Source organism: Lynx rufus, unplaced genomic scaffold (genome assembly GCF_022079265.1).
Source record: "Lynx rufus isolate CCGP_SWC_20201006 ecotype Redwood Valley unplaced genomic scaffold, mLynRuf1.p SCAF_10, whole genome shotgun sequence".
NCBI classification, from domain to species: Eukaryota; Metazoa; Chordata; class Mammalia; order Carnivora; family Felidae; genus Lynx; species Lynx rufus.
The window spans coordinates 31,115,117-31,187,205 of NW_025814824.1; the positions used below are offsets into that span (position 1 = coordinate 31,115,117).

Consider the following 72,089-nt stretch of genomic DNA (forward strand, 5'->3'; position numbering starts at 1 on the left):
AAAAGTAATGCTTAACATAATTAGGAAAATGCAAATTAAAACACAATAAGTTATCACTAACCTCATAGAATGACCACACACACACAAAGGAAAACAAATAAACAATGTACCCCCTCAACCCACTCCATCAAAAAAACTCCAACAAAATTAAAAAAAACCCGTACAACTAAATGCAGATAAAGTATTGGTCAGGATGCTGAGTAACTGAAAGTCTCTTACATTGCTGTGGAAATGCCAAATAGAACAGTAATTTGGGAAAATAGTTTGGCATTTACCATATGACCCAGCAATCTCAGTCTTGGGTACTGACTCGAGAGAAATGGAAACTTGTGTTCCACAGAAATCTGTATGTCAGTGTTTACAGCAGTTTCATTCAAATCATCAAAAACCATAAGTAACCTAAATGTCCTTCAAGTGGGAGTGGATCACCAAACTGTGATACATCCATATAACAGAATGATAAGGAATAGTCAGCTGACACACACAACAAGAATTAATCCCAAATACATTTTGCTGAGTGAAAAACGTCAGACTGAAAAGAATACATACTATATTTTTCATTTATTACACTCTGGAAAAAGCAGAATCATAGGGATGGAGAACACATCAGTGGTTGCCAGGAGCGGGAAGCTGGCAGAGGAAATGACCATAAAGGAACAGCATGAGGGGATTTTTCAGAGTGACAGAACCATGTCATATCTTGATTGTGGTAATTATACGACTCTAAGCACCTGTCAAAACTCATAGACCTGTACATACATGAAAAGAAGTGCATGGTGCTTATAAATCAATTAAGAAAAAATCTACAGTAAGATGGGCAGAGGATATAAATTGGCTGTACCAGAAGAAGAAATCCAGTTGTTTCCTATACATATAAAAAGATCTCAACCAAACTTATAATTAATTAAATTCAGTTTAAAACAGTGAGATGCTATTTTCACCCATCAGATTAATAGTGATTAAGAGTTTGACAATACACAGCATGAGCAATCTTTCCACCTGGCACTCCCATACTCAGGGTGGGAGTTTAAATGAATACAACTTCTCTGCAAGACAAGAAATCAAGAGCTATCAAAATTAAAAAAACCCAAAAAACCAAAAAAACCCAACTCATCTTTTGACTTTTTATTTTATTTTTTTTTCATTTTTTTTTTTCAACGTTTATTTATTTTTGGGACAGAGAGAGACAGAGCATGAACGGGGGAGGGGCAGAGAGAGAGGGAGACACAGAATCGGAAGCAGGCTCCAGGCTCTGAGCCATCAGCTCAGAGCCTGACGCGGGGCTCGAACTCACGGACCGCGCGAGATCGTGACCTGGCTGAAGTCGGACGCTTAACCGACTGCGCCACCCAGGCGCCCCTCATCTTTTGACTTTTTAATTTTTATGAACATATCCCATAATTTTTGTCCATGTATGCAAAAATGTATGTGCAAGTATTCTTATTACAACATTGTTTGTGAAGCCAGAAAACAAAAAACAACCTAAGTGTTCTTTGATGTGATTGGTTAAATTAATTGTTAACATTGTAATGGAAAACATTAAAGAAGAACTGAATGTGCTGATATTGAAAAACTTCCAAGTAATTTAAAAAAGCAAGGTGCAGAAGTATAGTCTCATCTTGCATAAAAATATAGCACACATATTTATTTGATTATTCATTTTGAAGTTTTTGGGAAAGATATACAAGAAACTGTTGATGTCAGCTTTCCCTAGAGAGCAAGTCTAGGAGCCCAAGTAAGAAGGAACTCCCTTCTAATTATATATTCTTTTGTGATGCTTGAATTAAAAAAAAATGTGCTTGTGTTAGTTTCATAAGAATAAAAACAACCACAATGAAAAGACTGGGTAAATGCTTTCATTAGTTTGATAGAGTTGCCATAACAAAATGCTACAGAATGGGGGTCTTCAACAACAGAAATTTATTTGGTCCCAACTTTGGAGGCTGGAAGTCCAAGATCAAGGTGTCAGTAGATTTGGTTTCTCCCAAAGCCTCTCTCCTTTGCTTGCAGATAGCCTTCTTGCTTCACTCTCATGTGACCTTTTCTCTGGTGTGTGTGCATACCTGGTATCCCTTTGGGCATCCTAATCTCCTCTTTTTTAAAGGACATCAGTCAGATTGGATTAGGGCCCACACTAAGGTCTCATTTTAACCAAGTCACCTCTTTAAAGTCCTTATCTCAAAATACAGTCACACTCTGAATGTGTGAAGGTACACAATTCATTTCATAACAATGCTAAAGCAAAGTAATGCATGCTTAACGCAGGAAGATCAGACTATATAATAAAGAATTTTAAAAAGTTGGATTCAATCTTAATTTTTTCACTCTTACAAATAACCCTAAAATGAGTAATGATAATGCTTATTACTCTTTTCATATACCTGTCTATTTTCCTCAGAGGGATTCCTGGAGACAAGTAATTTAGAGGGTATAAATATTTTGAAGGCTCCAGGCACCTATTACTAAGTTGGCTTCTGAAAAGTTCTCACTTAAAACTCTGCTCAATTATGGGCCCAGGAAAGAATGGAAAGAATCTGGAGTGTCATCCTGTTGTTAGGTGTAGTTGTTGCTTAGCTACATTAGCAACCAAAGATCGAAAGTTGAAATATTGAGAGAAGAGTGAGGGTTATGGAGAATAATGATAAGACCTACCCTCACTCTACCTTAGATTAAATTAAGGTAATGGACATAAAAATACAGTTTGCTTCTTTGAAAGATGAGATAAAACATAGAATGGCTTCTCTCTCATAAGCAGGCAACTGCCTCAGAGGTCCTTGCATGGTTTATCTAAGAAGTGATGATTTTCTGGGGTGCCTGGGTGGCTCAGTTGGTTAAGGGTCGGTGACTCTTGATTTCAGCTCAGGTCGTGATTTACCAGTTCGTGGGTCCGTGGCTCTGTGCTGACAATGAGGAGCCTGCTTGAGATCTTCTTTCTCCCTCTCACTCTGCCCCTACCCTGCTTGTGCTCTTTCTCTCAAAATAAATAAATAAACTTAAAAAAAAAAAGAAGTGATGATTTATTGAACTATATGACCTGTTGATATCACCTATTGTAATTTTCATAAGCTGTATTTTCCATTATACTTGTTAAGTATGCATCTTAATTTGTAACCAAACTGCTGCCTTGTTATAAGCATCTCTGAAAGTTTCTATAACTGAATCTTCCTCCAAATGTACATGACTTGTCACTGAGATCTTTTAAAGCTCACTAATAAGGACTGCAGTCTGTGTGTTTCATGGAACTCAATGGACTTTTTAATATAATGTGGATACATTCATTAATTAAAGGGGCTTTAACTTTTCTTGGGTATGATGGGTGTAAAAATGCACCGCTCAGAGTTGCTGCTGTGGGGAGCATCCACTTCCTTCCCTTTCTCTTTCCTGGAGGTTGGACCTGTATCACCTTCTGATGACTCTCCTTAACTTCTCAGTTATAATTACAGGCTGATCATTTAGACTTAGGTGTCCATATAATTTATCATCTAAACTGAAGTACTTTTTTTTTAAAGTTTTTTTAACATTTATTTTATTTGTTTATTTACTTATTTGAGAGAGAGAGAGAGAGAGAGAATGAGAAGGGGAGGGAAAGAGAGAGGGAGACAGAAAATCCAAAACAGGCTCCTTGTTGTCGGCACAAAGCCTGATGTGGGGCTCAAATCCGTGAACCCTGAGATCATGACCTGAGCCGAAGTCAGATGCTTAACCAACTGAGCCACCCAGGCACCCCACTTTTAAAGTTTATTTATTTTGAGAGAGAGAGAGAGAGAGAGAGAGTGCTGAAAGGGAAGATAGAGAGGGAGAGAGAGAGAATCCCAAGCAGGCTGCACACTTTCAGTACAGGCCCGATGAGGGACTCGAACTCATGAACTGTGAGATCATGACGAGCAGAAATCAAGAGTCAGATGCTTAACTGACTGAGCCACCCACGTGCCCCTAAATGGAGATACTTTTAAAATAAAAAGGGAAATTATGATCCATAACTGTAACAAAATGATAGACGTACACCTGGACTGCCCCAACAAACCAGGAGGTTTAGTCCTAGTACCTATACTGCATTTGATTTTCCTCAGATTGTCTCCATCAGTTATTTGCAAACAGTTTTCAACTTCTCTGTGGACCACCCCTATTCCTGTTGTGTTGCTTCTTTCTGGCCATTGTCAGAGAGAGTAAGGGGCTTTCCAGTTCTGAGGTCCCTCATCTCGCCTCATGATCTCACCTCCAAGGCCTCTGCTAGATGCACCAGTTGCCAGGATAAATTGATTCTCTGCAGCTCTGGCTGAATTCCTCTGTCAGTGAACCTGCAGGAGAGTGTGCTAACAAGCATGTCCATGGTGAAACACCTGTTTCCACTCTACCCTGCTTTGCCACAAGTCTTGCTAGTCAGATCTGCCGAGAAGAACATAAAGCAATATTGATTTTGTTCTATCAGCAAAGGTGTTGGTGGGAACTTTTAGGGTTTTTGTCTTTTAGTGTTCACTCTGAATATTTCTGTATTGTTCAGAGGCTTGAATTTGCCTTTATAAGTGGAGAGTAGAATCAAAAAAGAGCCTGAGTATTATGTATGTGTGTCCAGTGTACTTATGTATAGTGGAGTATGGGAGATATAGGCCACAGGGATAGGATAGGGACTTCAGGGTTTATGATATTCACTGGTCTGCAAGTGTATGTTGGAAGGTACACCCTTACTCTGTTTCAAACTATTTTCTCAGATCAGCAGGATTTAAACAAATATTCCAACGTTCTGCTCTTGGTATGAAAATAAATCTGGGATATTTAACAAAAATAATAACAAAATCACTAGGTTTTGGGTCTTTTTTTCACAGCTGACAAGGGAAATAGCTCTGGTTAATGAGACTCCACAACAGAGGAGCAAACAAACCATAGGAAGCTGCCTCTACTTCCTCACTCCTTAAGATTTTCAATGCAGAGGCTCTGTCCAATTCTTTAACATTTATCTGTGGGACACAATGATGAAATGTTTCATGATGAGCACATTTTGAAGATTTATTCTCTTGGTTATAGAGGGGAGAGAAAACTGCACCCACTTGGAAGGGGGTCATATCTGAGGCACATGGGAATCTGGAGAATGATTTGTTTAAACATGTATTTTAACATTTTAAACAAAATTGTTTAATTATTTGTAAATTCATTTGTTCTATGGACCATTTGCAATCAGTTGCCTTTTTTATAACTTCATTTTGCCTAATTAGAAATGGCACAGTATCGTTGTAGAAACTTTGGAGAAGCTAGGAGAGCTCATACACACAAAATCTGCCATTCTGCCAATCAAAACTAATCACTCAGTATCAGCATATTTTCTTTTAATGTTTTTCTTGTATATACAGGTAGACTGTGTATGTATTTTGACAAAAATAAAATGATATCACAAATTATGCTTTTAATCCCATACCTTGAGGGTTCTGGACGGGAAGATGCGGTATACGGTTCATGATGGGATCTGGCTCCCTGGCTTGTGGGCCAGGACTTGGGGGCAGAAGATGGCATGAACCACACAACTGATTTTCCTCACTCTCCTGGAATCTCCAGGACTGGATGCTCTAGTGTGTGACTCTTCTAGCATCTAGAAAAGCCTGATTTTGCTTGCTGGATAAATAGGAATGTAGCTGGAATGATGGCAGAGCTCTTCTTTGGCTAGGAGAGAAGTTATTTCCCCTCAGGCGTTAATCAAGATTTTTAGAAGTTGATGTTGGTTCAACACATGTGAACTACACATGTTTTCAGCTTAGCATGTTCGGAAACATGGAGACATAGTGCCTCGCTGGCCAGCAGAATATTTAGCTGCCACTCCACTTGTGAGTGGGTATCTTAGCAAAATAGACAACTTGACTGAGCTGTTCCCATTTTAGGGACAGAGAACCCAGATAGTCTCTGAAAAGTTGAGTTGATCTGTCTGCTCCAAGCCTCTGCACATGTGAGAGCAGGTGCTGGCTCTTTTTTTCAAAGTGATGTTGACACATGTGACACATGTCTTCTCACATAAGGATATGTTCTCCTCTCCACAGGTTCCTTTGGCTAGAACAACAAGTTTACTTGCCAAAGAGGGGAATACCATCTTTGCCTTCCCCCAAGAATATTAATATGTATCTTCCCAAATGTGAGATCTCTCATAGTTCTGTTCTGTTGACTTAAATTTAGTGTACCTCATGTGCTGGGGATTACAACAGAGGCAAGGTGGGGGAAAGATTTTTTCAGTTTATCAAGATATAAATAATAGAACTTCATTTTTGTTTATATACAAAAAAGGCTCAACCTTATTTATGAGTCACTGGTTCTCAATCAGAGGTGGCTTTGCCCTTGAGGGGATACTTGGTAACATCAGGAGATATTTTTTGTTGTTACAATGGGAATGGGAGTCCTACTGGAATGTAGTGTTTTGAGGGATGTTGATAAACATCTTACAAAGCACAGGATAGCCCCCTGACCCCAAAGCATTATCTGGCCCTAAATGGCAATAATGCTAGATTTGGAAACCCTGGTAAATGTGGTGACAAGACTAAATGAGTAGATGAATTAATCATGTCTTGAATTTTCTATATTCTATGATGTTTTGACATCATAAGAAACTTGCTGGCCATGGAAAGGCCCAGAGCTAGCCTTTTCTTAGAGGTAACAAAAGGCCTGCTGTGAGCATGTCAACCAATCCTAAGTCTATGGCCCCAATCACCTCTAACTTCCACATGTGAAGCCATATTTTCCCTGCCCCAAATCACCCCAGGGCTAGGTTCCATACAACTAGAGAGCACATCTATAGCCAGAGCCCTCTGGAATTACTCAAACTAGACAGTGCTAAACTGTTTACTCTGCTCTGCCTTGCCTTTTGCTCAGGAACTCCAATAAAAACTCTGGCTTAGATGTTCCCCATGCTTCTGTCTTTTGCTTCCCCTGTGGCCCTAAATAGTATGTGGTGACCCTTCCTCTGAGACCTATGAATATAATCTTCAACCAAGTCTTGTTTTCCTTTATTCTCATGGCTGCACTGACGTTACCATACCATACTGAACATTTGCATTCTTAGAACAGTAATGATGAATAGAACTCAGTCTCTCATATTCACAATCTGGTGTATTTCTATAGAAATCTAATTTAAAAAATAGTAGAGAAATAATCCACATACTTTCTCAGGGCGCTCCTTCCCTGACGGTCTTCCTCCAGTTCCCTGTAACAAGTCTGTTTGCTAATTTCTTTTTCCCAGAAGCTTTTGAGTTCGTGACACGTTTCACAGCAGAAGACTTCCCGACGGATATATTGATTGTTCATCCCCTGAAAAATAAAAGAAAAAGAAATCCCAGAGCCATTCTAATTTTGGAGTGATGAAAGGTGAGTTTAAATCTAGACCCTTCCGTTTACACTTTTTGTGACTGTAGACAAATTACATAGTCACTATGATTTGTTTTCTCAACTGCAAATGGGAATAATAATGGTTCTGTCAGAAAATATAATAAAAAAATTTTGAAATGAAGAAAAACAAAAAAGGTGTCTAATAACCCATAAAGATTATCTTCTTCTACCAGGGGCCTACCCATTTTATTGTCTTTGAGCTATTTTACAACTCTGAAATTATAGAAAAAATATAGTAATGCAAATGATTCTTGAACATAAAGAGTCAAATAAGTTTTGTCCAGGGGAATGCAACTGATAGTTGTGTGGATACCAAGCAATTTTAATCTACTTCTAATTCATTTCAGTATTCTTGATATCCTACATCTGTATGTTTTTTTAAAATTCTTTTTGAATTAGTTGTGATACCTTACTAGTTTTCCCATTAATTAATAAATTAAATAAAATATTTGACTAATTTATTATTATTTATTTATTTAATTTATTTCTTGTTCATTTTATTTTTATGATAGTTGTGATTTTAACTTAAAGAAAGAAGTCTTGACAGTTACTTCACAGTTGTGTGTATATGTATATAAAATGAGATGATACACGCAGAAGCTCTAAACATGGCAAATTTGCAATCAACAAATGTTAAGCTCTTTCCATCTTTCCTCACAGAATAACAATAACCTCTACCATTTGTTGAGCACATAATGTGTGATAGGCCTTCTATACACACTTGCATTTGATTCTCCCTACAACTCTTGGAGGTGTACACACTCATTGTTCAGATGAGGAAACTGAGAAATAGAATTTGCCTCTAACCTCATAACTGAACGTGGTAGAGTGGGACTTTGAACCTAGGTCTGTCCATCTTCAAAGTGGGTACTCTTGGCTCTGAGATTCTCATCACAAGAAATGGCCACTATATCTGGAGATGGCCATATACAGAGCAAGCTCGTGTGGCATGTGTGTGTGTGTGTCCCGTGAAAGTGCACATGTTTAATGCTAAAAAGGGTTTACTTTTTATGTGAACATTGCCCATTTTCCAGATCTTAGTGGCTCTGGCAGGGAGCTAAATGCAGTGGACTACAGAAAAGATCCGTCTCTGCCTGCTTGACAGGCAGGTAGATGCAAAGGACTGCAGAAAAGATCCATCTGATGAGCACTGGCTCAGACAAGAGCTCTGGCTCTAGCTCTGGCTGGAGATTAGGAAGGACCTGGACCTTACTGTTTTGCTGTTGTTTTTGATATCTTGGAACAAAAAATAGGTGCTCAGTTATTCTTCATTAAATTAAATGACCCTTGTCAAGCTAATTTTTTTCTAAAAAAAGCTGGCCTGGAATTGCCAATGGCCCCTCTGAACTATCTCAGATGCTGAGGGAGGGTCTGGAAGGCGATTTTTGTACTTTCTGAGTAGGGGATGTGCTCAAATATATTTGCCTTCTGTAGTCTCAAGAGGTTTGTGTTGTGCCTGAGAGAGCCTCTCCAGATTCTGTCTGAGCCCTGCTTGAGTTCTGAAGTTCTGGCCTGGAGGTAGCACAGACTCCATCTACTAAGAGCTTATTTTCCACTTATTTTCTCCCCCAGGCTAATGGATTCAGTGCACAGAATTTGAAGAAATTCTTAGTCACTCAACATTGAAAGACTTGTTAAAAATATACATCAGAACTCATAGAACTAGAGTAGGTGGTGGCAAGACTGAATGAGTATTATACTGATATATTAATCATGTCTTATATATTTATAATACTGATAAATTAATATATCAGTATATATTTATAATACTGATAAATTAATCATGTCTTGAATTTTCTATATTTTATGATGTTTTGACATCATAAGAAGCTTGCTGGCCATGGAAAGGCCCAGAGCTAGCCTTTTCTTAGAGGTAACAAAAGGTCTGCTCTAAGCATGTCAACCAATCCTGAGTCTATGGCCCCAACCACCTCTAACTTCCACACATGAAGCCATAGTTTCCCTGCCCTCACCTATAGCAGTTAGTTTCCTATAGATTTAGTTCAAGCTGCGGAGGTGTCTTAAATTTTCTTATTTTCCTTACATGATTCTGCCTGTATAAATGCTAGATAAGAAAATAGTGCTTGCTTTGAGCAGGGAATAAGGCATTGATGCAAACATGTAACTTAAGTATACCAAGAGTAATAATGCATGACTTATACACACACTCCTTTATTACAAAATGCTCCTAAACATTTCAAGTTCATATTAGATATCTGGTATTCAGAGAAAAGATAGTTTGGCCAAATAGGTACTCACTGGAATTTTTTTCTTTTCTTGAAATTTACAATTAACATTTTATTCTAAAGACTTTTTCATTAAAAAAAAAAAAAAAGAGGCCTATGCAGGCACACAGACTGCTCACATCATCCTGTCATTTCGTCATTTCACATTTACCCAATTTGGGAAAAAGGTGTGGTTTGGATATGGAAGGAAGATTTATTCTAGCAGACACTGTAGTTGCATAATTATGAGCTAGGTTAAGAGAAGCAGTTGTAAGCAGTGTGGTGTTCATACACTCAAGGAATAAATTAAATCAAAGTGAGACCTAAGGAAATCAGGCAGCAGGATCTGAAGGATCTGATGCATGCTGCCTCTACTTCTTGTTCCCTCCAAAGGGCTGTGATCTTTGAGAAGACTTCAAGAATCATAAATTTAGATACTCTCAGTGAACAGGCAGGTGTCGTAAAGGAGTAAAGCTATTGGATCTGCACTACAGAAAGCAATGGGCACTGTGGTCATCTGTAGAGACACCTCATTCAAGCACAGAACACTGTGCTGGCTGAAAGAAGGATGGCTTCCTTGATGCAGTCTGAGGGTTCCCTCATTGCCCTTCTTAAGGGATGAATTCTCTATCTGCAGCTTTGGCACTATGGTTTTTTTCTTTAGCTTTCTTAAAACCTCTTCCCTGTGCTCTCCCTGCAGGGCATCTTGAACTATTTTACTTTCTCTCTGCTGATTTCCTTCCTACTGAGTTTCTCTGTGTAGCCCCTTTCCTGCCTCTGCACCTGAGCATGGGATACTGTCCTTATTGGCCAGTCTCTCTTGCTGTCATCCCTGAAGCAACTAGGATTGGAACTCTTCACCAAGCCTTGCTTCGCCTACTAGGGGATGTGTGGAGACAGCTGTCCTGCCTGCCAACACAACTGCAGTCCTACCTCAGTCACCTTCCCTGGTGGCCATGCCCTGACAGCCAGGATGGCCAGGGAGCTGAATAAGAAGGCAGGACTGTTGTCACTATTGTGACTTTGGGCAATAAGCCCTTCATGTGTTCTGAGACCCAGTTCTATCATCCACAAAGCGGAGATGAAATGTGGTAATATGGATGAAAGTGCCAAATATATTGCCATTCACTCCCTAAATGTTCATATACCAACCCAGTACATGCTTGTCTTTGGGGAGCTCACAATCTGTTGTCCTATCCCTGGTAAGAGATCAAAAGTGTTAACTGAATTTGAACTACCACCTAAATAAGTTCTTGTTGTCTTTAGTTTATGCATGATATTAAATGCTTTGCTCCTTATTGACTCAGCATGTTTTTAAGGTTTATTTATCTGTTGCTGGGCTGTCAGAATTAGAACTCCTTAGATCTCAGGGATAAGATGCTTCCCTTCTTGTCTGAGGTCCAGTGTTGGACTGCATACAGAGAAGCCTTTAGCAAAAGCTCTTGGTGATGAGTTTCACTCTTACATCACTTAAGATGTTATATTTGGGGATCTTTGTGGCCAGATCCTATAATCACATTCACTGAGTGATGCCCAATATGTTTAAGAATGTATATAAATAAGGCAGGGAACAGAAAATTTAAAAAGTCTATTTTTCCCTGGGAGTATTGATGAGAAACCTAAGCACTGACGGTTACTCTCTCTGCACTTGTAGCTGGTCCAGGCAGAGAAAATCACCCACTATATGCCCTATGTATATGGTGCTGCCCTATAGATGCTCCAATGAGGGTGAAAAGACATTACTTTCCCAAGTTGTTCTGAGTGGGATCAGGAAGAAGAGAAAGCCTCTGTGATCTCCTGTGGGACAGTTTGGTACTGCTTTTATAGTCACAAAATAAAAATACTATGGAATGTGAGGACACATAAACCTGTCAATTACCTGAAATCTCCTGAGTCACTTTTAAAGATTTTGAGATTAAGTTCCTATTTTTTACTGAGGGACTTTTCAAACTCAAGTGTCTTCCTTCTATTCTTGTGCAAGTGATTTTTTTTCTTTTATAAATCCAAGTTTGGATCTTTACATTCATCCTTTCTTAATTTTAGTTTGCTGCTTTCTTCTCACTATAGGTGCAGATTGGAGAGGAATAGGCTTCTCAAGTGAGCGTTGAGTGCTTCTGATTTATTTTTGGTCCCACTCTAATCCTGAGATTCTCTAAGAATATAGAGAACATATTCTCTAAGAATATAGGATAATTTCTTTTTCTTAATACTCAGAGAGCTGTGTTATTATTCACCCCCCATGGCTCAAAATTCGGGAGGAGCAAATTTAGATAACTCTAGTGGCCAGAAGTTCACATAAATGAGTTATTCTGGGTATTTTCATAATTAACACTTAGGAATGGTATCTGCTTCGCCTCCTTTAAAAATATATATCAGATTCACTGCATTTATCATTTTTGTATCTCTAATTCTGATTTAAAAAACCCCTGAATACAGAGAGTTATTTCTTTTTAAAATAGACAATAGGGTATTGGCAATGGATACTCAGCTCTTACGAGACAACAAAGAGTGGAAGTGAGTCCAAGGATGCAGTGGGCCTCCCCCCACCAATGCGCCATTAAACTTCCTGCCACACATTCACCTACTGGCTGGTGGGCTGATTATCTGTGATCTCTGGCTTTATTGAATACTAACTGAATACGCTTCACTCTTCAAAGTGCTTTACATCTTGCATTCAACTCTCACAATCTTATTCTTATCCACATTTGACAGAGGAGGTACAAAGAGGCAAGCCATTGCCCAAGGTCATTGATGCCCAAGGTCACTTCCATGGTGATGGAGCTGAGATTGAAACCCTACCCAGCTTCAAAGCCTGTGCTTGCCACTGTCACACTACCCAGCCAGTCAGCCAGCCAGAAAGACGATAGATCCTGGGAAGAACTGGGTCACATGAGAAGCACGCATCTGGTTAAGTTTGTTCTAAGCAATGTACAAGTCATCAATTCTTTATCAAGGCAGAACTAGATTAACTTTTTTTTCAAGATTATTCCAGGCTTATTGCACTATGACAAACTTCCTTTCTCCTTTCTTATACCTTGTCAGAGGTGCCCACTGTTATCAGTTTTATATGTGTCATGATAAGGACTAAAACAAACACACACACAGGGCACTGATTCCTCCTATACCAGTACATAGTAAAATGTAACCTTCTTCTTACCATTCTGCCAAATGCTGGTTCTGTCATCTGGAGATTCTGCCTCTATAGCTACTGAGGAACACAGACGCCAGCCCATTTCCTCTCAGGTGGTCTTTTTTCACCTTCAGTGAAAATATCTTTAGGAATGATGTTTCTAAGTCCAGTTGCTAAGATGACAGCAGCTGATTATAGGCCTAAAATGCTTTGATGAGTTTCTCTTCCCATTCCATTTTTAGGCCCCACTGAACAGAGAGTGGAATGAGTTTTCTTCTCCTCTCCTCCTTCGCATATGGAATTTGGAGGATTATGTGAAAGTGGTTCTCCTCAGTGTAGCATCTTTTCAGAAAAAAAAATTTTTTTTTAACTTGCCTTCCAAAATCCAGTCGGGTTATTTGAATTTAAGTCTTGAGTCTCTCTCTACAGCTTTTCCTCCAATAAATCCTTCAAAGCCACTTCAGATTTTGCCCACAGTGTGATATTTGGGTCCTAAGAAAAGGCGCAGGTGAAATAAAAAGCCACCTGGGGCAGTATGAGTGAGTTCTTGAGTAGTTGGAAATTTTAACTAAAAGAAGATATGTAAGAAAAAAAATACTTGTATTGAATGTGTCCATAATAACTCAGCCCTGTTGTGTTCTGTGGGGTTTGTCTGAATTAACTGGGATGACAATAAGTCATTAAAAGGGGAGACCAACAATTGTTATTCAAGTAACTAATAATTAAATAAATAAAGAAGGGGCTTTGAGTCCATGTGATCTTGGGAAACTTACATAACCTTTCTAAAGCTTAAATTTCTCATGTTAAAAAAATGGATTTTTCTAAGAATTAAATGAGATTACCAACCAATGCATTGAACATAATATCTGGTCTATGGAAAAATGCTCATTATCATCATCATTTATATTCATATTACCAACCCACATTGAGTACAGTACCAAATGTTATTTAATTCTCAACATATTGTGCTAGATTTTATTATTCCCTTATTTGAGGCTGAGGAAGTGAATCTGAGAGGTTAAGTGACTTTCCCCTAGTTCCAGAGGTAACAAGGGGGATAGCCAGAGATCTAGCCCAGACCTGTCGATTTCACAGTTCCTGGTCTGTTTACTCATCGGGTGCTGACATCATGTATTAGTAACGGTGAGCAATGAATCATGTTTTGCAGTTGCTAATGAGATCTTGAAAATTATCTCATTTAATGATATCAATAGCTCTGGGAAGTAGGTATTATTTCCCCAGACAACAGACAAGAAGCCAGGCTTAGAAGGTTTAAGTTCTTGTCCAAATCTCAGAACCAGTAAATGCCAGAGCTGAGCTCTAAAACTACTCTGTCTGACTCCAAAGATCCTGTCATCACCTCCCACAGTTTGAACCACTTTCCCCAGTCATTTAGGGAAAAGTTTACCTTCCAAAAAAAAAAAAAAAAAAAGGACTAATTAGTGTCTATCATCATGAGATATAATTACCCCAAGATGCTCTTCAAGAATATTGCTTGGATCCACCCAGGTCCAACCTACACTGTCAGTCCTGAGAGTCCCTGTGGGCTTGGTCAGGAGCCTTGGTAACTAGAGCAGACAGCAGCTTGTGGAGGAGAGAGCTCTGGGCATCCAGCTGGAGATGAGGGCCAGTAAGATCAGGAACATCAATATAGTTAGTTGATCAAATTTCAAAATGCTATAAAGGTCAATATTGAATCAATGGACAAAATTGGAATATGGACAATAACATGATCATATCAGTGTTAAATTTCTTGCAGTTAACACCTGTGCTGTGATTATGGAAGAGAATGACTTCTTAGGAAGCACCCACTGAGTTAGCTAGAGGTGAAGGCTCATGAGTCAACTAATTCTCAAAAAGTTCAGAAAAAATAGGTAGATAGGTAAAACAAATAGTAAAGCAAACAGGGTGGTGATAGGAATACCTGAGTTAAAGGTATATGGGAATTCTTTGAACTATTTTGTAATGTTCCACAATCTTGAAATTATTTCCAAATAAAAAGTTAAAAAAATAAAAATTAATTTTCTCTCTTTTCAAGAGAAAAATTGCTATTTAGCTTTCTTCTCTCACATTTATTCCCAACTTCTTATTCAGATCACTAAGCTCTGTAAATAATCCCTACACACACTTTACCTTTTAAAGTTTTTTGTACTATTTAAAAAAAATTTTTTTTTTTAGTGTTTATTTTTGAGAGAAGGAGAGAGACAGCATGAGGCAGGAGGGGCAAAGAGAGAGGCAGACAGAGGATCCAAGGTGGGCTCTGTGCTGACAGCAGAGAGCCCGATGTGGGGCTCAAACCCAAGACCTATGAGATCATGACCTGAGCTGAAGTCAGACACTAAATGAGTGAGCCACCCAGGCGCCCCTGTACTGAGTATTTTATAATGCCAAAAAGTAAGAAAGTAAAAAATAGATGGAGCCATTGCAAGAAACTGAGGAGGCAACTTGAAAAAGCTCTCAATTACATTTTAAAAAATGTTTATTTATCTTTGGGGTTGGGGGTAGGGCATAGAGAAAAGAAGACAGAGGATCCAAAGCAGGCTGTGCACTAAGAGTGGAGAGCCTGATGTGAGGCTCAAACTCCCAAGCTGCCAGATCATGACCTGAGCCAAAGTCGGACCATTAGCTGACTGAGCCACCCAGGTACCCTGGAAGAACCCTCAATTACAAAGCAACAAATATATATAACCTCATATTAGTTACAATCCAAAGAGTGAATCCAAACTGGTATACATTATTGAAAAAAATAAATGAGGGAGAAGGGACAATTATTCTTTTCAGGAGAATTCTGATGAATTAAATGTAGAAGGAAAGAGGGGAATAGAAAATCACCATGAGAACAACACAGTAATAATAATTGCTACAGGCAGGATCTATTAATGAATAGTAAAATTAGCAGATGAAACTTTGAAGACAAACAAGATATTTGCATAGCCTCAAAAATATTCCTTCCCAAATTAACTAACTATTGTGGTGGTTTTATTTTATTTATGTATTTATTTGAAAAAAAATTTTTTAACGTTTATTTTTGAGACAGAGAGAGACAGAGCATGAACGGGGGAGGGTCAGAGAGAGAAGGAGACACAGAATCTGAAACAGGCTCCAGGGTCTGAGCCATAAGCATAGAGCCTGACGCGGGGCTTGAACTCACGAACCGCGAGATTATGACCTGAGCCGAAGTCCGACGCTTAACTGACTGAGCCAGCCAAGTGCCCCACTATTGTGGTGGTTTTAACATATGACCACAGGTAGAGCTGAATTCTCCTCTCCTTGCATTTGGCATGACTCGGTGACTAAAGTGAAAATAGTAACTTTACAGTGGAGAAAAAAAGCACCAATCTACCCATGTGATCAAGGTGCACATCACTGGTAATGAGCAATGTTGATATTATATGCCCCTGATATGGTTTGACAGAGGCGCACGTTGCCTCCGTGGTATACCTCTCCTAACACCAGAAAATTATCTATTCATGAAAATACTGCAGATAAATTAAAATTTGAGAACATTCTACAAAATACCTGACCACGACTCATTAAAAGTGTCAAGGTTACAAAAGGCAAGGAAATATTGAAAAGTTGTCACATATTGGAGACTAAGGAGACATTGTAATGTAAATATATGATCTATCTATCATCTATCTATCTATCATTATCTATCTGTATGTATGTATGTATGTATGTATCTATCTATCTATCTATCATCTACCACATAAATGCAATGTAGTATCCTAGATTGGATCCTCAAACAGAAAAAAAAGGACATTAGTGGAAAAACTAAAGAAATCCAAATAAAGTCTGCAGTTAATTTTATTATACAAATGTTAATTTCATAGTTTTGATAAGGGTATCTGCTTATTTAAGATGTTGACATTAGAGTAAACTGGGTGACAAGCTTATAACTCTGTCTAAATCCAAAATGACTTCAAAATAAAAAGTAAAAAAAAAAAAAAGGCCTTTATACAAGAGCATACATTTGACACTATGGACAGTTGTGGACAGTTATGGACCATTCTTTGCTGAGGAGTGTTTTCAATGCACACAAAGGAATCCTATCAGAGCCAACAGTGTCATGGAGCACAGCCCTACCTGTGTCATGGAAACAGTTTGCACTAGGAGTTAGGAGACCCCTGCATCCCATATGGGCAAGTTACTTACCCAACAACAGAAATAAGTCTGTTTTCTCATCTGTAAAATAAAACCATATGTATTTTCACAAAGTTAATGAATTTCAACTGAAAAAGCTGCTGTGGTAAATATTTAGTAACTGACACAGTACATGCTTAACAAAATCCTGGGTTGTCTAGTTTATATCTATAAATTAATGTTGATTACCTACAAATCAAAGGCCACAGATTCAGAAGCCTGTGTGGTCCAGATGTGCTTAGAACACTCTGCTTAGAACTCTGGCCGCTCCCTGTGGCCAATTCTAGAATGTATGGTCCATTTGAAGGACCTACTCAGCTCCAACCGACTTGTCAGTGGAGCACGTTCCCAGTGTTACCAGATATTTGGGCTTTCCAAGAGAAGCTGGAAATCTTGATTTTTTAAAAATGCATATAATCTCCTTATTTTAAAAAGTTAGTAATGAATTTAAGATGTTTTAAAGTATTGTATGAAACATCAGAATATGTCTGTTGGTGGATTTGGCCTTTGGTCACCAGTCTTTGAACCCTATAGGGACTAACAGGGAAAACCTGAGTTCCCCATGAGCCATGTAGCTATGTTTTTGATTCCAAAACAAACATACCCTGGACGTGTGTAAAGTTAAAATAAAACCTTGCAAAACAAACCAAAACAGAATGTAGCCTCTTCCACCTCCCAGGTCACTGTTAACCACTGCAGGTTTATATTGGTCACCTCTAGGTGGTTCCATTTGATCACCTAATTGGGGCTGGAAGGGAACTGAGAAGCCATTAAACTCATCCCACAGGTCCCTGGGTTTGTGTCTTCCCAAATCCTTTGAAACAATGGAGAGCTTCCACACCCGGCTGAATTGGGAGTAGGAGCTAGATCGCCATACTCTTGTCCCATTAACGGGGCTCTAAACTACTCTGAAGCAAGGAGCCTGCTTGATAGGGTACCCTTCACAGGGTGCATTTTAGACTTGCTTGTCCAATAGACAAAGCACCTATAATTCTTTTGTGCTGACACCACTCATCTGGTCAATTAAAAATCCCCAAAGAATTTTGATCTAAAAATGATAGCTTCTTTAGCAAATTTTATATTCTATTCCTATTAAAAACTTTGAAAGGTAAGTTGGTTAAAATACAAAGTTTTGCTAAAATATTGTTTCTCTCCTCCCTGCCTTTACCAAAAATCCCAGCCCAGTGGCTGACTGTCACTAGTTATTTTTATTGTTTTTTTCTGAACAGAAAGAACGGGCTCTAACTAGATTCCAACTTCTCCAAATCATTGTTTCCAGAAACTTTTTTTTTTTTTTTTAATTTTTAGCAAATGGAATGTCTGGAACAAATCCACCTTTATCATTTCTATTGTCCTGTTGAGTGAGAATAAAATATTGTGATCAATAAAGCATAATTCATTGGAAACTCAAGAGGTGTGAGAGGCGGCTGTGTCGAAATGCACAAAGTCAGCAGGAAGTTTGGAGTGGGAGGAGAGACAGGGAGCAGCAGAGCTGACAACGAAAGCAAACACTGCTGGCACACTTGGTGACAGTACTGAAGAAAATAGGACACTTGAGAGGAGAAATATGGAGACTTAGAGGTGCATTCACTTTCCTTTTTCTCCCTGGATACTGTAGGACAGTGTTTTTTCTTTGTTTCCTTTTGTTGTGATGGTCCATGTAGTCGGGGACATGTATGATAATTACTGCATCACGTAATTTATTCAATATTTCTCAGCAGGAAATCTCCCAAATAATTTGGCCAATGGATTACAAAGTTTTACACAATTAACAAAGATGGTCTTTTAAGACTGCATTTTAAAAAATGTAAATATAGTACATGTACATAGTAGAACACTTCAAAAAAGTACTGAAGGATACAAAATGAAAAGTCTTTCTCCTCCTTCCTCATTGCAGCCAGCTATACTTCCTGAAGATATCCACTGTTAATGATGATATTTCCATTTTCATGAAAGCCTATGTGCATATGTGTAGCAGGATTCTTGCACAGAGAGTCGTGATACTGAGGATTTTCTTTCCAAGAAGCAACTTTATTTGTGTCAGCTCGGCTCAGTTGGGTTCATACCGGAAGAACTGAGCCTGGAATGCCACGTGGTGTAGCTTTTATACATTTTCTACTTCTTTGTCTCCCATATATGGTAACACACAAACATGCAATCTGATTAAGTGGTCTCATGTTACAAGGTTGTGAGGGGTGTTGTCACGTATGCTCATAGCCAGGTTGCCTTGAGGTTTTTTTCTTTCTTTCTTTCTTTAGGGAGGGGACCTTACCACACATGCATATGTGTATATAACATTTTCTTTTTTGCAAATAGGACCATACTGCATGCATTGTTCTGAAGTTTGCTTTTTCACTTAAGAAAATATTTCCTTACTAGCCCACCTTGCTTTTTACAGTCCCCATTTTTTAGGGATATTCCATGATGTATTTAATCATTCTTGTATTGATGGACATTTAAATTAATTCCTGTCTGGATCTAGTAATAAAAATTGCAGTGAATCATACATTTTGTTCATATGTATAAGTATATGTAGAGCATAAACTTCTGTTCATATGTTGAGTGTATAATATTGCCCTCTGCAGTTACATGAGTGTTGGAATATTTATGGACTTAGAGGCCCTCTTTCTTTCTTCATTTTTTTAAAAAAAATTTTTTAATGGTTATTTATTTTGAGAGAGAGAGAGAGAGAGAGAGAGAGAGAGAGTGGGGGGGAGGGGCAGAGAGAGAGGGAGACACAGAATTCGAAGCAGGCTCTCGGAGCTGTCAGCACGCAGCCTGGTGCAGGGCTCAAACTCATGAACTATGAGATCATGACCTGAGCCGAAGTCAGATACTTAACAGACTGAGCCACCCAGGTGCCCCAACGCCCTCTTCTAAAGAAGTAATTCCGGGGCGCCTGGGTGGCTTAGTCAGTTGAGTGTCTGACTTCGGCTCAGGTCATGATCTCACAGCCAGGACCATGAGTTTGAGCCCTGCGTTGCCTCTGTGCTGACAGCTCAGAGCCTGGAGCCTGCTTCAGATTCTATGTATCCCTCACTCTCTGCCCCTCCCCCGCTCATGCTCTGTCTCTATCTCAAAAATGAATAAACATTAAGGAAAAAAAAAAAAGAAGTACTTCCAGGGGCAGCTAGGTGGCTGAGTAGGTTAAGTGTCCAACTCTTGATTTTGGCTCAGGTCATGATCTCACAGTTCGTGAGTTCAAGCCCCACATGGGGCTCTGCACTGACACACGGAACCTGCTGAGATTTCTCTCTCTTCTCCTGTGCTTCCCTGGCTTGCTCTCATTCAAAAAATAAATAAACATAAAAAAATATTAAAAAAAAAATAAAGAAGTACTTCTAGTCTCCACTAGGGCAGAAAAGACCAATGCATTCAGTTCTTTGTGAAAAGGCAAAGCACAGCTTTTGGTCTCGTACTCAGGAGACCATACCTAGATGTGCCACCCCAAGACAGACCATGGAAAGTAGTTGGCACTTAAAAAATATTTGCTGAATTAATGAATAAGCAAATCATGGTATGCTGATATACAGTCAGTATGTGCTTCAATGAAACTATGTTTCAAACGTAAAAAGTACTCATCATTCAAACAAACATAAATTTTAACCGGTTTTATTGCATTCTTGTGCTAAAAAGAATTGTTTTGATATTTTGTTCTAAAATAGTTTGAGATAAGAAAAAGAAATGCTCAAAGTTCTAATAGTGGATATGTTGAAATGGCCAGTTAAAATTTCTATTTCTCCTATTTTCTTTGGATGGTATTTAGCTTATGTTATTTCAACTATATAATTATTAACCATATAGTTATTTCTTATATATGTTTAAATGTGTATTATTTTATGAGTGTCATATTCTGTTTAAAATATTTCTTTTTTATTTTAGATTTTGGCAAAGATATCTCACTTCATTCTCCTTATCTGTGAATGGAGGTTCTTTGACATTCCCTCTGGCTCTAATAGGGAAATCCATCAGCATCAAGTTCAATGGAATAATCTATGTCTTCAACAGTACAGGGGCTTTGTATTTCAGTTTCTTCACTCCCAGATGAGAAAGAATACCTGATTGCCTTGCATATAAGTGAAGGGCAAATATCAATAACTAGACCTTTAGCAAAAAGGAGCTATTCTCTGATAAATGAACAGTTCTATTTCTCTGTATTCCTTACAGCAAAAGTTTTTTTTTTTTTTAAACTAAAGTTTACATCTATCGAGAGGGTTAGTTTTATTGGCAGTAATTCATTACTAGTTTGAAAAGTCATAATTCCAATGGCAATTCTTAAATTTACTTTATAGATTAATTTACACTTAAAAAGTACTGAAACTCCTTTTAAATAAATATCACTTTAATCAAATATCATTTATTAAACCTTGACTTCGTGTGAGGATCATGTACTTATGTCTATCTAAAGAAGAGCTACATCTTTTCAGGGCATTACATGATGGCCAATCATAGAAACTAAAATGAAAGAAAATTCTGCAGTTTAATCTCATAAATCCCAATTTACTCAGTCAAGTGAAAACCCAAAATTAAAGATTAATCCTTCTGACTGCCAGTTTTCCAAGAAGCCTCCATGGTTTGGGGAGCTATGGTGAATGTTTCCTTGGGACTAAGTTATCCATCAATCAATATGAGATATATTCTACATTTTGTTTAATCTTAAGAGAGATTTACTCTGTGAGATCAGCACAGATTTCTCTCTTTTTAAAAATATACTATTTAGCTTGAAATTCGTGCATTGTTAACACATAGAAATCAGACATGGAAAGCCTCTGTCTAAATCTATTCCCAAACTGGTGCAAGGTAGGTGTTCAAAGTAGAGAGAAAATGAGCCCAAGTGGCCAAAAAAAGACAAACGTATAAGGAGTGTGTCTCAATTCCCAGCCCCAAATGTGAGCTGATCCCACACCTGACAACACAAGTTCAACACACTGTACCTTAAAGATGAATTTGCAGGTGAGCTGATATCCTGCTGGGGTACAAAGGAGAGTAAATTTCACAGACCTGCTCCTGACTCCTCAGCTCTGATTTGTGAAGGCCACGGGCACTGTCCTACAATCTCATTGTTACAGCCCTTTATATAGGAGTGGAGGAGTTACAGAAATCCCTGAGACTTTCAAGGTCACTTGAGCCTAATTAGTAGCAGAATCAGACAATATCTTTTCAGGGACATTGCAGCCTTCACTTGTGGTGAGAGATAGCTCTAAATAAATTCCATCTCTTGCTACCTGACCTGCTCAGGGCAGACAAGCTTCTGTTTTGGCTGGTCCCATGAGTGCTATGACTTGGCCTGAACTAAGAGTGATGATTTAGAACATGTACTGGATTATCCATGTACCCTGTTCTTCTGAGACTTGTGAAAAGCCATCCTCTGACCCTCGGTGTGCACAAGGGACTGGAATGGTGGGACAAGTTACTTTTGGGTGTAATATTACAGGAAGACTTAGAGAGGCATCTTGTTCTTTGGAGCCATTAATCCTTGAATGGAATCTGGTGATGACATATCACGGTCTGCTTAGTTCTCTAACCAGTTGGAGCAGGAATTGACCTCTGGTGAGTGTTTTCCAATAAAATGCATCCAAGTGAGATCGACTTCTCATTTTAGAGTGGCTCTTATCCCATTATGGAGGAGCACATTTTGTCCTTAGGAAAAACATTTAGAATAGTCACTTATCTGATAACAAAAATAGCTCTGGTTTTCATCAACTCCTTCTACCATGCTACTAATTGAATACTTATTACTTGGTTCAGTGGGTTAGAAATTTATAACTTACATGACGTGTGACAATCTTGACCAATATTGATATTCAAATTTTATCTTGCTGAAGTGGTAATATTTAATGTTGGTCTATGAAAGTCATTTAACAAGCCGGTTTACTTTCAACTGGATGCCTACTTTAATAGCAGAACCAAATTTTAGAGATGAGATTTTTTTTTCATTAAGAGTGAGAGGAGTTAATTCTGAAACCATTCTGCAGGGTACCACCTATACAAAACCAACAGTATAAAAGAGAAAACCTCAATACAAAATATTTCCAAGGAGCACACTGAAATCACAGAAGTGAAGTTTACATATACACCATTTAAGAAAGTACAGTGAAAACTGAATAACTAGCAGAAGACATAGATGACAGTCTTTTTCCCCTTCCTCCCTTCCCCCATGTCTTCCTTCTCCCCTCTTCCTCCCTTCCCTCCCTCCCTCCTTCTTCCTTCCTTCCTTCCTTCCTTCCTTCCTTCCTTCCCTCTCACTTTGCCCTCTACCCCTCTCACTCTTCTCTCTAGTCCTTCTCTTTATGACTGATATTCCTAAAGCCCTGACAATCATTTTGGTTACATGAGATTCCTCAGTCTTTATTTAAGCCATTAGCAAGATTCCAAGAGAAAGGTTATCAAAATACTCTTTTGTAGTATTATTTCACCTCATTTATGACAATTCTGTAAATTCCTATTCTACTAACATGGAATTTTGCACAATTAATAATTTGTTATACTTTAAAGAATGAGATTTGTGTTCTTCCTAGTTCAACTGTGGTTTTAATTTATAAGTATCTGCATGTCCAAATTTTGATCTTACTTTTGTATTTTATTTGATTGGGAGGAGAGGGGCATGGAGAGGTTAGGTCTCACAGCTAGAAAGTGGCAGAATTGGAATCTGAATTCGGGCTGTCCAACTTTCAAGCTTTTACTCAAATGAAATGTTCACTTACAAGGAAGCATGTCTCTGTCCCAAGCCCCATGTGTTTCCACCATTCATTCCCCTATAGTGAAAAAAGGGGAAGAAAGAAGAAAACATAATACAACATGTGCTCCTACAGGATCCCTCTTCCTGGAAGGTACATCAGGGCCCGGAAAAACTCTTTGGCCAAGGCAGCATCTACATGGGAGCAGAAACAAAGTAGGGGCATCTGGTTAGGGGGAGCCTCTTCAAATACTCACCAGGGAGTCTGTTTTAAGAATTAATGTGGGATGGGGTGCCTGGGTGGCTTGGTTGGTTAAGCATCCTACTCTTGATTTTGCCTGAGGTTATGATCTCATGGCTTGTGAGTTCAAGCCCCGCATTGGGATTCTTTCTCTCCCTCTCTGCCTCTCCCTTGCTCATGCTCTCTTTCTCTCCCAAAATAAATAAAACTTAAAAAAAAAAAAAAAAAGAATTAGTGTGGGATGTCCCAGCACAGCTATTGGCACAGACATTCACTCAATAGATTGTTGCCATTATTACTATTATTAATATTATTATTAGCCACAGCCTTCCTTCTTTCTCCTTGTTTTGAAACAGGGAATTCATGCCATTTCACTTTTTGAACTTTAATGTTTTTGCCTCTCTGGGGTTGCGTCAGAGAACAGAAGGGATGCTCCAAGATTTACTGAGTGTCACCTGCATTTAGCAGAGGCATGCACACAGACTGGGCTCTGGGGTCTGACAGATTAGATGCAAAGGAAGCAAAAAAGAAAAAGCACAGAAGGAGAAATATTCTGTAGAAGAAAATTACACCCATATTTATTTTAAAACAATCTGCCACCAACTGGGCCACAGCAGCCTTGCCAGTGAGAGAGGACTGATGTAAACTAGAGCCCTGACTCTCTTCTCTTGAGCATACATGTCTGGGAGTTCTTAGTTCCAACCTAGAAGATTCGCAGATGAGCTCTTGGAATGAGTCCCTCTGGGACTAGCTGGGATTGGAGGTGAAGGTGATCATGAAGGAATCAAATGCCAATGAAAGGTAAGGAGAAACCTGTTCATTAGCAAGTGTAAAATTGGAAGTCTCTCACCTGATGTTTTATTTCAAACTGCCTGGTTTAAAATCTTGCATTGCAAGGCACTGATGGCTTAATCTGACCATGGCCTGGGCCTGTGTTTTAGTCAGCCAGTACTTGACCTTCCCCAGCACTTTTCCCCCACTACCAGGTATCTAGTCTGAGTTCTATTTCCTTTGTTTTATGATAACCAGTTCCAGTTTAGCTGTCAGATATGTGGGTTAAAATTTGTACCTGGGACTTGTTTTCACCAGGTATGGTAAGGCAGACAAACATGGAAATGAGTTATGAAAGAAGAAGTTGATGGGGCGCCTGGGTAGCTCAGTCAGTTAAAGCGTCTGACTTTGGCTCAGGTCATGATCTCACAGTTTGTGAGTTCAAGACTCATGTCAGACTCTGTACTGACAGCTCAGAGCCTGGAGCCTACTTCAGATTCTGTGTTTCCCTCTCTTTCTTCCCCTTCCCCACTTGTGCTCTCTTTTTCTCCCTCCCTCTCAAAAATATATAAATAAACTTTAAAAGAAAAGATACTCATAGATCTCTAGAATTAGGAGGTATGGCACTTCATGGACCCAGAGCCACATTGGAAAGGACCAGGATTAGTCAGGGGCAGAGAGGCATGAGAGGGGAGAGCGAGGCCTAGAGCCTTTAGTGTTGTTGTTGTTTTTTTTTTGTTTTGTTTTGTTTTGTTTTTTTTAGTGAAGAAACGGGTGAGGTAACGAAGGTATTCTGAATAAGTTTAGGATTGGCTAGTTTGAATAATTTTGGCCAGCTGAAGACTATAAGGGTGGTACCTAGTTGTTGGGTACCTGGCTCTGGGGTGATTTAGGGCAGGGTAAATATTGGCTTGGGATGTGATAGTTTTTTAGAGGCGGCAGTGGGGATGTGGGCTTTGTATGGCTGATTTGTATATAAAGGGTGTGCTAGAAGGGATTAATTTGCTGTCTCTAGGAATTAGCTAGGAGGCACAATCTCTTCAGGACCAAAGCCCCAAAGGCTAGACCATCAGGAATATATATTTAAAAAAAAAAAAAAAAAAGAAAGAAAGAAAAAAAAGAAGAAAATATAGTTAATACAGTTAAGATAACAGCTAGTAGACCCTCCTGTATAACTTCTATATATTCCCTCTTGCTTCTAATGCCGTGCCAGCTAAGCTCAAAGCATGGGGTGTTGGCCCTGCACCCCCACTGACTATGGTCTGGGCATACCTGGTCACTGTGAATGGTCCCAGAAACCTGGCCACTGGAGCTTCTAGATAAGTGGTTACTTGGGCAGAGTCTAACTCTGGAACCCTCCTGTCTTCTCATAAAGGTCTCACCCCTTTATTTCCCATTCTTCCAGCTTTCTCTTGATGGCTGTATCTTTTCAGGCTGAGACCCCCCCGAGGCCTCTCCCATTCTTAGCCAGTAAACCCTGTTAAGGGTGTCAGCAAGAGGAAGTTGGGGTGGCAGAGAAGTCTAGGGGCTTTTGTTAAACCCTTGCCTTTTTTCTGGGCTTGTGACCTTGGGGAACTTTTATATGTGTACATCTATACATTGTTATTTTCTAAAGAGAAGGTCATAACTTTCCTCAAATCCTCAAAGGGTTCATGACTCTAAAAAGTTTGCTGACAACAACAACAATAACATCTAACATCTATTGAATATTTCCTATATTCCAAGTGTTATTTTAAACTTTCTAAGTATTAACTCTTTTAATCCTCATTCGATCTTCTGAGAAACAGAGGCTAGATAAATTGCTTGCAGTCACACAGATCACCAGGGATCAGCAACTATAGCCCCTAGGCCAAATTTGGCCCACTGTCTCTTTTTAATTTATTTATTTTTATTGTGGTTAAATACACATAGTGTAAAATTCACCATTGTAAAATGTTCCATTCAGTGACAGTTGGTATATTCACAATGTTGTGCAATCATCACCACTATATAGTTCCAGAACATTTTCATCACCTCTAAAGGAAATCCCATATTCATTAAGCAGTCAGTTCTATCCTCCCTTCCCCAGTCCCTGGCAACCACTAATCCCCTTTCTGTCTATGGATTTATCTACAGTAGTCCCTCCTTATCTGTGGTTTTGCTTTCCATGGTTCCTGTTACCCATGGTCAACTGTTCTCCAGAAGATGATCCTCCTTTTGACATATTGTCCAGGGTCAAGAACAGCCTAACACTACATTATAATGTGTATGTCATGCACCTCACTTTATCTCATCATATAGGCATTTTATCATCTCACATCATCACAAGAAGGGGGAGTATAGTATAATAAGATATTTTGAGAGATAAAAACCACATTCACCTACATTTTATTATAGTATATTGTTATAATTGTTCTATTACATTATTAGCTATTGCTGTTAATCTCTTCCTGAGAATTAAACTCTATTACAGGTAGGCATGTATAGGAAAAAATATAATATATATAGGACTCTGTACTACCTTCAGTTTCAGGCATCCACTGGGGTCTTGGAACATATCTCCCATGGATAAGAGGGGAATATTGTATTTTGGATAGTTCACATAAATGGAATCACAATATGTGACCTTTTGTGTTTGGCTTCTTTCACTTGCCATAATGTTTTCAAGTTTAATTCATATTCTAGCATGTATCAGAACTTGATTACTTTTCATGGATGAATAACATTCTGTTGTATGGCTATGTCACATTTTATTTATGATTTCATCAGTTGATAAGATATTTGAGTTGTTTCTACCTTTTGACTATTATGAATAGTACTGCTATTAAAATTTGTGTATAAATTTTTTTAAGACATGGCTTTTTTTTAATTAAAAAAATTTTAATGTTTATTTTTGAGAGAGAGACAGAGTGTGAACAGGGGTGGGGAAGAGAGAGAGAGGGAGACATAGAGTCCGAAGCAGGCTCCAGGCTCTGAGCTGACAGCACAGAGCCTGATGTGGGGCTTGAACTCACCAGCCGTGAGATCATGACCTGAGCTGAGGTCAGACCCTTTACTGATTGAGCCACCCAGATGCCCCAAACACCTGTTTTTAATTCTTTTTTTTTTTAAGTTTATTTATTTGTAAAGAGTCAGAGCCAGTGGGGGAGGGGCAGAGAGAGGGAGAGAGAGAGAATCCCAAGTAGGTTGTCAGGGCTGGAGACTGATGTGGGGCTCGAACTCACAAAACGTGAGATAATGCTGAGCAAAAAACTAGAGTCAGAGGCTTAACTGACTGAACCACTCAGGCACCCCCTGGCTTTAATTCTAATGATACTTCTTTTCAAAAATAAGGTTTTATGGAACAAAGTCATATTCATTCATTTGCACACTGTTGCTATGGTGGCTTTCATGCTGCAACAACAGAATTGCCCTTAACAGAAAACATTTGCCAACTCCAGTTTGAACCACTCCACTAAGCTAAGAACATGTGTTAAGATGTATAGTACTTCCTGAGATTAAAACCCCCCTCCACTTTCCCTTGCTCTAAGTGCAGTGCACAGCTTTGCTCTAAGCCTGTGCCTTAGATGAGGAGGGCTGCTCTAAAATACTGCAAAGCTTGGGAGGGAGGTTTGGGGAGAGGCATTCAGAAATAAAGAGGAATCCTGTTTCTTTATCAATGTTCCTTATCCTTAATACCCATCACAGTTCCCCCAGAATGGGAGGTGTAGCCTGGAATGATCTATCTCAGTACTGGTGGTCTCAGAACCCATCATCATCATCATCATCATCATCATTATCATCATCAATTATCATCATCATTTCCTGCTAAAAAGACATCTAGCAACTTCAGTGACTTCAAATGGAGAATATGCCAGTGGCTCTAACAGCAAGATTGGAGTTTTATTTTATTTTATTTTATTTTATTTATTTTATTTTTATTTTTTTACCCAGCATACAGAGTTTATTTGGTGTCTGACTTTAATAATATTTTTTTGTTTTGCTGTCACACATGTCTGCAAATGTTTGTTAATCATCCTATCGTTTCTTTCAGTATATGTTCATAGAGCAGCAAGGGGCATAAATGGAGTTAATTAGTATGAAAATGTATGGGCAGCTTGTTTTTAAAATAATTTTAAAAGCTGATTGCTGTTCATCATCTTCCCCTCCTACCATATGTAATCTCGATTCCTCTGTAGTTCTGTTTATGACTGTCCAAAGCAAGATGATTTTCTTATACTTTTCATAATAAATGATCACATAGAGTGTCAACCAAAAGGTTTATTTGTTTAATTAGGGTTCTCTTCTTCTTTTAATAGGTGTGCACAACTCCCATTAACGTTAATGTGAATTACGAAAGAGCAGGATGGAAAATAGACCTCTTTATCTCATTCCTTTTCCTGGATAATAAAGTTTAGATTTGTTAACAGATCAGAACAAAAGTCCAGTGGAAAAAAAAAAGTCAGCTTAACTTTTAAAGAAATTGATATGCTAAAAAAAACTTTCACAGGCTTTAAAGTGGAAGATACACATTAATAAATAAACTTCATTAGCATTTAAGGTGAAATATAATCATTTAAAACGCTGAATTAATACAATGCAAAGGATTTCCTAATGGACCTATTTGCATACTCACATTAAATAACTAATAAAACATATTCTGAGATGTAAGACATAGCATTTTGCACAAATCAACAGGATTGCTGGCTGATGGAAGGGAGGAGATGGCAAGAGAGTGGGATCTCGGATGCCACAGGATTCCTGGCAGTGCCTCCGACAGAATCAGGAACATCAGGATGAGCTGGTGACTTAGATGGGTGGATGACAAATTAGACTTTAGCTATGTTGAAGCTGAGGTTGAGGCAAAGCCACCATGCATAAATGATCAGCAGTTAGCTGGGAAGCAAGATTGGAATGTCTCCAATAATCCTGTTAGATATTATTTAGCATGATTGAGATAAGAGTCCTAGATGTGCAATCCAATACAATTTGTGTATCTCTTATCCATTTTTCAATTTGTGTATCTCTATCTGTCTGTAATTGTTCTGGAAAGTATTTTTCTTATATGGTTATTATGCCAAAGATTCAAGTCTTATCCCTTAATTATGAACCATCTCATATTATTAAATTGTTGTTTCATAGGTTGACTTAAGACAGGAAAATCCAACGAATAGCAAACATAAAAAAATATGGGTTCTACAGGGTGTATGAAAGTATATACAGAATTATGGCTGGTGTCAATTCATTTTTAGATACTAATACAATAGCAGCAATGATTAAAAGGCATCTTGGTATTATTATCAGTTCAAAATCTGGCTTTTGGCAGGCAGATTCACTTCTCAATGTCACTTTCTTTATTATCTGCAAAGTGAAGCTACAATTTGCCACCCTCATCTCCCATGCATCTTTTTTTTTTTTTAATTTTTTTTTTTCCAACGTTTATTTATTTTTGGGACAGAGAGAGACAGAGCATGAACGGGGGAGGGTCACAGAGAGAGGGAGACACAGAATCGGAAACAGGCTCCAGGCTCTGAGCCATCAGCCCAGAGCCTGACGCGGGGCTCGAACTCCCGGACCGTGAGATCGTGACCTGGCTGAAGTCGGACGCTTAACCGACTGCGCCACCCAGGCGCCCCTCTCCCATGCATCTTAAAGATGGATGCTAGAAAATTACATTGAAGTTCTCAGATAAAAGGTGCTAAACAAAGAACTAGTTTCATTTTTCCCTCAAGCAAATTATTAAATCTATACATGTCATTATCTAATAATATTAAGTAAACATTGCACAAGGACATGACTTTGTGCTGGACATGGTACAAAGCAAATTAGGCAAATGCAGTCTCAACTAGGAACTTATAAGTGTTTATATATATGAGTAAACCTGTTGTTAACATGGAGTCTTATTTTAACTGACTAGTGGAATCACTTAAGGCTTAAAAATAGAGGATGCTCATCTTGTCCTTTGTACTGCATGTGATTCACATGCATATACTGCATGTGATTCACATTTGTATGCTCCCCAAAACTTTGACAGTGCTTGAGCAGCCAAGATAGACATAGTTAAAAGTGTGGAGAGTTCCTTTTATTTATCTAATATGAAACATGGATGAACCTGGTTTTTAATTGCATGCTGATTTGTAGTGTAAGATTTGCTAAGAAAGCAAATAATACAGTGAAATCAAGAATACTTCTGATTACATTTACATTAACAGATTGTTTTGTAGGAAGCAGATAAAGCCTCAAAGCATGCTGTTCAAGTAAGTGCTTTGTTAATGGCAGTAAGAATTGTCTTATGGGAAAATCATTATGAACAGATAGTCCCAAAAGTGAGCCAGAATCCTTGTCACCAGACATATTTTAGTATCATTATGCTTTCTTTTTTATCTGCTTTTGTGCAATAAAACAATTCTTCTGACAATATTTGTGTAAATACTCTAAAATTAGCTGACTGTGTACAGCATGGATAAGGTGTGGAGTGTCTGCTGAATAAATGAAAAGAGAATGGACATGGTGGTGGGAGCCAGGGACCTCCCAAATGTCTGCTCCCAACCGGGTTCCTGACTGAGGTCAAGCAGGCATTTGAACTTCCAGAATCTTAGTTATCTATAAATTGAGTGGATGGGAAAATGTCTTCTAAGACTCCTAAGGACTTGAAAGTCCATAATTTAAAACTCCACTTTTACAGCCAAAAAGCCTGGCATGTAGAGGTCATTTGAAATATCTGTTAATTAAACAAAAAGAAAATAAACGTAAGTTGAGATTTCAAATGTGAGTAAAATATCACAAGTCAAGGAAAATCTTATTTTTATTTTTATTGTGTCCTGATGGTTTGGTTTCCAAGACTATAATTATAAATGAGGGGTGATTACATTTTTTTTTCATGAGGTCTCTTTCACTGTTGAAACCTCTTTCTATATGGCCACGTAATGACAGAGAAAAGGTTAATGTCAATCAGCAAAAGATAAATAATCTAAGAACAGTGGGCAACAACAAATGGGCAAAAGAATAGGCAGCTCTTAGAAGAAATTCAGAGATTAAATAAATATTTAAATATCCAACCAACCTCAATATTAAAGAAGTACAAAGTAAACTAATACTAAAATATTTTCAGGTATTTGATGATAAAGACATTGATGACACCCAGTGCTAGGATGTGGGGAAGCAGAAACTCATACTCTTCTGGTGGGAGCCTGGCTTAAAAAGCATGTACCATAACTTTCATTCATTTTTAGGAAATAATTTGCTTTAATTTTCTAATGAGTAAAACATCGGTGTAAAGATTTACTGGTGTAAAAGATTGAAATAGTGAGAATGTGTTTAATGATGTGTTTAAACATGAATGTTTCTCTTCACCACCGTTTCTTCCTACGCTGCTCCCATCTCATTCTTCTCGCTAGATGTAACCACAGCTACCAATTTGCTGTGCATTTTTCTAGTGTTTTTCTATCATATGCATGCAAATGTATGTGCATATACCCATATATGATACGCTTCTTACTGAGCGGACTTGTACTACTTGTACAGATCATCAACTTGCTTTCATCACTTAAACAGATGTATTTATCTTTTCTCCACATCCACTTGTACAATGATGGCACTCCTTTTAATAGTTGCATAGTTTGCCTTGGTATGGTTATAGCGATAATCAGTGGGAGGGGGACATCTTGCCTCCCAGAGTACCTATGATAATGTTTACAGACATTTTGCTGGAGGGAAGGGGTGCTACTGCCGTCTAGTGGGAGAAGTCAGAGACTCTGGTAAACACCTTTCAATTCACAGGACAGGAGCCTGCTGCAAAGAATATTGAGGTCAAAAGTTAATAGCGCTGCTTCCGCCTTCCTCCTTCCCCCAAGATGGCAACAGCCGGAGACGCTTTACTGCTACTGCGGCTCCCCGCGCTGTTCGAAACCAGCAAGCAGCTTCTGGACGAAGTGGAAGCAGCGACTGAACCCACCGGTTCCCAGATAATTCAAGATAAGGTATTCAGGGGACTAGACCTCCTTAAGAAGGCTGCTGAAATGTTATCGCAGCTCGACTTGTTCAGCCGAAATGAAGACTTGGAAGAGATTGCTTCCACAGACCTGAAGTACCTGATGGTCTCAGCTTTTCAAGGAGCGCTCGCCATGAAACAAGTCAACCCCAGCAAGCGTCTAGATCATTTGCAGTGGGCTCGAGAACACTTTTTAAACTACTTAACTCAGTGCCAGTATTATCATGTGGCAGAGTTTGAGCTGCCCCAAACCAACTCAGCTGATAATAATACTGCTAGTTCCTCCATGGCGTGTCCTAGCCTCGTTGCTGTGGCATCTGAAAGACAGGCTAAAATAGAGAGATACAAGCAGAAGAAGGAGGTGGAGCATAGGTTGTTTGCACTGAAATCTGCTGTGGAAAGTGGTCAAGCAGATGATGAGTGTGTTCGTGAATATTACCTTCTTCACCTTCGAAGGTGGATCGGTATTAGCTTAGAAGAGATTGAGAGCATTGACCAGGAGATGAAGATCCTGAGAGAAGACGACTCCTCAAAAGATGCATCAACTTCTTACTCATCTACTCAGGACAGGCCTCCAATGAAACCCTTCGTTCTCACTCGGAATGTGGCCCAAGCCAAAGTATTTGGAGCTGGTTATCCAAGTCTGGCATCTATGACAGTGAATGACTGGTATGATCAGCATCAGAAATATGGAGCATTACCAGATCAGGGCATAGCCAAGATAACACCAGAGCTCAAAAGAGCAGCTCAGCAACAGGAAGATCAGAAACAAAAGGAGGCAGAGGAGGAGGAAGAGGAGGAGGAGGAGGGGGAAGAAACACTCCACAGAGTTCGGGAGTGGGATGACTGGAAGGACACCCATCCCAGAGGCTATGGCAACCGACAGAACATGGGTTAGTCTTACCACAACAAGATGGGACTTCAGGGAGTCACATCTTCCCAGACAAGGAAAGCCATGCAGTCTTCCCCTACCTGGGCTCCTGCTTCAGCTGTGTAAGATGAAGATGCTTAATCTTGCTTTATGTTCAATAAAATGTCAAACAAGTAAGTGTGTATTTGTACTCTAGGTGATCAGCCAGCAATCTTGTTTTGGTGTTATCATCCTCATCATGGTGTATTCCAGTTTCGTAAGTGGAAAGAAAAAAGTACTGACAAATGGCTCTGTATAATCAATGGCTATATCAATTCTCTTAAAAAATAAAAGTCCCTTTTTTAAAAAAAAAAAGTAAATAGTGCTGAGGTCAGAAAATTCTATAACATAAAATTTTCTTTATTTCCAGTTATTTAGATTTTGTTAATCAATCATATATATACTTACATCTTTATGCATGTTGTGCACGTCAGTGGTAGATCCAGACTTTGTGAGTACTTTAGCTTATACAATATTGGTCTTTAGGAATATGATTATGCAATTAAAAATATAAAGCTGCTGTGGTTTATGCAAGTGAGTGGCCCTTAAGCTTCCCTGTAAATAGTTTCTGGTTTAATTATTTCTATAAGAGAGATTCCTTGAGGTGGAACTGCTAGGTCAATGAACATGGCCCCTATCATATATCAAATGTTTGTCCCCCCCCCCCCAAAATTCATATGTTGAAATCTAATCTCCATCCAATGTGATGATATTTGAACGTGGGGGCCTTTGGGATGTAATTAGGTCACGAGGGTGATTAGGTCATGAGGGTCATTCACTAATCTTCTGACTGAATTAATGCCCTTGTAAAAGAGACCCCAGAAAACTTCCTTACTCCCTCTGCCATGTGAAGAAACATGTAAAGGAGAAGGTCATCTATGAACCATGAAGGGGGCTCTGATTATACAGCAGAATCTGACCTTGCTGCCACCCTAAACTTGGACCTCTAGCTTCTAGAACAGTGAGAAATAAATTTCTGTTGTTTATAAGCAACCCAGTCTATCGTATTTTTGTTATGGCAGCCACACTGATGAAAACAGCCTTTTATATTTTGGGCAATGACATTAGATTGCCTTTCAAAAAAGCTACTGAAACTTAACCTTCTAATGAAAAAAAAAAGTCCTTTTCAGAGGGTTTTTTATCAACATGTATCAACATTTTACCTAGCAAGTTAACTTAGGAATCTCATTTTTTGAATTTAATCCAACAGAAATGATCGTTAATTGGACATGGATATATGTGTATGATATGTGGTCAGAATAGCATTGTAATCAGCAAGGAATTGGAAACCAATTCAAGCCTAACACAGGACACTGGTTAAAAGAATTATGATGTAAATTTACAATATGTTGGTATAGAAAGATTAGACATGTCAAGCAGGCTTATGGGGTATGTTTAAAGCCCATAAACTTCAGAACCTAATGCTGTGTCTTTACAGCGTCCAGCTGCCTCTGTGTCTCTTTATTGCAGGCTCCCAGCATTCTCTAACAGATGAGAGGTAGGAAGGTGATGATAGAGGACAGATATAATGATATCAGTTTGGTGTTCTGTTTGGTACCCAGACCCTTCTTGTTGAGAGGCAAATTCAGGTCAGTGGTTTGGCCCATCTCTAGGGATTGAGAACCACGGGATCAAGCCCTTTCTGTAAGAGTCATTGGACTTATTTCTACTACCCTTACTTGGAGTTTTAAGGCAGTGACATTTGGTGCAAGGGCAGCTTTGAAAAGTGCTAAGACACCCTAAATCCACTGGATGAGGTTGGTCTGGGAATTCTTGTAACAGATTTTCCTAGGTGGCCATTAAAAAGTGGTTGAGTAGTATCTATGTGTTTGTTTCATAATATATTGTAAGTGGGAAAAAGAGCTATATAAATTAGCCTTTGTAAAATGAATATGTTCATTTACATATCAATACAGGCTACCTATGTGTTTTAAATTTCATATAAGCATATATGACAGATACGTGTTGAAAAAATGAGAAGATATACACCAAGTTTGTTAATGGTAGTTGTCTCAGCAATATGGTCAAACAGGAGACTTTTATTCTTTTCCTTATACAAAAGTGTATTTTTTTTCTTTCAATAGGCATATGTTGCTTTTGTAATTGCAAAAACAATGAAGGGAGAAAGTATGTCCATTGCTTTGACGTAGGAATAAATAAATGAAAAACATCACCACACTAGTCTGTATTAAGTATAACTTAAAAAAATTTTTAGAGAGATGATAATGAGAACATGTACAATTTTAATTTATATTTCAGATACATACAAGGTATGTGGGGAAAAATAGGAGCAAATAGGATATTCACAGGTGCCTGGACATCATCTACCCAAATCAATTTTTCAGACACAATAATTCTAATTGTCCTCTCTTTAGTTGGCTGATTCTTTCTTCTGTCTGCTGCAATCTGCTGTTATATCCCTCTTGTGAATTTTTCAATTCAGTTATTGTACTTTTTAGCTCTAGAATTTCTGTTTGGTCCTTTTTTTAAAAAATGATTTATATTTTTTTGTTGATATTCTCTTTTCATACATCATTTTCCTGATTTCCTTTTGTTCTCTTTATATGCTGTCCTTTAGCCTTTTAAGCTTATTTAAGATAGTTGTTTTAACATCTTTGTCTTGTAAATCTAATGTTTGCTCTTCCTCAGGGATGATTTCTCTCAATTATTTTGTTCCTATGAAGAGCCATGTTTTCCTGTTTCTTTGCATGCCTGTGATTTTTTTGTTGTTGAAAATTGGGCATTTGACTATTATAAGGTGGTAACTCTGAAAATCAGATTTACTGTCATCCCCAAGGTTTGATTCTTTTTTAATTGTTGAAGGTTATATTAGTCTGTTTTGTTTTGAAAAATTTCAAAGCTATTTTTTTCAAAGACCATTAGTTGTTGTGTCTTACCACTGAAGTCTCTGTTCCTTTAGGTCAGGTTCAGCTAATGTTTTGACAGATTTCCTGAATGCCAGGAGCTCTCCCAATATTTACAGATTAGCTCTGTGCTAGAACACACCTTCAACAGTTATCTAGGCTTGCTCTGACCCTAGAGATCAACCCAAGGTGAAAGCTCAAAGTCTTCTCAGATCTTTTCTTAGCATGCCTATGAATAGCTTTCTGAATTCTCCAATGTACACTGCTGCTGCTTTGAATGTCCTAATTTCCCAAATAGTCTTACCTTAGCTTTTCCTCCATGCCTCAGATGGTCTATTGTATATCTTCACCTGGAATCTCTTGATGTAGGCACCTTGTGGCTTTTATAAGCAACGTCCACTGCTTCTCTACCTGAGTTCTAAGTTACGTAAAACAGAGATGAGCATCTTGTATCAATCATCTAAGTATTCCCTGGATAGGTTAGAATAGATGCACATAGTAATTTGGAAATAAAGTCTGCCTCCTCTGGACCATGGTAAGGAACTGGCAAACTTGCTGCTACCAATCAAGACCAGGACTGCCATTGTGCTGGGGAGGTAGTGGCACAAGGATGAATAAATATGTAACAAAATTTTCCTTATATTTTGAATATTCCTTTTTCTTGATTGGGCATTTTCTTGGTTGTTGTAAATATTTTACTGTTTTCTAGAGCTCTTGGCAAAGTTGTTTCAGCTTTTTTTTTTTTTTTTTTTTTTTTTTTTTTTTAGTGTTTCTGTGAGAGAACAGGAGCTTAGAGCCTTCTAGTCTGCCATTTTGCTGGCATCTCCTCTGACAATAATGTGTTCAACAGAATAGTATACTGCAGGAGGGAACAGTGTAAGAAGGAAGGAAACCACACTGGATTCTGAATTTTATTCACTGAAGTATGACTTGATAAATTCCTTTAGGTATTGGGGAAAAAACAGACTACAATTGTCAAGTTCTTAGTTTAAAAGGGATTAAAATAGAAGATGTTTGCTTTAAACTTTGAAATTGTAATTTTTTTCTCTTAGACACCTCACAAGAACTCTTACACATTAAAGTGTTGAAGCCAATAAAAGGCCATTTCCTGAAGGACGGATGAATGAGGCCCTCAGCATCACTAGAGAAGTTGCTGACAGTTCTCATCAGCCTTCTTGGCACTAATCTCACAGTAATCAAAATTAAATAAGTTGTCCTGGCAGAGCGGGCTAGTGACATATATGCAACAAATGCTAGGTAAACATAAGCTTGGCATGGACACATTTTAGAAGAATAAAACCCAATTCATATAAAAAGGAGTTCATGAAGAGATAGTTTCTTTTAAGGATTAATATTTACTTCAGTTTAATGAGAAACAATGGGATTTGTTGTGATATTTGGAAAGACAATTTATTATTTTTTAATATTGGAAATGCATATTTTACTTTCATAGATATATACTCTTCATATACAGGATACATTGTAAGAATATGACATAAGCTGTTTGCCAGTTCACAACAATAATCAAATTTATGGGAAGGACTTGGCTAAACAAATATATATGTATATATATATTTATGCATATAATCATTTACATATTATACCCACTGTTCATCCCAACAAGTGTCATCCTTAATGCCCATCACCCATTTAGACATCCCCTCACACAGCACCCCTCTAGCAACCCTCAGTCTGTTCTCTGTATTTAAGAGTCTCTTATGGTTTGACTCCCTCTGTTTTTATCTTATTTTTCCTTCCTTTCCCCAATGTTCATCTGTTTTGTTTTTTAATTCCACATATGAGTAAAATCATATGATATTTGTTTTTCTCTGACTGACTTATTTCGCTTAGCATAATACACTCTAGTTCCATCCACCTTGTTGCAAATGGCAACATCAAAAAAAGTTTCATTTTTTCATCACCAAGTAGTATGACATTTTATACCACATCTTCTTTATCCATTCATCAGTTGATTAACATTTGAGGTCTTTCCATAATTTGCCTATTGTTGCTAGCTCTGCTATAAACATTGGGATGCATGTGCTCATTCAAACCAACATTTTTGTACCCTTTGGATAAATTTCTAGTAATGCAATTGCTGGGTCATAGGGTAGTTCTATTTTTAATTTTTGAGGAACCTCCATACTGTTTTCCAGAGTGGCTGCACCACTTTGCATTCCCACAAACGGTGCAAAAGTGTTCTCCTTTCTCTGCATCTTCACCAACATCTGTTGTTTCCTGAGTTGTTAATGTTAGCCATTCTGACAGGTGTGAGGTGGTATCTCATTGTGGTTTTGATTTCTATTTCCCTTATGATGAGTGATGTTGAGCATCTTTTCATGTGTCTGTTAGCCACATTGATGTCTTCTTTGGAAGTGTCCACGTCTTTTGCCCATTTCTTCACTGGATTATTTGTGTTTTTTTGGGTGTTGAATTTGATAAGTTCTTTATAGATTTTGGACCCTTTACCTGATATGTCATTTGCAAATATCTTTTCCCATTCCATTGGTTGCCTTTTAGTTTTATTGATTGTTTCCTTTACTGCACAGAAGGTTTTTTATCTTGATGAGGTCCCAATAGTTCATTTTTGTTTATGTTGTCCTTGCCTCTGCAGGCATGTCTAGTATAAAGTTGCTGTGGTTGAGGTCAAAGAGGTTGTTGCCTATTTTCTCCTCTAGGCTTTCCATGGTTTCCTGTCTTACATTTAGAACTTTCATCCATTTTGAGCTTATTTTTGGTTTTGGTGTAAGAAAGTGGTCCAGGTTCATTCTTCTGCATGTCGCCGTCCAGTTTATCCAACACCATTTGCTGAAGAGACTGTCTTTTTTCCACTGGATATTCTTTCCTGCTTTGTTGAAAGTTAGTTAGCCATACATTTGTGGGTCCAGTTCTGGGTTCTCCATTCTGTTCCACTGATCTATGTGTCTGTTTTCTTGTGCCAGTACCATACTGTCTTGATGATTACACCTTTGCCATATAACTTGAAGTCTGGAATTGTGAGGCCTCCAGTTTTGGTTTTCTTTTTCAACATTACTTTGGCTATTCAGGGTCTTTTCTGGTTCCATACAAATTTTAGAATTGTTTTTTCTAGCTCTGTGAAGAATGCTGGTGTTATTTTGAATGGGATTGCATTGAATGTATGGATTCCTTTGGGTAGTATCAACATTTTAAGAATATTTGTTCTTCCAGTCCATTGAGCATGAAATGTTTTTCCATTTCTCTGTGTCTCCTTCAGTTTCTTTCATAATCTTTCTATAGTTTTCAGTTAACAGACCTTTTACTCTTTGGTTAGGTTTATTCCTAGGTATTTATGGTTTTTGGTGCAATTGTAGATGGGATCGATTCCTTGGTTTCTCTTTCTGCTGCTTCATTATTGCTGTATAGAAATGCAACCAATTTCTGTATGTTGATTTTATATCCTGAGACTTTGCTGAATTCATGTATCACCTCTGGCTGTTTTTTGGTGGTCTTTCAGGTTTTCCATGTAGAGTATCATGTCATCTGTGAAGAGTGAAAGTTTGACTTCTTCCTTGACAATGTGAATGCCTTTTATTTCTTTTTGTTGTCTGATTGCTAGGGCTAGGACTTCCAACTTTATGTTAAACAACAGAGGTGAGAGTGGACATCCCTGTTGTGTTCCTAATCTCAGGGGGAAATCTCTCAGTTTTTCTCCATTGAGGATGATGTTAGCTGTAGGTCTTTCATATATAGCCTTTAATATGTTGAGTTATGTTTCTTCTATCCCCACTTTATTGAAGGTTTTTATGAAGAAAGGATGTTGTATTTTGTCAAATTTTTTTCTGCATCTATTGAGAGGATCATGTGGTTCTTATCCTTTATTTTATTAATGTGATGTATCATGTTGATTGATTTGTGGATATTGAGCCATCCCTGCAGCCCATGAATAAATGCCAATTGTTCATGGCATATATTTTTTTTAATGTATTGTTGGATTCAATTTGCTTGTATCTTGTTAAAAATTTTTGCATCCATGTTCATCAGGGAAATTGGTCTGTGATTCTCCTTTTTAGTGGAGTCTGTGTCTGGATTTGGAATCAAGGTAATGCTGCCCTCATGAATGAGTTTGGAAGTTTTCCTTCCATTTCTGTTTTTTGGAACAGCTTCAAAAGAATAGGTATTAATTATTCTTTAAATGTGTGGGAGACTTCCTTTGGGAAGCTATTAGGCCCTGGACTATCGTTTGTTGGGAGATTTTTGATTACTAATTCAAATTCTTTACTGGTTATGGGTCTGTTTAAATTTTCTATTTCTTCCTGTTCCAGTTTTGGTAGTTTATGTTTCTAAAAATTTATCCACTTCTTCCAGATTGCCCAATTTTTTGGCGTTTAATTGCTCATAATATTCTTTTGTATATCTGTGGTGTTGTGATCTCTCCTCTTTCATTCATTATTTTATGTATTTGGGTCTTTTCCTTTTTCTTTTGATGAATCCAGCTAGAGGTTTATCAACTTTAATTCTTTCAAAGAACCAGCTCCTACTGTTTTGTTTTTTTTTTCAATATCATTGATTTCTGCTCTAATCTTTATTATTTCCCCTCTTTTGTTGTTTTGGGACTTTATTTGCTGTTCTTTTTCCATCTCCTTTAGGTGTAAAGTTAGGTTGTGTATTTGAGACTTCTCTTCCTTCTGTAAGAAGTCCTGGATTGCTATATGCTTAATTGTTATAACCGCCCTTACTGCATCCCAAAGGCTTTGGACAGTTCTGTTTTCATTTTCATTGGCTTCCATGTACTTTTTTATTTGCTCTTAATTTCTTGGTTAACCCATTCATTCTTTAGTAAAATGTTTTTTAATCTCCCAGTATTTGTGGTTTTTCCAAGTTTTTTATTGTTGTTGACTCTAAGTTTCATAGTGGTATGTTCTGAAAATATGCATATTATCTTGAGCTTTTTGTACTTGTTGAGGGCTGATTTGTGACCCAGTATGTGACCCATTCTGGAGAATGTTCCATGTGCACTCGAGACAAATGTGTATTATGCTGCTTTAGGATGAAATGTTCTGAATGTTTCTGTTAAGTCCATGTGGTCCAGTGTGTCATTCAAAGCTATTGTTTCTTTGTTGGTTTTCTGCTTGCATGATCTGTCCATTGCTGTCCATTGTTGTAAGTGGGGTGTTGAATCCCTTACTATTATAGTATCATTACTGATGAGTTTCTTTATGTTTGTAATTAATTGATTTATATATTTGGGTGCTTTCAAGTTGGAGACATAAATATTTATAATCACTAGATCTTGGTGGATAGACCCCTTAATTATGATATAATGCCCTTCTTCATCTCTTGTTACAGTCTTTGCTTTAAAATCTTGTTTTTCTGATGTAAGTATGGCTAGCTATTCTGGATTTCTTTTGATGTCCATTAGCATGATAGATAGTTCTCCATCCCCTCACTTTCAATCTGCAGGTGTCTTTAAGTCTAAAATGAGTCTTTTGTAAGCAGCGTATTGATGAATTTTATTTTTTTTACCCATTCTGATACCCTATATCTTTTGTTTGGAGCATTTAGTCTAAATTAGATTGAGAGATGTGAATTTAGTGCCATTGTGTGGTCTGTAGATTTGGTATTTCCGGTAATGTTGTCTATTCCTTTCCAGTCTTTGTTGCTTCTGGTCTTTTTTATCTTGCTTTTTTTTTCTTCCACTCGAGTCCCCCTTAAAATTTCTTGCAGGGCTGGTTTAGTGGCCATGAACTCCTTTAGTTTTTGTTTGTTTGGGAAACTTTTTTTTTTAACAGTTATTTATTTTTGAGACAGAGAGAGACAGAGAATGAGCAGGGGAGGAGCAGGGAGAGAGGAAGACACAGAATCTGAAGGAGGCTCCAGGCTCTGAGATGTCAGCACAGAGCCTGACATGGGGCTTGAACCATGAACTGTGAGATCATGACCTGAGCTGAAGTTGGATCCTTAACTGACTGAGCTAACCAGGTGCCCCTGGGAAACTCTTTATCTTTTCTTCTATTTTGAATGGCAGACTTGCTGGATAAAGATTTCTTGGCTGCATATTTTTCCAATTCAGCACGTTGAATATATCCGGTCACTCCTTTCTGGACTGCCAAGTTTCTGGACAGATTCAGATATAGATTTGCCACAAACCTGTTCTCTCTTCCCTTGTAGGTTAAGAACTTTTTTCCCTTGGTGCCTTTATGATTCTTTCCTTGTCTGTGTATTTTGTGAATTTGACTATGATTTGCCTCGGTGATGTTCGGTTTTTATTGAATTTAATGGAGTTCTCTGTGCTTCTTGAATTTTGCTTTTTGTGTCTTCCCCCAGATTAGGAAAGTTTTCAGGTATAATTTGTTCACATAAACCTTTTCCCCTGTCTTTCTCTTCATCTTCTGTAACTTCCGTGATATGAATATTATTCCTCTTTAATAAGTTGTTGAGTTCTCTAAGTCTTCTATTGTGATCTTTTGCCTTTATTTACCTCCTTTTTTCTGCTTTATTATTTTCCATAATTTTATCTTCTGTATCAGTGATTTGCTGCTTTGCTTTATCTATCCTTGTCATCATGACATCAATTCAAGAGTATATCTCAGATATAGCATTTTTAATTTTGGCCTGACTAGCTTTTAGTTCTTTTATCTCTGAAGAAAGGGATTGTCTGGTATCTTCTATGCTTTTTTAACCCTAGCTAGTATCCTTATAATCATGGTATTAAATTCTAGTTCAGACATCTTACTTATATCTTGTTGATTAAATCCTTGGCGTTTATTTCTTCTTATTCTTTTTTTTGGAGGAGGTGAATTCCTCCATCTTGTCATTTTGGAGGGATTAAAAACTAATAAAATAAAAAATTAAAATTAAAAAATTGAAAACAAAGCAAAACAAACAACAAAATCAAAGGAAGCTAGAAGCTGGGTGTGTTTCATACTGCTTGTTGAGAGAAGCTTGATAGAATAGAGAAAATAGAGAAAGGGGAAAAAGTTTAAAAATTTAAAAACAAAATAATTTAAGTAATAGAATAAAATAAAATACTGAAAATAAAATGAATAAAAAATTAAAAAAAATTCTCTTTCAGTCTCCAAGAAAGAAAAAGAAATAAAATAAAGAAAAGAAAAACATGAACAAAAACAGAAGCAAAGAAAATGAACAAACAAGCAAACAGAATGAAATCTGAATGAAGTTACATCTCATTTCCCCTAGTACGGAAACTTTTCAGCACACTATAGCCCATAGACTAAACAGATGTAAGGGATTCATGCTGGTCTTCTATGGGATGTGCCTGGAGGGTACAAGTGGGCAGGGCTCAGTGTAATGGCCCTATTCTCCATTTGGTGGCACTGCTTAGTTCACTGCGGTAAATTCCTGAGTGCTTGCACGCTAGAGGTGGAAATGGCTTCACCCAGCTCTTTAGTCTCTGGTGTGGGTATTTTGTGCCCTCACACACATGTGATCAAGCACCCCTCCTTTGTCTCAGGCTTCTGTCAGCTCCCCACCTTTACCCTGTATCCAAGCTGTCTTCCTGCCAGGTGGAGCCTCCCTCCAGAGTTTTATCTCAGATGGGGCTATGTTTCAAAAACCCCACACTTCAAGGGCACCTGGGTGGCTCAGTTGGTTAAGCATATAACTTCAGCTCAGGTCATAATCTCATGGTTTGTGAGTTCAAGCCCTGCAATGGGCTCTCTGTTTTCAGCACAGAACATGCTTTGGATCCTCTGTCTCCCACTCTGCCCTTCTCCCTCACCCCCTCTGTCTCTCTCTGTCTCTCTTTCTCTCTCCAAAATAAATAAAACTTAAAAAAAAAAAAAACAACCAAACCACACTTCAGTGATCCCTGTGACTTGGACCTGTACTGATTCTCTGGGGGGCGAGGGGGAGGGTATCACTGAGCAATGGCCAGGTGCCAGCTTGTCCCAGAAAATATATGCATGATCACGCAGTGGCAGCTCAGAGTGTATGGTAAGTCACAATACACAGCTGGTGCCAGGTTTTGCTGCACCCTGGTGTCTTTGTTCCAATATCAATAAATATGGCAGCTCTCCAGGGTCCACTGGGACTTTTGCCCAAGGGGAGGCCATTTGGCCTCTACCAAACTGCACTCCAAGCAGGGGAACCACTTCTCCCCATGTGGCACATGGACACCTCAGGCCATGCCATCTGCTTCTGGGGATTCACCCTACTTCCTCATTAGAGTATCGCCAGGCACTGAGTTTTGAACCTTTAGACTCTTGCTCAACTGTTTATAGAATCATGGAGATGTTGAAATCTCCTTTTCCCCTGTCAATCGTTTTGGGGAACAGATTTGTTCAGGCCTCTGCAAGTGTTTTCACTTTTTCTCTCTCTTTCTCTCCAGCTACTTTTGTGGGGAGCACTCTCCCCCTTACTGTTTCTCTCTCTGTCTTCTCTCTGAAAAAATGACTCCTAACCCTCTGAGGCTCTGAGGCTTTTCTCTCCCCCAATTCACCTCTCTGCACTGCTTACCTGCTAAGTTCTGGCTCAAATTATAAAGATTATTGCATTAATCCTCAGATCAATTTCCTAGGTGTTCAAAATGGTTTGATGCTGATCTAGCTGCATTTCAGGGATGAGACAAGCTCAGGCTCCCCCTACTGCTCTGTCATATTAACTCCATCCTTGTTTATTATTTTTTGAAAATGTAAGCAGATTGGATAACCCAGATCTAAAATAGTGATTTTTCAACCTTCACTGCACATTGGATTATCTGAATATATGTCAAAATTATGAATAACCAGAGTGAACCATAGACTAATCAAATTAGAATCTCTGGAAGAGGTTTTCTCAATTTTTTTTGAGATATAGTGTATATACCTTAAATTAACCTATTTGAAGTATACAGCTTAATGATTTTTTAAAGTAAATTCATAAAGTTGTGCAACTATTAGTATAATCAAGTTTCAGAACACTCTCGTCATTCCACAAAAATTCCCCTTGCCAGTTTGCAGTCAATCCCCACTACTACCCTTTTCTGGATGTTTCATAGAAATGAAATCATATAATATGTGGGCTTTTACATCTGTTTTCTCTCTGTTTACATTATCCATATGTTTATGTTTGTTGTCTTTTTTCCATTAGATCCCTTAGCTTATAAATCATAATTGTTTTATTTTATTTTATTATTTTTTTAATGTTTATTTGAGAGAGAGAGAGCATGAGCGGAGGAGAGGCAGAGAGAGAGGGAGACACAGAATCCGAAGCAGGCTCCAAGCTCTGAGCTGTCAGCACAGAGCCCGATGTAGGGCTTGAACTCACAAACTGAGAAATCATGACCTGAGCCAAAGTCAGATGCTCAACTGACTGAACCACCCAGGAGCTCCAAATCATAATTGTTTTAAGTTCCTGGTCTGATAATCCCAAAATCTTTTCCATCTTTGAGTCTGGTTCTAATCCTTGTTCTTTCTCTTCAGACTATATGTTTTTCCTCTTGATGTGCTGTATAATTCTTCTGAAAGCCAAACATAATATACTGGATAAAAGGAACTGAGGTAAGTAAACCTTTAGTGTGGGGTTTTATTTATCTGGCTACAAGTTAGATTGTGTTTACTGTTTGCTGTAGCTGTAGGTGTCAGAGGCTAAAATTTTCTCTGGTATCTTTGTTTTTGTCTTCTGTTGTTATTGGATTTCCCTAGAGACTTTTTTTTTTTTTAACACAGTAAACTCCAAACCCAGAGTGGAACCTAACTCTGGGCTTGAACTCACAGCCCTGAGATTAGGACCCTGAGATCAATGCCTGTGCAGAGATCAAGAATTGTTTGCTTAATGGACAGGTGCCCTTCCTTAGAGACTTCTTAAATAACACTTGAGACAGTGTTCAGTTGTATTCTCTTGTTATACAGGAGCTTTGTTGATATGGTAGTAAGATATGAAGGGGAAGGGGAATGGTCTATAGGTTTATGCTTAAGTCTCAGACTTTTGGTGATCCCATGACCCTGAGTTATGACCTTCACAGGCGATTCTCAATTTTCCATCCATTAGGTGGGACAGGAATACCAAGTGGGGGGCTGGATTTGGGTATTTTCTTTCCCCTGGTCAATTAGGCTCTGGTAAAACCTCAGTCAGTCATGGTTTGGCAAAATAGCTTCTCTTGAGGAAAAGGCTTAATGAGAACAGAATGGTGTGTGTGCATTCCAGAATGGCTCTTTCCCCTCCTCTCTGGAAGTATTAGGAGAATTTTCCAGATCTTTACTGAGAGCATGGTAGGGGCCCTTGGAAATAAAACTCACAGAAGTATGGGGTCTTCCTTAAAACTGGTCTGCCCTGATGCCTTTTAACTCTCAAACTTGTCCATAGTGAGCCTCCAGCTTTGTCAATTACAGTTTAATTTTTTTTGGTACCCTGGTACTGGTTTCCAGTGAAGTTTCTATGGTAAGTTGTGATTCTCTATCCTCCTATCTGTTTCTCCACTTTGCGGACCACTGACTTTAGTTCACTGATGTATTTTTTTGTAGTGAAAATATATATAATTCTTTTTTATTCCTTGTTTTTACCCCAAAAGAATGATACTGTGTACATTGTTTTGTACCTAGCTTTTACACACAATAACATACTGTAGAGATATTCTCATCAGTACATAAATCCATCCCAATCTTTCACCTGACTGCATGGTATTCAGTTTGCATCCCAGTCTTTCACAAGGCTGCATGGTATTCAGTGATAAAACTTCTCACTTACTGAAGTTATTTTTATTATCACTGTTTTTCTTGGTGCAGTTTCAAGGTCATCATTGTTTTCTAGGATATGGTTAGTCCAAAACATTATCCCTGGAGGCCTCCAAAATTGGCAGTTTCAAAGAACTCATCAGGAAATCTTATCATAAAATCAAATATGGTAGAATTTAAATTTGTTTTTGTTTGTTTGTTTGTTTGTTGTTGTTGTTTTCAGTTGTTGAGAGAGTCTGAATCAGCACAGCTTCACCAGGATCCTTGAGCTGGAATCTTCCCATTGCCTCTCCAGATCCTTTTTCTTTTCTGCTTTTTGCCATCTTTTTTCCAATTTAGCCAATTAGGAGCTCTGCAAGAGGCTGGAGGACAGCAGAGAGTGACATCAGAGTTTTTCCTCCCTGGCTCCTTCTAGACCTCCACTGAAAGTCAATGTTCTTTCATAGGTGGCTGTTTCTATATGACTCAGCATTCTGTATTCTTTTTTCTTTTTAAAAAAATTTTTTACATTTATTCATTTTTGAGAGACAGAGAGAGAGCACAAGCGGGGGAGGGGCAGAGAGAGAGGGAGACACAGAATCTGAAGCAGGCTCCAGTCTCCCAGCTATCAGCACAGAGCTCGTCGGGCTGGAACTCACAAACTGTGAGATCATGACCTGAGCCAAAGTCAGATGCACAATGAACTGAGCCACCCAGGCACCCCATCAGCATTCTGTATTCTTTTTTTTTTTAATCTACTTTTGAGACACAGAGAGACAGAGCATGAGTGGGGAAGGGGCAGAGAGAGGGAGACACAGAATCTGAAACAAGATCCAGGCTCTGAGCTGTCAGCACAGAGTCCAACATGGGGCTTGAACTCAGGGATTGTGAGATCATGACCCGAGCCAAAATCGGATGCTTAACTGACTGAGCCATCCAGGGGCCCCAGCATTCTGTATTCTTAATCTCATTTCATCCCTATAGATCTGAGTGTCAGTGGCCTGTGCTCTGCTTATTCCTTTTGGTCTTTTTTTTTTTTTTTTGTAGTCTGGATTGATGATTTTATTTCTTTATAACTTGAGAAATTTATTGGAATGTGGTGCCATTCACCAAAATGGAAACCATAGGATGAAGGACAGCTGAGGAGAAGGGGGATAGATGATGAGTTCAATTGGGACACAGCAAATTTGAATTGAAGGTGCCTGTTTGACATCCAAGTAGTTCACTGATGTATTTTAAAAAGAGTTGTTGATTTTCAGTTTGTTGAGCTTTTTTCTTGTTTGAGTGTGAAAGTGACAACACCCAAATGTTTTACATGCTGAATCATGATTAACTGATTTTTGTATGCTGAATTGATCATGCATTTCTTTTTTTCTTCTTTTTATTTAAATTCCATTTAGTTAACATACAGTGTAATATTAGTTTCAGGTGTAGAAACAAGACACAACAAATGCCCTCTTTAATACCCATACCCCATTTAATCCATTCCACTGCTAACCTCTCTATACTATACTATGGTTTGCCTCTCCTTTTCCCCTCACTGTGTGCATCTACTACATTTCTTAAATTCCACATATGAGTAAAATGATATGGTATTTGTCTTTCTCTCACTGAGTAATTTCTCTTAGCATAATACACTCCAGCTCATCCACGTTGTTGCAGATGGCAAGATTTCATTCTTTTTTATGGTTAAGTAATATTCCATTGTGTGTGTATATATATGTATACCACATCTTCTTTATCCATTCATCAATTGATGGACATTGGGCTCTTTCCATAATTTGGCTATTGTTGATAATGCTGCTAAAAACATTGGGGCACATGTGTCCCTTTGAATCAGTATTTTTGTATTCTTTGGATAAGTACCTAATAGTACAATTGCTGGGTCATAAGGTAGTTCTATTTTTAACTTTTTTTTTTTTAACTTTTTGAGGAAACTCCATATGCTTTCCAGAGTGGCTGTACCAGTTTGCATTCCCACCAACAGCATAAGAGGGTTTATCTATCTCCACATCTTCACCAACATCTTTTGTTTTCTGTTTTGTCAATTTTAGTCATTCTGACAGGTGTGAGATGTTAGCTCATTGTAGTTTTGATTTGTATTTCTCTGATGATGAGTGATGTTGAGCATGTTTTCATGTGTCTGTTAGCCATCTCACTGTCTTCTTTGGAAAAATGTTCATGTCCTATGCCCATTTTTAATTGGATTATTATTATTATTATTTTGTTTTTGAGTTTTATAAATTCTTTACATATTTTGGATACTAACCCTTAACCAACATATCATTTGCAAATATCTTCTCCCATTCCACCAGTTGCCTTTTAGTTCTGTTGATTGTTTCTATGGCTGTGCAGAAGCTTTTTATCTTGATGAAATCCAAATAGTTTATTTTTACTTTTGTTTCCCTTGCCTCAGGAGACATATCTAGAAAGAAGTTGCTGAGGCCAATGTCAAAGAGGTTACTGCTTGTGTTTTCCTCTAGGATTTTGATGTTTTCCTGCCTGACATTTATTTCATGTTCATCCATTTTGAATTTATTTTTGTGTGTGGTGTAATAAAGTGGTTTAGTTCTACTCTTTTGCATGTTGCTGTCCAGTTTTCTCAATACAAAGTGTTGAAGAGACTGTCTTTTTCCCAACGGATATTCTTTCCTGCTTTGTTGAAGATTAGTTGTCCATATAGTTATGGGTCCATTTCTGGATTTTCTGTTCTTTTCCATTTATCTATGTGTCTGTTCTTGTGCCACATATTGTCTTGATAACTACAGGTTTGTAATATAACTTGAAGTCTGGAGTTGTGATGTCTCCAGCTTGACTTTTCTTTTTCAAGTTGCTCTTGCATTTCTGGCATAAATGCTCCCTTTTTATATGTTAGTATATTCAGTTTGCTAATATTTTGTTGAGGATTTTTTCTATGTTCACGAAGGATATTAGTTTGTAGTTTTCTTGTGATGTTTTTATCTGACTTTGATATCTAGGTGTTACTGATCTCATAGAGTGATAAGTTTTTAGTCTTCCTTTATTTTTGAAAGAGCCTATGAAATATTGGCATTATTTATTCTTTAAATATTTGAGATAATTCACTAATGAAGTCATCTGGGCCTGAGCTTTTCATTATGGAGAAAAAATTATTAATTAAGTGTATTTACTTGTTATGGGTCTATTCATATTTTCTACTTCTTGTTAGTTCTGGTATTTTGGGTCTTCCTCAGAATTTGTTCTCTTGATCTAAGTTATATGTTGATCTAAGGTTCTTCATAATATTCTTTTTAATACCTTTAATTCTGTATGATCAGTATTGATGTCTTCTCATATCTGATGTTAATAAATTGTGTCTTTCTTTTTTCTTTGTCAATATAGCTAAAGATCTGTCAATTTCATTGATCTTTCCAAATATCCACCTTTTTATGGAAACTTAGTCTATGAACTAGCATTGTTCTACTATGTTTAGCGTTGTTCTATCTGTGCATAAAAATAATGTGTATTCTTTTGATAGATGGAATGTTTTATAGAGGTAAGTTTAGGTAAAGTTTGTTAATAATGTTATAAAGTCTCCTATATATCTGCTGTTTTATTGTCTGCTTGTTCTATTAATTCTAAAGGTTGGGATGTTGAACTCTTTATTATTGTTGAATTGCCTGTTTTCCCTTTCCAATACTACTGATTTTTCTTTCATACATTTTGGGTCTCTGTTGTTAAGTGTGTATGCTTTTATAACTGTTATATCTTGAATATGTCATCCCCCTGCCTTTGGTATGCACTGTTTTTGATGAGAAATCAGCTATTAATTGTATTTTTTATCTCTGAAGGTAATGGGTCATTTTTCTTTTGTGGGCATTTCAATATTTTTCACTTTATGGCTTTCAAAAGTTTTAGTATGATGTATTTAGATTTATTTCTCTTTGTATTTATTCTATTTGGAATTAACTGAACTTTTTGGATATGTAGATTAATTTTTTTTAATCATATTGGGAAAGTTTTGCCCATTATTTCTTGGATTTTTTTCCTGTTTTCCTCATTCTTCTTGCCTTCTGGGACTTCAAATATAAACATGTTAGTATGTTTCATAATGTCCTAAGTTCTCTACAGCACTGTTCAATTTTCTTCATTGAACAGTGCTTTCTTCTTTTTACTTTTTGTTTTTCATATAGATAATTTCTATTGATCCATTAAACTTTCTGATTCTTTCTCTGCCTGCTTAAATCTGCTACTAGGCCCTCAGTTAAATATTTTATTTCTAGTATTAATAGGTTTGAACTTCACATTTCCATCGTTCTTTTTTACATTTTTCTCTTTTAAGACTATCTGTTATGTATGTGTTATCATACTTTCATGTAATTATTATACATTTCTTTAAAAGTTTTTGAATACGTTTATAATAGGTATCCTGAAGTCTTTGTTTGCTAAGTCAAATATCTGGTCCCCTCAGACTTAGTTTCTCAGACTTAGTTTCTCTTCACTTTTGTTTTTCCAGAAAATGGGTAACACTTTTCTCTTACTTTGTATGTTTTGTAATTTCTTTTTTTTTTTTTTTTTTTTTTTTTTTTTTAGAAAACGGATCATTTAAGATAGTATACTGTAACCAACTTTGGATTCTGATTTTCCTTCCTGAGCATTGTTATTTCTTCTCTTTCCCCTCCTCTGCCATTGTTGTTTTCTTCTCCTCATCCCCCTCATCTTCCTTTTTTTCTTTCTTCTTCTTCTCCCGTTCCTCCTCCTGCTCCTCTTATTTCTACTTCTGCTTCTTCTCCTTTTTCTTCTTTTGTTATTCTTGTTTAATAACTTGCCTAGACTAAATCTGTGGAGACTTTTTCTGCTTTGGTGTGTAACTGCTAATGTCTCTGCTCAGTTTTTAATTGTTACTCTTGTTTTTATATTTAGGGCCTGCCCCTATGTCTTTGAGCTTAGTAGCCAGCCAATGAATTATCATACTTTGCGTTCAAAGACCTTGAGCCAATAAACCTCTCAATGTTCATTGTTGGATCTAAGTTTGGTTTAAAAAAATACATTCAAAATTTAGAGTTTACAAGTCTGCACCAGTTTTTGGTTTGCCCCACATCTTCTCATTTGCGGGTGGGTTTTTTGTTTTGTTTTGTTTGTTTTTTGCATAATCACATGACCTCTGTTGAGTCAAGGATAAGTGGACAGCTAGGTTGCTTTCTGGTCTCTTGCTCTTTTCCAGCCTTGTGCATACTTGCACTTTTGTCTTTGCTCTCACACTTCCAGACCATCAGGGATATGTCTGAGGTCATTAAAGTCTGCTATGGCTGTTTAGCTGTTTTTATTGCTTGTTCCTAGAAGAACTGGAATCTCAATCTAGCTATACTTGCTATTGTTCATTTGCAACCAAAATTGCTATTGTTTTCATCATTGCCTCTGGGCTTTCTGAGTTCCACATGAAATCAAAAGTGTCCCTTCTGGCAGTGGAGTTGTTGATTTCCACCAATTGCCCTGCCCTGGTAGAAATACTGTGATGACTGGAAGTGGAGAAGGGATGTGGGGAGTGGGGTGGGAACAACTCCAGGCAAGAAAGCCAGAAACTCTCACTCTTTTTCCTTAAGTCCAGTACTTTTTATTGAATAAATGCTTTTCAATGTGCTCTATGTCTTTGGTCGATTTCCAGAGTCCTCAAGTCCTCCAATTATTTTTTTTTTAATTATTTTTTTTTCAACGTTTATTTATTTTTGGGACAGAGAGAGACAGAGCATGAACGGGGGAGGGGCAGAGAGAGAGGGAGACACAGAATCGGAAACAGGCTCCAGGCTCTGAGCCATCAGCGCAGAGCCCGACGCGGGGCTCGAACTCACGGACCGCGAGATCGTGACCTGGCTGAAGTCGGACGCCTAACCGACTGCGCCACCCAGGCGCCCCAATCCTCCAATTATTTTTGAAAATTTTGTCCAGTTTTATCATTGTTTTTTGGGGAGAGGATTTGCTAAGCTCTTTATCATTTGAAAGTCCTCACCTTACTACTCTCTCTCTCTCTCTCTCTCTCTCACTCTCAAGGTGATTCCAATTTGTAGCCTTAATTGAGAACCTTAATTTGTAGCCTTAATTGAGAACTGATTTTAGAGAGAGCTACTCCTATCATTTGGCCATCAGTGATAAAAGCTCACGTTCAGGAATCATTTGTCTCTAAGTAGGTCAACAAACTTACCTTAGGTCAGTTCTAATAATATTTCTATAAGCAGAAATGTTCTTATTACACTTATCCCTGAAGAAATGACTAATGTTCCTAAATAGGAAATTGTAATTATTTTATTTGTCAAGAATTTACTGAATATTTCCTGTAAGATTGACACTAAGTTCAGCGATCCACTTGCCTTACTTCATGTAAACTTCACATCAATCCTAGGATGGGAGCACTATTACTATTTCATTACTACTTCACAGATGAGAAAATTGATGCTAAAGTCACACAGCCGCTGGGCTTCAGTTCTCAAATGTTATTCCATGGCGCTTAATACAACCACCTGATTGCACAGTAGAGCAAGAATCTCCACCCTGGACTCACATTAGGATACCTGGAGGGCTCTTAAAATTCCTATCCTTGGGTCACATTCCCAGAAAAATTTAATCAGAACCTCTGGGAGAATGGACTCCAGGAAAAAGTGAATTTCCAAAGGTTTCCTGTTGATTTTAATTGCAATCTGCTGATGTGACCCACTGCATTGGAATTATTAAGTTATGATCAACTGAACAGTGCAAAAAGCCATGATTTCCATTAAATAAACATTTGTATCCAAGGTTCTGAGTGAAAAGCAAGGTAGTGGCTGGGTGTATAAAAGTCTTAACACATGATAAGAGCCAAATAAATGATGGTCATCAGCATGTTCAGCAGCATCAGCACGAACCACCATCAGCACCATCTTTCAAGTGAGGTCACTGGGTCAAGGGATATAGAAGTATAATTACTCCTTTTTAAAAAAATGTTTATTTTTGAGAGAGAGACAGAGCATGAGTGGGTGAGGATCAGAGAGAGAGGGAGACACAGAATCTGAAGCAGGCTCCAGGCTCTGAGCTGTCAGCACAGAGCCTGATGCAGGGCTTGAACCCATGAACCATGAGATCATGACCTGAGCTGAAGTTGGACACTTAACCAACTGAGCCACCCAGGTGCCCCAAAGTATAATTACTCTTGATGTACACTTGAAACTGCTTTGTGAACGAATTGTGCTAAATTATACCACCCACATTTTGCGTAGCTAAGCAGGTTGTTTTGAGACATTCCAGCTGTTCTGGAATAGTTGTTAACAGGGTTGCTAATTTCAGTATTTTGGGGCCCATCAAACCAGACCTGGAGGTCTGGGTAAGTGTTGGGGTTTCTTCCCACAATTCTTAGGGTAAACCACTGTTTTGGCTGTGTTGGAAGCCTGGCTGCTTCTTGCTTCAGGGAATGGCTTCTCTGTTGTGTGGAGCTTCATCCTTCTCTGGCCTCTCTGCCATATTTGGGGTTAAAATAGCAACCTCAGGAGCTAGCACATCAGAGGTTCATTTGGATCCAACCCCATGGAACACTGCAGTAGGAGAACCTTTGGGTAACATCAGCAGGTGGGGAAGAGGAAATAGTTTGCAACATGCACCATTTAAAAGTCATACTTTTTCTCCCACTGGCTGGCACTGCTGGTCTTACCCAAGTCTAACCCATATGGAAAGGGTAGCAGGGAGAAAGTGGTCATGCTGACCAGCTATCTGGCAGAAAGCCCTCCTCTCCACCCAGGGGGCTACATGTTGGTTCTTAGTGCTGGAGTAGGGAAGTCTCAGCTTGTTTCTAACTCCATGAAATCTATTGTTCTGGGTGGTGGGAACTAAACCTTACTTTTTGGCGGGGGGGGGGGGGGAGGTTGGTGGTGGTGACTGTTGTGTCCTAAAGCTGATAATCATGTCTCAAATCTTCACTAGTTCAATGCTGGCTTTGAACATTTGGGCTTTGTGGCTGATGTGTGACACATTTCCCATAGGATCAAGGAAGCCAGTACCTGAATGCTTGTCTAGGGTCACCCTGACCTGGAGTGTCCAAAATGCATCGAACCACAGAAGCTGGATGTATAAGCTAAAGACCTCTCATCACATCCCTATCAGAAGCCACTGACAAGTCAGGGGGAGCTGCTGTCTTTGAGGCTTTGCCCTATTTTTAAAGGGAGATTCTGGTCCTCTAACTTAACTTGAATGACATGAGTGCCTCACTAAGATATAGACTTCACACCAGCATTCTCAAGTTGAGGAATCTCAGCAATAATAATAATAATAAAGTAATAACTCCAAAAATATAATGCATTCACAAGTGTAGGCTCCACACAAGTAGGAAATTTTATTCTTAAATGCCTAACAAGTGTTTTATAAATATTTATTAAGTGAACAAACAAACAAAAATAATGGTCATGGCATGAATTGTCATGGCATGATAATGATAGACAATCACAGGGAGGCCTTCTGAGCACAGGTGTTATGCACACAGCTGGGACACAGAGTGCAGGGCTCCATACACATCTCTAGAGTCACAGCCTCTGTAGATTCAGGCTCCATGCACATGGACCCCTCAGCTGCTGAACACACATAACTCAGTTCAGAAACCAACACAACTCTGTGCCCTACTCCAGAATGGCTCATGATCTCCCTGTTTTATCTTTCCCATTCATCATGATTATGGTCTTGGCTAGTGAAGTGCAGAGGGCATACCAGAAACTGCCTACAACTGTTGGCATCTTCAAGGACCCAGTCAGTGGTGCTGTGACAGAGAATAGCCATGCTTAGCCCCAAGCTGCCTCCTGGCCATCACTACTAAATTCTCATGATATTTTGGAGGTTATATATATATATATATATATATTTTGTCTTTGGAATCCATAGTGTTAACTGTGTTGCTCAGATAAATCCTACTTGTTTATTCAGAGATTAAAGACAAACTACCAGGAGAACTGGCTGGTCATACAGTAAGCCTTAATAATTTTCCTTCTTCTCTCCCTTCTTCCTTCCCTCCTTCCTACCTTCCTTTCTCTCCTCTAAAATGTGATTTTAACTCAAAAAATAATGGTTTGACAAAATTATGCCAGTGTTTTAAAGAGCTAATTTCATTAGGAAAAAGAGTATTGTCAAGAGATGTAATATGTAACTGTTAATAGAAGTGTTTTGTTCACTTGCAAGTGTTGTTATAACCAGACAGAAAAATTGTCTGTTTCTTAAGAAATTACATTATAATCACGTATTAGCTGAGACTACAGAAAAAAAATGTTTCTTCCATGAAATAGAAAATCTTTTTCCTCTAAATTTCTCTAGGCATTTTTTTATGTTTACAAGTTTATGTCTTTTTGCAACGCTTTTTATTTATTTTGGGACAGAGAGAGACAGAGCATGAACGGGGAGGGGCAAAGAGAGAGGGAGACACAGAATCGGAAACAGGCTCCAGGCTCCGAGCCATCAGCCCAGAGCCTGACGCGGGGCTCGAACTCACGGACCACGAGATCGTGACCTGGCTGAAGTCGGACGCTTAACCGACTGCGCCACCCAGGCACCCCTATGTCTTTTTGAAAATGATGACAAAACATTGTCTTTTCAATTTATCATTTTTATATTTAAGTGATAAATTTTTCTTATCCTGATTTCAGAGAAAACTGACTAGGTTTTATAGAAAACTTCCCTGGGCTGTGCCATGACCTTTATTTTCACAGTGGACAGTGTCCACCCCCAAGCACTGTGGGAAGGAATGCAGCTTTCTGCTCCTAGCCTATCCATATCAGTGACAATGTCTAAGATCCAGCTGGGGCTTAAAAAAAATTTTTTTAATGTTTGTTTAAATTTGACAGAGAGAGAGAGAGAGAGAGAAACAGAGAATGAGCAGAGGAGGGGCAGAGAGAGAGGGAGACACAGAATCTGAAGCAGGCTCCAGGCTCTGAGCTGTCAGCATAGAGCCCAATGCGGGGCTCAAGCCCATGAACCACAAGATCATGACCTGAGCCAAAGTTGGCTGCTTAACCAACTGAGCCACCCAGGTGCCCCCAGCTGGGCATTTTCTATTGGAGCTTTTGGACTCTAGCATTGCTAATTTTTCCTTCACCACTTTTGCATTAGTCTTCTTGATGGTTTTAAAATTATGGAAATATGATCCTGAAAATAACTGAGGCCTAAAAGATTTCAATATATATTCCATCCACAAAAATATAAATCAAATATATCTTACTTTTCAGTGGTCACCTATAAAGCCAAATTGATCATAAACAGAAGTCTGAAAAATAAATTTTTATTATTTTTTTAAAGTTTATTTATTTATTTTGAGAGAGAGAGAGAAAGAGAGTAGAAAGAAAGAGAACAAGCAGTGGAGGGACAAAAAGAGAGGGAGAGAGAATCCTAAGCAGGTTCTGCACTGTCAGCACAGAGCCTGATGCGAGGATCAATCTCACAACCCTGTGAGATCGTGACCTGAGCCAAAATCAAGAATTGGATGCTCAACTGTCTGAGCCACGCCGGTGCCCCTATTATTTTTTTTATGACTTAAATCACAACCTGAAAGAAATAGGCAAGCAGTAATTCATGCAGGCATAAAGATTATATCTTAAAAAATATTTTTTTAATTTATTTTTTTATTTTTTTAATATGAAATTTATTGTCAAATTGGTTTCCATACAACACCCATTGCTCATCCCAAAAGGTGCCCTCCTCAATACCCATCACCCACGCTCCCCTCCCTCGCACCCCCCACAAACTCTCAGTTTGTTCTCAGTTTTTAAGAGTCTCTTATGCTTTGGCTCTCTCCCTCTCTAACCTCTTTTTTTTTCTTCTTCTCCTCCCCCATGGACTTCTGTTAAGTTTCTCAGGATCCACATAAGAGTGAAAACATATGGTATCTGTCTTTCTCTGTGTGACTTATTTCACTTAACATAACACTCTCAGTTCCATCCACGTTGCTACAAAGGGCCATATTGCATTCTTTCTCATTGCCATGCAGTATTCCGTTGTGTATATAAACCACAATTTCTTTATCCATTCGTCAGTTGATGGACATTTAGGCTCTTTCCATAACTTGGATATTGTTGAAAGTGCTGCTATAAACATTGGGGTACAAGTGTCCCTATGCATCAGTACTCCTGTATCCCTTGGGTAAATTCCTGGCAATGCTATTGCTGGGTCATAGGGTAGGTCTATTTTTAATTTTCTGAGGAAACTCCACACTGTTTTCCAGAGCGGCTGTACCAGTTTGCATTTCCAACAACAGTGCAAGAGGGTTCCCGTTTCTCCACATCCTCGCCAGCATCTATAGTCTCCTGATTGTTCATTTTAGCCACTCTGGTGTGAGGTGATATCTGAGTGTGGTTTTAATTTGTATTTCCCTGATGATGAGCGATGTTGAGCATTTTTTCATGTGCCTTTTGGCCATCTGGATGTCTTCTTTAGACAAGTGTCTATTCATGTTTTCTGCCCATTTCTTCACCGGATTATTTGTTTTTCAGGTGTGGAGTTTGGTGAGCTCTTTATAGATTTTGGATACTAGCCATTTGTCCAATATGTCATTTGCAAATGTCTTTTCCCATCCCGTTGGTTGCCTTTTAGTTTTGTTGATTGTCTCCTTTGCTGTGCAGAAGCTTTTTATCTTGATGAGGTCCCAATAGTTCATTTTTGCTTTTAATTCCCTTGCCCTTGGGGATGTGTCAAGTAAGAAATTGGTGCAGCTGAGGTCAGAGAGGTTTTTTTCCTGCTTTCTCCTCTAGGGTTTTGATGGTTTCCTGTCTCACATTCAGGTCCTTCATCCATTTTGAGTTTGTTTTTGTGAATGGTGTAAGAAAGTGCTCTAGTCGCATTCTTCTGCATGTTGCTGTCCAGTTCTCCCAGCACCATTTGTTAAAGAGACTGTCTTTTTTCCATTGGATATTCTTTCCTGCTGTGTCAAAGATTAGTTGGCCATACTTTTGTGGGTCCAATTCTGGAGTCTCTATTCTATTCCGTTGGCCTATTTGTCTGTTTTTGTGCCAATACCATGCTGTCTTGATGATTATAGCTTTGTAGTAGAGGCTAAAGTCTGGGATTGTGATGCCTCCTGCTTTGGTCTTCTTTTTCAAAATTACTTTGGCTATTCGGGGCCTTTTGTGGTTCCATAGAAATTTTAGGATTGCTTGTTCTAGCTTCGAGAAGAATGCTGTGCAATTTTGATTGGGATTGCATTGAATGTGTAGATAGCCTTGGGTAGTATTCACATTTTAACAATATTTATGTTTCCAATCCATGAGCACAGAATATTTTTCCATTTGTTTATATCTTTTTCAATTTCCTTCATAAGCTTTCTATAGTTTTAAGCATACAGATCTTTTACATCTTTAATTAGGTTTATTCCTAGGTATTTTATGCTTCTTGGTGCAATTGTGAATGGGATCAGTTTCTTTATTTGTCTTTCTGTTGCTTCATTATTAGTGTATAAGAATGCGACTGATTTCTGTACACTGATTTTGTATCCTGTGACTTTGCTGAATTCATGTATCAGTTCTAGCAGACTTTTGGTGGAGTCTATTGGGTTTTCCATGTATAATATCATGTCATCTGCAAACAGTGAAGGCTTAACTTCATCTTTGCCAATTTTGATGCCTTTGATTTCCTTTTGTTGTCTGCTGATGCTAGAACCTCCAACACTATGTTAAACAACAGTGGTGAGAGTGGACATCCCTGTCGTGTTCTTGATCCTGGGGGAAAGCTCTCAGTTTTTCCCCATTGAGGATATTAGCTGTGGGCTTTTCATAAATGGCTTTTATGATGTTGAAGTATGTTCCTTCCATCCTGACTTTCTCGAGGGTTTTTATTAAGAAAGGATGCTGAATTTTGTCAAATGCTTTTTCTGCATCGATTGACAGGATCATATGGTTCTTTTCTTTTCTTTTATTAATGTGATGTATCACATTGATTTGTGAATACTGAACCAGTACTGAAGCCCAGGAATGAATCCCACTTGATCATGGTAAATAATTCTTGTTATATGCTTTTGAATTCGATTTGCTAGTATCTTGTTGAGAATTTCTGCATCCATATTCATTGGGGATATTGACCTGTAGTTCTCTTTTTTGCTGGGTCTCTGTCTGGTTTGGGAATCAAATTAATGCTGGCTTCATAAAATGAGTCTGGACGTTTTCCTTCCCTTTCTATGTTTTGGAACAGCTTGAGAAGGATAGGTATTATCTCTACTTTAAATGTTTAGTAGAATTCCCCTGGGAAGCCATCTGGTCCTGGACTCTTATTTGTTGGGAGATTTTTGATAACTGGTTCAACTTCTTCACTGGTTATGGGTCTGTTCAAGCTTTTTATTTCTTCCTGTTTGAGTTTTGGAAGTGTGTGGGTGTTTAGGAAGTAGTCCATTTCTTCCATGTTGTCCATTTTGTTTGAATATAAGTTTTCATAGTATTCCCTGATAATTGCTTGTATTTCTGAGGGATTGGTTGTAATAATTCCATTTTCATTCATGATTTTATCTATTTGGGTCCTCTTCTTTTTCTGTTTTGAGAGGCCTGGCTAGAGGTTTAGCAATTTTGTTGATTTTTTCAAAAAAACAACTCTTGGTTTCATTGATCTGCTCTACAGTTTTTTTAGATTCTATATTGTTTATTTCTGCTCTGATCTTTATTATTTCTCTTCTTCTGCTGGGTTTGGGGTGTCTTTGCTGTTCTGCTTCTATTTCCTTTAGGTGTGCTGTTAGATTTTGTATTTGGGATTTTTCTTGTTTCTTGAGATAGGCCTGGATTGCAATGTATTTTCCTCTCAGGACTGCCTTCGCTGCATCCCAAAGCATTTGGATTGCTGTATTTTCATTTTCATTTGTTTCTATATATTTTTAAATTTCTTCTCTAGTTGCCTGGTTGACCCATTCATTGTTTAGTAGGTGTTATTTATCCTTGACTTTAAGGAACAACACAAGTGTCTCTGCCTGCTTAGCTTACAGACTATAAAGTCCTTCATAGTTCTAATTCTAAGGGAAGCCGAAGAAATTTCAATCATATTTCAGTCTGTTTGCTGGTCCAACTATTCAGTTTTTTTTTCTTTTCTTTTCTTATTCTTGAATACAGATAGAAAAAGAAAAAAATTATTCTTATTTTCCATTTGTATTAGAAACACTTTTCTTTAATTTTCTACTATATTTTTTACTCTTTTGTAAATTTATAAAATTCCATTTTACCCTCGTCATCTCATTGTATACTATTTTATTGTATTCATGTTTCCAAATTTTCAAACTTTTCCTTTTTTTTCCTTTTTATTTTCTTTCTATTTTTTCTCTATTCCATCCAGCTTCTTTCAATAACCAAATCAAAACACACCTAGGATCTAGCATTTTTGTTTGATTTTTTGTGTTGTTTTTAATCTTTAGTTTTATGTTTTTTTACTTTATTAATTCCTTTTCTTCTGTCAAATGACAAAATGAAGGTATTCATCCCAAAAGAAAGAATAGAAAGAAATGACAGCCAGGAACAGATACAAGCAAGATGTACAGATACAAGCAATACAGATACAAGCAAGTTGTCTAAACCAGAATTTAGAATCATGATAAAGAGAATAGATTAGATAGATAAAGAAAATAGATTAGAATCCTTTTCTGCAGAGATAAAAGCTAGTCAGGATGAAATAAATAATGTTGTCAAGCTGCAATCATGAATGGATGCCACAGCAGCAAGGATGGATGAGGCAGAGCAGTGAATCAGCATTACAGAGGGCTAACTTATGGAGAACAATGAAGGAGAAAAAAGGAGGGAGACTAAAGCTAAACAGCACGATTTGAGAATTAGAGAACTCAGTGACTCATTAAAAAGGGACAACATCAGAATCATAGGGGTCCCATAAGATAAAGAGAGAGAAAAAGGGGTAGAAATTACATAAGCAAATCATAATGGAAAACTTTCCTAACCTGGGTAAAGACACAGACATCAAAATCCAGGAAGCACAGAGGACTCCCATTAGATTCAACAAGTAACCGACCATCAAGCATATCATAGTCAATTTCACAAAATAAGCAAGGAAAGAGTCATGAAAGCAACAAGGGAAAAAGAAGTCCTTAACCTACAAGGGAATACAGATCAGGTTTGCAGCAGACCTATCCACAGAAACTTGGCAGGCCAGAAAGGAGTGGCAGGATGTATTCAGTGTGTTGAATTGGAAAAATATGCAGGCAATAATTCTGTATCCACAAGGATGTCATTCAAAATAGAAGAAGAGATAAAAAGTTTCCCAGACAAACAAAAATTTAAGGAGCTCGTGACTACTAAACCAGCTCTGCAAGAAATTTTAAGGAGGGGGGGCTCTCTGAGGGGAGAAAAGACAGGGGCAAAAAAAAAAAAAAGATCAAAAGCAACAAAGACTATAAAGGACTAGAGAACACCACCAGAAACTCCAACTCTACAGGCAACATAATGGCAATGAATTCATATCTTTCAATACTCACTCTAAACATCACTGGACTAAATGCTCCAATCAACAGATAGTGTTACAGAATGGATAAGAAAACAAGATCCATCTATATGCTGTTTAGAAGAGACTCATTTTAGACCTAAAGACACCTTCAGATTGAAAGTAAGGGTATTGAGAACCATCTATCATGTTAATGATGGCCAAAAGAAAGCTGTAGTAGCCATACTTACATCAGACAATCTAGATTTTAAAATAAAGACTGCAACAAGAGATGAGAAAAAGGCATTATATCATAATTAAGGGATATATCCACCAAGAAGTTCTAACAATTGTAAATATTTGTGATCCAAATGTGGAGACACCCAAATATATAAATTAATTAATCACAAACATAAAGAAACTCATTGATAATAGTACCTAATAGTAGGGAACTTCAACACCTCATTTACAACAATGGAAAGATCATCTAAACAGAAAATCAACAAGGAAAAATTTTCTTTCAATGACACACTGGACTGGATGGACTTACACATATATAGAACATTCCCTCCTAAAGCAGTAGAATACACTTTTTCTCCAGTGCACATGGACCGATCTTCAGAATAGATCACATACTGGGACATGAATCATCCAACAAGTACAAAAAGATTGAGATCACACTGTGCATATTTTCAGACCACAATGCTATGAAACTCAAAATCAACCACAAGAAAAAATGTGGAAAGATTTCCACATAGTTCTTGGAAACTAAAGAACATCCTACTAAAGAATGAATGGGCTAACCAAGAAGTTACAGAGCAAATTTATAAATACATAGAAGCCAATGAAAATGATAATACTGCAATCCAAAACCTCTGGGACACAGCAAAGGTGGTCATAAGAGGGAAGTATATAGCAATCCAGGCTTTTCTAAAGAAGGAAGAAAGGTCTCAGATACACATTCTAACCTTACACCTTAAAGAGTTAGAAAAAGAACAGCAAATAAAACCCAAACCAGCAGAAGATAGGAAATAATAAAGAGTAGAGTAGAAACTAATGCTATCAAAACCAACCAACCAACAGTAGAACAGTAGATCAATGAAACCAGAAGCTGATTCTTTGAAAGAATTAACAAAATTGAAAAACCTCTAGCCAGTTTGATCAAAAGGAAAAAAGAAAGGACTCAAGTAAAATCAAGAATGAAAGAGGAGAGATCACAACCAAAACAGCAGAAATACAAACAATAATAAGAAAATATTATGAGGAATTATTCGCCAATAAAATGGGCAACCTGGAAGAAATGGACAAATTACTAGAAACATATAAACTACCAAAACTTAAACAAGAAGAAACAGAAAAGTTGTACAAACCTGGAACCAGTAATGGAATCAAATTAGTAGTCAAAAATCTCCCCCCCAAAAAAAGAGTCCAGGGCCAGATGGCTTTCCAGGGGAATTCTACCAAACATTTAAGGAAGAATTAACACCTATTCTCTTGAAGCTGTTCCAAAAAATAGAAATTGAAGGAAACTTCCAAACTCATTCTATGAAGTCAGCATTACCTTGATTCCAAAACCAGAAAAGACCCCACTAAAAGGAACTACAGACCAATTTCCCTGATGAACATGGATGCAAAAATCCTCAACAAGATATTAGCCAACTGGATCCAACAATACATTAAAAGAATTATTCACCACAGCCAAGTAGGATTTATACCTGGGATGCAGGGCTAGTTCAATATCCACAAAACAATTAATGTAATGCATCATATCAATAAAAGAAAGGTCAAGAACCACATGATCCTTCCAACAGATGCAGAGAAAGCATTTGACAAAATGCAGCATCCTTTCTTGATAAAAACCCTCAAGAAAGTAAGGATAGAAGGATCATATCTCAAGACCATAAAAGCCATATATGAAAGACACGATGCCAATATCATCCTCAGTGGGGAAAAATTGAGAGCTTTCCCCCTAAGGTCAGGAACAAGACAGAGATATCTGCTCTCACTCTGTTATTTAACATAGTTTTGGAAGTCTTAGCCTCAGCAATCAGACAACACAAAGAAATAAAACGCATCTAAATTGGCCAGGAGGAGATCAAACTTTCACTCTTCACGGATGACATGATACTCTATATGGAAAACCCAAAAGATTCCACCAAAAAACTGCTAGAACTGATCCACGAATTCAGCAAAGTCACAGGATATAAAATCAATGCGCAGAAATCAATTGTATGCCTATATACCAATAATGAAGTAACAGAGAAATCAAGGAATCGATCCCATTTACACTTGCACAAAAAAACCACAAAATACCTAGAAATAAACATAACCAAAGAGGTAAAAATCTATACACTGAAAACTGTAGAAAGCTTATGAAAGAAACTGAAGAAGACACAAAAAAATGGAAAAATATCCCATGCTCATGTATAGCAAAAACAAATATTGTTAAAATGTCAATACTACCCAAAGCAATCTACATATCCAATGCAATACCTATCAGAACAACACCAGCATTCTTCGCAGAGCTAGAACAAACAATCCTAAAATTTCTATGGAACCAGAAAAGACCCCGAATAGCCAAAGCGATCTTGAAAAAGAAAACCAAAGCTGGAGGCATCACACTCCCGGACTTCAAGATGTATTATAAAGCTGTAATTATCAAGACAGTATGGTACTGGCACAGAACAGACACTTAGATCAATGGAACAGAATAGGGAACCCAGAAATGGACCCACAAAAGTATGGCCAACTAATCTTGGACAAAGCAGGAAAAAATATCCAATGGAATAAAGACAGTCTCTTGAGCAAATGGTGCTGAGAAAACTGAACAGTGACAGGCAGAAAAATGAACCTGTACCACTTTCTTACACCACACACAAATACAAACTCAAAATGAATGACAGACCTAAACGTAAGACAGGAAACCATCAAAATCCTAGAGGAGAAAGCAGGCAAAAACCTCTTTGACCTTGGCCACAGCAACTTCTTACTCAACACGTCTCCAGAGGTGAGGGAAACCAAAGCAAAAATGCACTATTGGGACCTCGTCAAAATAAAAAGCTTCTGCACAGCGAAGGAAACAATCAGCAAAACTAAGAGGCAACTGATGGAATGGGAGAAGACATTTGCAAACGACGTATCAGCTAAAGGGTTAGTATCCAAAATCTTTAGAGAGCTTATAAAACTCAACACCCAAAAAACAAATAATCCTGTGAAGAAATGGGCAAAAGACTTGAATAGACACTTCTCCAAAGAAGACATCTGGATGGCCAACCAACACATGAAAAAATGCTCAACATCATTCATCATCAGGGAAATACAAATTGAAACCACAATGAGATACCACCTCACACCTGTCAGAATGGCTCACATTAACAACTCAGGCAACAACAGATGTTGGCGAGGATGTGGAGAAAGAAGATCGATCTCTTTTGCATCATTGGTGGGAATGCAAACTGGTGCAGCCACTCTGGAAAACAGTATGGAGGTTCCTCAAAAAATTAAAAATAGAACTACCCTACGATGCAGGAATTACACTACTAGGCATTTATCCAAGGGATACATGTATGTTGTTTCAAAACGATACATGCACCCCAAAGTTTATAGCAGCTCTATCAACAATAGCCAAAATATGGAAAGAGCCCAAATGTCCATCGATGGATGAATGGATAGAGAAGTGGCATATATATATATATATATGCAATGAAGTATTACTCGGCAATCAAAAGAATGAAATCTTGCTATTTGCAACTATGAGAATGGAACTACTAGAGGGTATTATGCTAAGCGAAATCAGTCAAAGAAAGACAAATATCATATGACTTCACTCATATGAGGACTTTAAGATGCAAAACTGATGAACATAAGGGAAGGGAAGCAAAAATAATATAAAAACAGGGAGGGGGACAAAACGTAAGAGACTGTTTAATATGGAGGACAAACAGGGTTGCTGGAAGGTTTGTGGGAGAGGGGATGGGCTAAATGGGTAAAGGGAACTAAGGAAGACCCTTGTTGGGATGAGCACCCTGTTGATACATAGGGGATGAATCACTGGAGCCTACTCCTGAAATCATTGTTGCACTAGATGCTAACTTGAATATAAACCAAAAATTAATTAATTAATTAATTAACTAATATTATTTTAATAATAAATAATAACAAACATTTAAAAAATTTTAAGCAAGAATACAAATACATACATATATACACACATACACATACATACATACATACATACATAATAGACTAAAGAAATTGTTAGGAAAATTTATGCTGTGACTCCTTAGAATGGGCTCATAAATTCTTCCTCCTTCATCTTTACTCTGTCCTATTTATCATCATATTATTTACCATCATCACCATTATCACCACCCTCACCATGACTGATAGAGAAGATGCAGGGAGAAACCTAGGCACAGAAAGGACAGAGTTACCCCTGCTCTCTAGCTCTGGATCATATACATCCTCCTTTAAAAAGAAATCTTATTTTTTTCACAATCCCAAATTATTCTTCCCTTTTCAATTGTAGATTCTTAAGAGTATGAATGTAAAACTGTATTCTTTGTAACCATAGACCTGTGACAAATACAGAATAAAATGCCCTTTCCAGGAGATCAACACCGAGCTACCCATCAGCCTGTCAATGACCCCCTTCTATCCCTAGGACACAAGATCCACTCTTCTAACCAGACCTAGAAGGCCCGGCATGAAGGGTCTGGCCCCTGGCAATTTCTCAATAGAACTCAGATTGAGCTGTTTACTACCCCCATCTTTGCTAAGAACATTGAGGTCTGCACATTCTTATCTCCCTTTGAAGAGTACTAACTGCCAGGAAGGGACACCCTCCTTCCCTTAAACCTTTACCGTTAGCTCTCAGCTCAGATCCAGACTCTTCCAAGAGGCCTCCAATGACTGACAACACGCACACTAGTTCCCTTATTGCAAAAGGATCTCATCGTGGTACTTGACCCACTGAGCTTTATTTCAGACTCGTGTGTGTGTGTGTGTGTGTGTGTGTCTGTCTGTCTGTCTGTCTTCCTATCCCCCCCCCCACTAAAATGTAAACTCCAAGAGGGCACAGATATCACAATTAGCTCACCATGGTATCCCCAGGGCCCAGTACTGGTGTTCAACAAACACTGATTAAAACTAAGAGGGAAATAACATTTCAAGAAGAAGAATCTGGTAATGAAATTAAAAATGCATCAAGAGCTTCAAATAGTGTAGCAGTTAAGGAAATACTTCCTACCTCTTTTCTAAACTAGATTCAGAAATTTGAGAGAAAGAGTGTTTTTACAGGCATCTTACCATTAACCAATGCAGGGAAGAGGCTTTGCCTAGTATATTAGAGTGTTACAGTTATGTCAAGTATCACAATAAGGACTAAGGCTTTTTCATTATCTCACAGGGCATTTAAGCTCCCTGTACAATCAGGCTAAAGAGATTTGGTCTCAACGTTTTATGCTTTTGATTTTGCTCCTCTCTCCCTTCAGTGCTTGAACATCGCATGGGCCATCAAGCTCATGTAGATCATACACTTTGGATTCCTGCCTCTCCAAATCTCTTAGATCAGAAGGACTGAAATCCAATAAATAAATAAATAAATAAATAAATAAATAAATAAAACTGCAGCTGCTTACTCAAGGTCATACAACTAATTAGGAATAGAGCAGATTAACTAGAGACCCAGTTATCTGAATGCCAGCTTCTTTCTAACATTTCAAAGTGTGTTTGCTGTCTCCTACTTTGCTATGAAAATTTCTGGAAAAAGAAAATATCTGCCTTGATATATTTTATATTACATTTCCATTCACTCTTTATAAAATTCAATTCCTTTTTCCTTTGGTTTTTAATGGCAATGTCTAGTTCGAGTAAAGTTACTCTAATGGTCCTTAAATTATTAAGAGCTGTGAACTATAGAAAGATCGAGAGATTCTCTCACAGAGATCCTTCATCTTTGAAAATAAACTTCTGATTCTGACAGATTGATAACATCAGGAAATAATATTTTATTTTGTTGTTGTTTTATCATTTGATAGCATCTAGGTTCAAACACTAAATGGCATGCACAAGCTCAGTTATTCTTGAGAGAGTAGAAACATGTAAAATTTAAAAATCTCAATTTAGCACATGGCTTTACCTGTAGTAATGTGAATGCTGCTACTTCTGAAAAACATTTTTTCATGTTAAATGTTAAAATGCTTTATATGCTTCTGATTAGTTTCAAGGTATGACAGATTCAGAACTTGGAAATTATTTACAATATTATTTAGACAAAACTCCAACACTTTAAATTTCCATTCAAAATATATATTTGATTAAGGAAAATAGAAATAAAATATTTACAACCTGTTTAAAATGTATACTCATAAGAATGAGACCTGCATATTGAAAACAGTTGTGTTCTAGGGGGTGCGTGGGTGGCTCAGTATGTTAAGCATCTGACTTCAGCTCAGGTCATGATCTCATGGTTCCTGAGTTCAAGCCCAACATCGGGCTCTGCACTGACAGTGCGGAACCTCCTTGGGATTATCTCTTTCTCTCCCTCTCTCTCTGTCCCTCCCTTACTTGTGCTTTCTTTCTCTCTCTCCCTTTCTCTCTCTCTCTCTCTCAGAATAAGTAAATAAAAACTTGAAAAAGGAAAACGGTTGTGTTCCAAGAGATACACAAACGAGCAGGGCTCACAAACTTTATTCTAAGTGAAAGAAGCCAGACACAAAAGAACATACTTAATGGATTATACCCTATGGTGTCAGAATGGAAATGGAAACATCTGTAGGATTATGATCTTTTAGATAGATAATGGTAGATAGAAATATAGATAGGTAAAGACATGATAATTGATTAGATAGGTAGATAGATATAAATATGGAGAGAAATAGAAGTATGTTTAAGTTTCTCAGGATCCACATAAGAGTGAAAATATATGGTATTTGTCTTTCTTTGTATGACTTATTTCACTTAGCATAACACTCTCCAGTTCCATCCATGTTGCTACAAAAGGCCATATTTCATTCTGAGAAACTTAACAGAAGACCATGGGGGAGGGGAAGAAAAAAAAAGTTAGAGAGTGAGGGAGCCAAACCATAAGAGACTCTTAAAAACTAAGAATAAACTGAGGGTTGATGGGGGTGGGAGGAAGGGGAAAGTGGGTGATGGGCATTGAGGAGGGCATCTGTTGGGATGAGCACTGAGTGTTGTATGGAAACCAATTTGACAATAAATTTCATAATAAAAAATAAAAAATAATAAAAAAATAAAAATAAGATAAAAATAAATAAAAAAGAAGTATGTTTAAATATACACACATATACACATGCATACATTTCCTAATTTTGTAAAAAAAGGCCTAAGAGATATGACAAACCAGGAGCAGTAAGCACTATTAATGTTCAGACCTTGGTTTCTAAGTACAAATCTCCACTAAAATGAACGATAGTCCACTTAAAAAAAAAAAGATTTATTCAAGGCAGGGAAAGTATGAGATAAGCCTGGAAATCTGGTTTACCAGAAAGTAAGGAAATACTTAAAAATGAGAGACCTATCAAACAGACATGGAAGCCAGCCAAATCTGGAACCATTGGAATTCCAAAATAAATGATGATAGTAATGGATTGCAATCCATGAGGTAAAATAAGAATCTATGCTGTACCCTGCTGTATTATTATAGTTAATAATACTGTATTACATATTGGAAAGTTACTAAGAGAGTGGATTTTAAAACTATCACACACAAAAAGAGAAACTATGAGTTTATATTCACATAAATATGATACAAAAATATAAAAGAATAAATAAATGGGGGAAAAACAGACAATTTCTTTAAAAGCTGCTAGAAAAAGTGGTATCATTAGTATTAAAGAAGTATTTTTTTTAGTGGTAAAGTGACACCATGTCTGCAACTTATTCTCAAGTGACTCAAAACAAAATGCAGAGAGATAGATAATGATAACTAAAGTTGATCAAAATGTAAACAATTGGTAAATCTGGATAAAAATATGTAAGAGATCCTTGTAGTATTGTTGAAAATTTCCTGTAAGTCTGAAATTATATCAAAATGACAAGTAACTAAGAGAAAAAGAAGGAGAAGTAAAAAGAGGAAGAAGAGAAGCATGGCCTAAGACAAACCCAGAGCATTAAAAAAGAAAGAAGCAAAAAGCAAAGAAGGGCACAAAACCTACATATCAAAGGGAAAAGACAAAAGATTTGCAAATACAGGTATTCATGATAAAATTCTCTAAGAAAAAGATGGGGAGAAATGTATTTTTCTTTTGGCAACAAAGAGAGTTCAATTTTTTTTTAAACTCTCACAGAATTAGAACGCGAGCAAGAATTTTTTGAGTTAGAGGGCATTTCTGATTGCCTGGCAAGACAGCATCCTTTTCTTATACTCAATCATACAAACAAAAGTATATTCACAAAAGGTTATTAGATAGAGTTCTTGTGTTTAGATGTCTGATACTGTGTTTAGATGTTGGAGATTAAAAACACAAACTAGAAAATATATAATAATATGCAGAACAAGAGTTTGCTGGAGAATACATTTCTTTCCTTAAAGTATACATATTTTTAAAATTCTAACAAAAGTTACAGATGAAGCATTCCTTCAAGGGAGATGTAATATGCTAAGAAACTTGTAGATGTCTTAGATGTGCAGAAAAGCAAAAATCTAACCAAACTTCTGACCTCAAAACCTGAGCCAGAAAAGAAACTAGGATTTATTGAGTCCTTCTTATGTGCCTAGAACTTTGATCCATTTTTTACATATATTATTTTATTTAATCCATAAAGAAATATCTGAAAAATGGTTATTGTCTGCATTTAACAGGTAAGGAAACTGAGCATCGTGCTAAGAAAGTTACCCAACTTCAAACAGCAGCTAAATGGTAGGAATCAAACCCAGGTTAGTCTGATTCAAAAACTCACAATGATATAACTGTTTGCTATTTCAAACTAATACTAAATGTAAAATCAAGAAAGTATGTTAGGGTCAGGGTATGTGCCTGGCATCCTGCAACTCAAAGACCTCTCCAGAGAATAAAACCCCAAAGAAAGACAAAGACCATATGATTTCACTCTGATGTGGAATTTAAAAAATAAAACAGAGGTACCTGGGTGACTCAGTCAGTTGAGTGTCCAACTTTTGACTTTGGCTCAGGGTTGTGGAATCCAGCCCTGTGTCAGGCTCTGCACTGAGCATGGAGCCTGCCTGGGATTCTCTCTCTCCCTCTGACCCTCTACCCCACTCATGCTCACTTGCTCTCTCTCTCTCAAAAAAAAAAAAAAAAAGAAGGAAAGGAAAGGGAAATAAAACAAACCAACAAAGGGGGAAAAGATGAAAGAAAGAGGCAAATGAAGAAACAGACTCTTAACTATTGAGAACCAACTGATGGTTACCAAAGGGTGGGTAGGTGGGGGGGAATGGGTTAAATAGGTGGTGGGGATTCAGGAGTATACTTGTCATGATGAGGTCCTGGTGTTGTATGCAAGTACTGAATCACTATATTGTACACCTGAAACTAATATTATGTTGTATGTTAACTGGCATTTAAATAAAAACTTAAAAGTATAAATGGTAAAATGTTCTTCAAACCAGATCTTGAAACTAACTACAAATGGTTAAAAACCCAGAAATTGCCCCACAAATAAATGAACAACTAATCTTCAACAAAGCAGGAGACAATATTCAGTGGAAAAGAGTCTCTTTAGCAAATGGGAGAACTGGGACAGTGACATACAGAAGAATTAAAGTAGACTACTTTCTTACACCATACACAAAAATAAATTCAAAATGGATAAAAGACTTAAATGTAAGACATGAAACCATCAAAATCCTACAGAAGAAAACAGGCAGCAACCTCTTTG

General features: G+C 37.8%; 2 protein-coding genes across 2 annotated transcripts in view; one reads left to right on the plus strand and one right to left on the minus strand.

Moving 5' to 3' along the window:
• The window catches only part of FAM240B (family with sequence similarity 240 member B), an 8,641-nt gene extending 1,357 nt beyond the window's left edge, over positions 1 to 7,284 (minus strand). The window contains exon 1 of the mRNA XM_047100387.1: positions 7,136 to 7,284. Within this exon, the coding sequence (XP_046956343.1) occupies positions 7,136 to 7,278 (143 nt within the window). The 5' untranslated portion in view covers positions 7,279 to 7,284. The remainder of the gene's footprint in view (positions 1 to 7,135) is intronic.
• Positions 7,285 to 32,356: 25,072 nt separating this feature from the next.
• LOC124525478 (immunoglobulin-binding protein 1-like) lies at positions 32,357 to 33,391 on the plus strand. The gene has a single exon (XM_047097869.1). The coding sequence runs from the start codon at positions 32,357 to 32,359 to the stop codon at positions 33,389 to 33,391; it is 1,035 nt and encodes a 344-aa protein (XP_046953825.1).
• The last annotated feature ends 38,698 nt before the right edge of the window (positions 33,392 to 72,089 follow it).

Bases quoted from the DNA above. Each gene is read 5' to 3' on its own strand.
- LOC124525478 (XM_047097869.1), top strand. From the start codon at position 32,357: ATGGCAACAGCCGGAGACGCTTTACTGCTACTGCGGCTCCCCGCGCTG.